At 47.2% G+C, this 70,147-nt stretch overlaps 3 protein-coding genes across 3 annotated transcripts in view; all 3 read left to right on the top strand.

Moving 5' to 3' along the window:
* Positions 1-158: 158 nt before the first annotated feature.
* Positions 159-6,444, top strand: Cxcl9 (C-X-C motif chemokine ligand 9). The gene is made up of 4 exons (XM_052735991.1): positions 159-219; positions 1,311-1,437; positions 4,371-4,455; positions 5,610-6,444. The coding sequence occupies exons 1-4, from the start codon at positions 159-161 to the stop codon at positions 5,712-5,714; spliced, it is 378 nt and encodes a 125-aa protein (XP_052591951.1). The 3' UTR covers positions 5,715-6,444.
* Positions 6,445-24,212: 17,768 nt separating this feature from the next.
* Sdad1 (SDA1 domain containing 1) lies at positions 24,213-54,620 on the top strand. The gene is made up of 22 exons (XM_052735374.1): positions 24,213-24,401; positions 27,014-27,118; positions 27,527-27,625; positions 27,799-27,909; positions 30,050-30,121; positions 30,196-30,296; positions 31,728-31,785; positions 32,717-32,791; positions 34,614-34,715; positions 36,276-36,345; positions 37,216-37,319; positions 39,056-39,113; positions 40,778-40,836; positions 42,682-42,758; positions 43,397-43,494; positions 43,602-43,678; positions 44,257-44,383; positions 45,016-45,119; positions 45,258-45,448; positions 45,692-45,776; positions 47,333-47,494; positions 51,627-54,620. Exons 1-22 carry the CDS (start codon positions 24,312-24,314, stop codon positions 51,672-51,674), a joined length of 2,073 nt encoding a protein of 690 aa, XP_052591334.1. The 5' UTR covers positions 24,213-24,311; the 3' UTR covers positions 51,675-54,620.
* Positions 54,621-59,500: 4,880 nt separating this feature from the next.
* The window catches only part of Naaa (N-acylethanolamine acid amidase), an 18,360-nt gene continuing 7,713 nt past the window's right edge, over positions 59,501-70,147 (top strand). The window contains exons 1-4 of the mRNA XM_052735373.1: positions 59,501-60,329; positions 61,209-61,373; positions 63,792-63,918; positions 68,758-68,848. Coding sequence (XP_052591333.1) covers positions 60,103-60,329; positions 61,209-61,373; positions 63,792-63,918; positions 68,758-68,848 — 610 coding nt within the window. The 5' untranslated portion in view covers positions 59,501-60,102. The remainder of the gene's footprint in view (positions 60,330-61,208; positions 61,374-63,791; positions 63,919-68,757; positions 68,849-70,147) is intronic.

Raw genomic sequence — 70,147 nt, 5'->3', positions numbered from 1 at the left:
GTTAATTTAGTTCTTCTAGGTCAGCTGAGGAGACCAGCCAATCAGAGACGAGAAGGGAAAGGGATTTCCTAAATAAATGTGATTCCCAAGAGCATGTTCTCTAAAGACGTTCTCCGACTTGAATCCAACACAGTGACTCAAAAGAGACCTGCTCTGCCATGCAGTCAACTGTTCTTTTCCTTTTGGGCATCCTCTTCCTGGATCAATGTGGAGTTCAAGGTGAGGAGTTTTGCATTGTATTAAGTCAGTAAATTCTGAGACATGCAACACTATAAAAAGCCTTCTTGGTTCAGCAGATAAAGTTGAATGTTTTGCATGCAATAAAAAGTAATATTGCTCACTCATCAAAGCATTTGGATGCTGGGACCAATTATCCAAAGGTCATAATTTGTACCTGCCAAGTCAAATATGCCTTCTTAGTGTAGGTATTGGGAGTTTCCAATGAGGGTTCAAAACATATTCGAACATTTAATGTTTCCAGATGTGAAGGAATTTCTGGGTGCTTTATTTCCATTTCACACGAGTCTGTCATTTATCATGTGAGATATGAAATCTGCAACACTGGCAACCAGTAGTGAGATAGGAGACCATTTTCTGAATCGTCTCCTGCATATTCTGCATCTGATACTGCACATTGATAAGCATGTCTGTGGTTAACCAACCGAGAATTCAGAAATCAGAGACGTTGCTTCTGACTTTTTTAAAAATTCATGACTTTGTTTATCTTGGACAAATAACCTTCCCAGAATGTAGTTTCCACATCTTTAAAGAAGTTTTGTGGTTAAGTTATGATAGTAAAACCTAGGTAGATAGATGCTGAGTCTATGTAAGTATTAAGGGACGAAGACAATATGTTTAAAATGATTTTTCAGAACAGTGGGGATGAGAAAGGATAAGGATTGAAGTGGTAATTGGTTATTGTAAGTAGAGCTTTCTGTCCATACCTACATCAATTCCATGCCCCTGAAATTAGGTAATAAACGGGTTGAGGAACCAGTCCTTATAGTACAGACAAGTGTGTGTGTGTGTGTGTGTGTGTGTGTGTGTGTGTGTGTAAGGTAGTTAAGAACTCTGAGTGGATTCAGAGTGACCTCAACTGAAATTCTTCCCCTGCTCCCTTTGACTAAAGGACTTTGTCCTTAACCCTGGCTCCCTCATTTATAGGGTGGAAATAATGCCTACCGTGAAACTCTGCAGTGATGATTTACACACACTGGCTCACAGCAATGATGACTAAGTCAAATGCATCATTCTAATCGACCATGCAAAGTGAGACCTTGGCCTAAACATGTGTATTCCCTTTCCTACAGGAACCCTCGTAATAAGAAATCAACGTTGCTCCTGCATCAACACTCGGCGAGGCACGATCCACCACAGATCCTTAGTAGACCTCAAGCAATTTGCCCCAAGCCCTAATTGCAACAAGACTGAAATCATGTAAGTGAAAGCTTCCAACATACACATTCCACCTTGAACTTGTGGCAGTCTCACCCTTAGACTAACTGCTCCCACAGGCTGTTGTTTCCTCTATAAATCTGTCTGCTCTGCCTTTTTTCTTCTCCCCAAATAAGAAATTTCTGATGAAGACTGAAAATGAAAGATGACATACCATTTAAATAACAAAGTGTTTCTAAGACAAACTTACCTTTTTAAGGTCATTTAGGATTCTAATTCAGAAAACACATATTTAAATAATGTCAAAAAGTGGCTCCTATGAATCTGATCAAACTATATTGAATGGAATTCTTAATGAAATAATAAAAACACAATTTTTAAAAGATAAAAGGAAATACAATTGGGATTTAAAAAGGCAGCAGCGGCGCGGGGGGCGGGGGGCGGCTCCATTGTGGGGTTAGGGAGAAACCTGGTGCTAGGGAAATTCCCAGGAATCCATAAGGATGGCCCCAGCTAAGACTCCTAGCAATAGTGGAGAGGGTGCCTGAACTGGCCTTGCCCTGTAATCAGATTAGTGACTACCCTAATTGTCATCATAGACCCTACATCCAGGAACTGATGGAAGCAGATGCAGAGATCCACAGCCAGCTTAGCACTGAGCCAAGCTCCTGGAGTCCAGTCGAAGAGAGGGAGGAGGGATCATATGAGCAAGAGGGGTCAAAATCATGATGGAGAAAATCAAAGAGACAGCTGACCCGAGCTAGTGGGAGCTCAGGGACTGTAGACTGACAGCTGGGGAACCTGCATGGGACCGGACTAGGCCCTCTGAATGTGGGTGGCAGTTGTGTGGCTTGATCTGTTTGTGCGGCCCCTGGCAGTGGGACCAGGATTTATTCCTGGTGCATGAACTGGCTTTTTGGAGCCCATTTCCTAGAGTGGGACACCTTGCTCAGCCCTGATGCAGTGGGGAGGGGCTTGGCAGTGGGGAGGAGCTTGGTCCTGCCTCCACTTGGGATGGCAGACTTTGTTGACTCCCCAAGGGGAGGTCTTACCCTCTCTGAGGAGTGGATGGGGAGTGGGGTGGGAGGAGGTGGGGAGGGAGCGGGAGAAAGGGAGGGAAGGGGGACCTGTGATTAGTATGTAAAATGAAAAAATTTTTTAAATTAAAAAAGAAATGGGCTCCTAGATGCCTAAATGTTTAAAGCAGATTGCTGAAAGGAAGAAAACAATCATAATCTGCTCTCCTAACCCCTCATCATGCCGTCTTTTAAAGCACCTTCACTTCTTTCTCATGTGTGTTCCTATTTATATGTAACACATACATATATACATGCATACAAAAGTCAAGTCAGTGAAGTTACACATTATATTCAGTCCTTTCCTCTTATCTGTCAATTCAAGTTCCTAAGTTTCGTTTCCTGAAGTCAACCATGGTCCACAATATTGAATGGAATATGCTGGAAACAAATGGTTCCTAAGTTTTAGTAATTTCATTATGGTTGTCATTGTTTTATTTTGATATTATTTATTGTTAATATCCTACTTTAGTTTATGCATTAGAGTTTATCTTAAGTTACGTAGGCACCATCTGAGAGTGTAGGAATCTGGACATCTTCCCTGTGGATAAGGAGAAATTCCCATTTGTAGTTTGCTTTAACACAATAATAATGGACAGATTCTCACATCAATTAAATTTCTCTAAAAATGCCATACTTGTTAGGATTTGGGGGGAGGGCTAGGGATTGAACCCAGGACTTTGCGTGGGCTATGCATATGCTCCCCACTGGACACTACTCCTGAGTCCTAAGAATAACTTTTAAACTTTTTGAGGGGTCACTGGAGAGATGGCTGAGAGGTTAATTGCACTTGTTGCTTTGTTTGTTTGTTCGTTGTTTTTGTTTTTTGAGAGTCCTGGCTGTCCTGGAACTCACTCTGTAGACCAGGCTGGCCTCAAACTCAGAGATCTGCCTACCTCTGCCTCCCACCTAGGATTAAAGGTGTGTGCCACCGACACCACCCGGCTGCACTTGTTGCTCTTGCAGAGGACCCGAGTTCAGTTTATATCACCCATGTTGGGCGAGTCACAGCCATCTGTAACTCCACACTCAGGAGATGCTATACCTTCCTCTGGACCCAGTGGGCACCCGCATGCAAGTACACAGAGACACACATAAATTAAAAGTAAAATAAATTCTAATTCATTATTCTGCATGTCCAAGTGCACATGCCACAGCATGTATGCCGAGGGTTAGGACAACTTAGTGAAGTCCGTTTTTTCCTCTGTCCTTATTTGGGGTTCCGGGAGTTGAACTCAGCTCTCCAGGCCTATGAGACAAGTGTGCTTACCAGCTGAGCCAACTCACTGGCCCTAATAAAGACTTTTAGTGGCTAAACTGTTTTCCTTCATATTGATATGCCATGATTTGTATAGCCAATGGCCATTGCTAGAAATGTAGGTTATGCCAAAAATTGTACTATGGGAACACTATTACTATTACAGTATTGTCTTTAAGTCTTTCCTAGTAATACTTGTCTAGAGGTTAGAATTTTTTGTTTTGTTTTGTTTTGAGACAGAGTCTTCTTATGTAGCCAAGAATGGCCTCGACCTTCTGATTCTCTCTCTACCTGAGTGCTAAGGCATAAGCCGCCATTCCCAGTTTCTTGGAAGTTAGAATTACGAAGTGAAAGGCTATGTATATATAAGACCTTTGACACCCAAATCAAGGGAGTCTCTATGGAGCAGCTATTCTTAGTCTCAAGCTGTCCAGAGAAATGAATATTAAAACATGAGATTTCTCCTGAAAGGTCTGCTACAATTTCTGAAATCCACCTGTTAATCTTAGGAAAACATTTTACTGCATTTTAAGTGGTTCCATTGGAAAAGTCAGTAAAGCCCATGTTTTCCCCCACTACTTCTGCTAAGAATTTTTAAGTTATATTGAGGAGGAGACAGCTCACTGGTGGTTCTTTGGCAGCGCTACACTGAAGAACGGAGTTCAAACCTGTCTGAACCCAGATTCCGCAAACGTGAAGAAGCTGATGAAAGAATGGGAGAAGCAGGTGGGTGACGGGAGGGACCCGAGTTCCTTCAGAGACTCTGGGAGTCTCGGGATATGCGCATATCCATTAAGGATACGTTTTCCATCTGTTTGAATCGTATCACGGAGTAAGACACTAAGGATTAAAAAAGAACAAGCTATCACCCCTTCCCTGGATTGCATGTTATCACTAGCCATGTCTAAAAATCAACAGACTTTGTGGGAGACATATAGAATAGTGTATACACAAGAATCTTGAGAATTATGAAGGAAAGAGTAATTGGCCTGGCCGGGAGGCAGAATAGAAAGTATTAAGGTAGACGTCTTTGTATCAAGTGACCTTTGATTTGGATCCTGAAGGAGAAGGCATTTACCAGGAAGTTAATTCAGTACAATCTGGACCTTAGTGGCTTCATGAGGAAGCGGCTGTGTTCAGTGAGGCTGAAGTAATGCAGCTGGAATTTAAGTGTCGAGAACAAAGGGATGGACATGGGAGGGAAGCCAGGACAAAGTGGAAAGAACCCTGTGTGGTGTGCTAAGGAGCCGGGTTTGAGAAGGGCCGTGGAGGAGGCAGAGGGGAGCTTGAGCCCCCCGAGTCTGACTCCTGGGTCTGCCACAGACCAGCTGGTAAGCTTTAGGCAACCCTCTCTCCCAGGCTTGTCCACTCTCAGGGCGTCTCAGCCTTCCCAACGCTGCTGCCACCTTTTAATACAGTTCCTCGTGTTGTGCTGACCCCCAACCATGAAATTGTTTCGTTGCTACTTCATAACTGTAATTTTGCCACAGTTATGAATCGCAATGTAAATATCTGATAAGCAGAATATCCGATATGCAACCCCCAGAGGGGTCTCGACCCACAGGTTGAGAACCACTGGCTTATATGAAAGGCGGAAGGTTCCAGTAGCAGCCCCAGAGGGCTGTGTTTGGCACAGGTGGGGGATGAAGGAGGATGAGGTGAAGACAGCAAGATGCCAGGAAAGTAGACAAACAAGAGCAAAGAGGGAGTCGTGGTCGCTTCTCTGACATGTGGAGAACTGATAAGGAGACCAGCGCCTCTGAGAGCAGTGACTTCAGGTGGTTCTGAGGACGAGGAACGACGGTGGTCCTGGGGAGTTCGACCATCGGGAGGGAAAATCACAAGATTTGAAAGCATTGCCCCTTTCTCACTTCCTGCAGGTCAGCCAAAAGAAAAAGCAAAAGAAGGGGAAGAAAACCCAGAAGAACAAGAAACCCAGAAAAGCTAAAAAACCCCAAGGCCCTCGTTCAAAGAAGACTCCTTAAGAGACCACTTTACCAACAAGCGCTCTGCGCTGAAATGGTTTTTTAGATCACACTGAAATGCCTTCAGTGGGGAGCGGGCGTTAATACATAAGCTCATTAACTTGGCTAGAAAATATAAAGCATGATTTTGAATGTATAACCAATGCTAGAAAGTTAATCGTAAAATCCAAATAGTAAGGATTGCTAGGGGCAAAAACTGTCTTTGTGCTAATCAGCCAACAAAATTTCATCGAGCTCTTGAGCACCGTCACGATAATATCAACTCTGGGCAAGTGTCCACACATACTCATCCCATGTGCAACAGCTCTCTGGGCTTCTAGCCACACATTGCAGCATCCAGAGGGTTCTGAGACCCCTGTCACCAAGCCTCAGCCTGTCTGTATGCTGGTGAGCAACACCTCACCCAGCTGGCCATCAGCAGTGGCACTCGGGTCAGCCTACAGGCCCGAACGCCGCAGTATGTCTCAGAGATCCATGCTAATGGTTTTTGGCTTTCACGGTCAAGGTCACTAGACTTGGCTTTCGGAACCTCCCACGTAGCTTTTGAGACCATGTGATCTCATTGTTGACTTGAACCTGTCTTCAAGGCTCATTTCAAGTTTTGCTTCTTAAATAAAACCCTTGTAGAGGGCTCCGGGCAGAGCTTCTTGGTAGAGCGTTTGCCTTATAGACAAGGGCCTAGAGTTGATCACTAACAGTGCAAAAACTTAAGCAGTTAAAAAAAGATTGTTCTGGCTCCTCAAAGTCTCTTAAGTCTCCTTTCTCACTGGTTGCTCAGTGCCTCGTGAGTACACACTTCATTGTTATCTAATTACTCTGTGTGTGTGTGTGTGTGTGTGTGTGTGTGTGTGTGTGTGTGTGTGTTTTCTCTTTCCAATGAGATTTTTTTTTAAGTCAGGGGCCATGGGTTATTCCCCTAAATCTTCCACAGTGCCTAAAACTTGGTTTTGAATAATTTCCCAATTGTGTGTGTTAGAGGTAGAAAGGCTGGTAGACACCAGGCATTGGCCAATCCCTGGCTACTCCATATTGCACAACTCTAACCCTTGGTCTCCTTGCTTGCTTATGGTTTTTTTTTTTTCGAGACAGTTTTTCATCTGGCTATCTTAGAACTCACTATGTAGACAAGGCTGGCCTTGAACTCACATATATCTGCCTTCTTTTGCCTCCTAAAGGCTGGGATTAAAGGTGTGTACTACTATACCTCCTCTTCTTTCTCTGTCTGTCTGTCTGTCTGTCTCTCTCTCTGTCTCTCCTCTCTCTCTTTATCTAGCTTTCTTATTATCTTCAGGCATCTTCAATACACAAGCCAGGGTGAAAGGATACTAACATCTTTAACAAATAGGAGTCACATGTTTAAGACATTGGTGGATACTAACATCTTTAACAAATAGGAGTCACATGTTTAAGACATTGGTGGATATTCCCGGACTGTTCACAGAATATACAGCACATAAGCATACAGCAAAGAGAGGTGTAGCTGCTCACTACAGAGAGGCTTTACTGATGGGCAAGCGCCAGAACTTTCCCCACTCAAATGTTCCTCTAGTATCATTCCCGATTGGCTCCAGCTTCCTCTGAGTCAACAGGACAGCTGTCAACTCCTTTAATAAGCTCATCTTGGGCAAATATGAATTTCATTATCATTTCAGAATTCCCAGAATATAATTCCCAATTATCATATCAATTGCCATCTCAGAAAAGGAACGGTGAGATACTGAGGGAGGGGCTGGAGAGGTGGTCTGCACTTGTAGAGGACCGGAGTTCCATTCCCAGCAACCACATTGGGAGGCTCTCAGCCACCTAGAACTCCTCTCCAGGGGCTCCAGTTCTCTCTTCCGGCCTTTGCAAGCAGTGCACAGATGTGCACGAGCCCACGCTCAGACATGACACACACATAATTTGAAATCAAAATAAAATCTTTCTTTTTTTTTTTTACAGAAATATTTTTTAAAGAAATCAGGAGCTACAGGAAATGATAAATTCTGTTGGTGAAGGTGTGGAGGGGGCCAAGTTAGCCTCTGTGAGGAATGGAAACTGCCTTAGAGAGGAGGTCCAGTGAGCTAAGGAGGAAAGAATGTCCCTGGCTAGAAACTCAGCCTCCACGCGCGGACTTCCCCAAATCCCATCCTTCTTCATGCTGCAGGGGGTTTTGAGTGCTGTTGGTGGGACTCCCAGCCAAACACCATGATATAGTCATGAAGTTGTCCAGCTCCCTCCAGGTAACTTACTCTTGTGGTGATAGATTATGTAACCTAATAAAATGTGCCTGAAAATCAGAGGGACAACGAAATAAGCCACTGCCACATCTCATCCCACTAACTCCATGAATCCTCTCACTGAATGTCTGAGTCCTCTGCTGAAAGTGTCTCCAGTCGAAAAGCTTCTCGTTTCTGTCTCCTCACACCATCTATACCTTTTCCCACCCAGCTATATCACTTCCTTCTTAGTGCTGGAATTAAATGCCTGTGTGCCTCCCAAGTACTGTGTGCCACCACTGCCTGGCTCTGTTTCTCTCCTAGACTGAGTCAATCTCATGTAGTCCAGGGTGGCTTTGAACTCACCGAGATCCAGATGGATCTCTGCCTCCCAAGTGCCAGGATTAAAGGTGTGTGCCACCACTGCCTGACATCTATGTTTAATCTAGTGACTTGTTCTGTTCTCTGATCTTCAGGCAAATTTTATTGGGGTACACAATATATCACCACATACTCTGGAAAGAATCTAAAAATGTTTCCTAACTAGTTAGTCTGTGGCCCTTGCATGTGACAGGTGGGTTGTGTACGTAACTACTAGCCAAAGATTGTATATTTTCACTAATTAACTATGATGGATATATAGCATGTGCCTACAGTATGGCTTCATATATATACTCTAAGTAATCTTTAACCTGAACCAACATTGGCATAGATGCTTTGGAGCTATTTTGTGAAGGGGCAGTGATATCAATAAAAGTCCACTAATACCAAAATAAACTTGTTTTTCTTTTTCATTGTCTTTATCTGTCCTTTAGCTGCGGTGTGCATCAGAATGATTCTCATATGGCCTTTATCCATTTGCCTTTTGGCTTTTATCTTGTGCTATTGGTGTCGATTGAGACAAAGACACAAAAGCACTTTCAGGAGTTTCTCAGGCACAGAAAAAAAGAACTTCTATGGGAAATAACACAACACTGCCTGTTAAGGTTCCCATCGCTCGGATGAAACACCATGGCCAAAAGCAACTTGGGGAGGAAAGGACTTATTTTACTAATATTTCATTATCACACCGTACCATTGAACGCAGCCAAGGCAGGAATTTAAACAGGGTAGGAGCCTAGAAGCAGGAGCTGATGCAAAAGAGGCTGTGAGGTACAGCTTACCACCTTTCTCTCCATGGCTTGCTAAGTCTGCTTTCTTATAGCACTCAAGACCACCACACCTGAGGTGGCATCACCCACAATGGCCTGGGCTCTCCCACATGGATCGCTAATTAAGAAAATACCCTATGGGCTTGCCTATAGCCCAATCTTATAAAGTCATTTTCTCAGTTGAGGTTCCCTCCTCTCAGATGACCCTAGCTTGTGTCAAGTTGACATATAACCAGCTAACACACTACCTTACAATAACATAGAGTTATAAGAGTTTTATATATATATATGTGTGTGTGTGTGTGTGTGTGTGTGTGTGTGTGTGTGTGTGTGTGTGTGTGCGGTGATGATGGTGGTGTGTGCCTTTAATCCCAGCACTCAGGAGGCAGAGGCAGGCAGATCTCTGCAAATTCAAAGCCAGCCTGGTCTACAGAGCAAGTTTCAGGACAGCCAATGCTACACAGAGAAACCCTGTCTTCAAAAAAACAAAAACAAAAAAAGTTATGTAGGGGCTGGAGAGATGGCTGGGAGTTAGGAACACTGGATGCTCTTCCAGAAGACCCAGGTTCAATCCCCAGCATCCTTATTGACAGCTTACAACTGTTTGTAACTTTGTTTTTCCAGCAGTTTAGCGGCCACACCTGAATCTACTGATATTTTAACTTACCGTCTGTGCCCTAAGGCACCGCAGTCAGTGCAGCGCTCAGACCACAGCCTGACAGGATTTCTGTTCCCTCCAGCACCAGCTTGGCTGAGGCCACCAAATGCAGATTTTAACTAAGTCTCTATCGTCCCAAGACTTGGGAGTCAGACACTGGGACGCAAACCTGCTACATCAGAGAAGCCGAGAAGCAACCAGCTGACCTTCCTTTTTGGCTGGACACCCAGCAAGAGAAGCACCTCTCCACTGTCCGAAACCAAAAAAGTCCGTGAATCTCTAAGTCTCTCCCGACTCCTTCCTGTGCGTCTGTCTGTCTTCCAGGATCCTCCTTACTCTCTATGGCTAATTCCTGTCAACGAGCCGCTGGCTCTGCCCCCTGACCCAAGGTTAATTTTATTAACACAGTCTCAGAGTTTCACAGGGCGATCAAATATCCCCAAATGTAACTCAGTTCCAGGGGATTTGATTTCTTCTTCTGACCTCCTCTGGTGCCAGGACTGCACATGGTACACGGACATACACGCCAGCAAAAGGTCCATACACTTAAAATGAAATAAGATACAAAGAATTATGTAGCATTGATAATTGATTCTCTAATTATCAAGAGTAACGCTATTCCAGTGAGCTATATGCCCAGCAAACCTCTTTTCTCTCTCCTAAAATCACGTATGTTCAAGTAACATAAAGCCCCAAGTAGGGAGGGTGGAGAGCCAAACGCCAGGTCAATTATTTAAGTCTCAGGAGCTAGGGTTTAGAAATTATCCTCCAAAGGCCTCTCTGACCATGCTCCTTCATGCACTGAGCCCCTCTTCACAGCTGTGGGGCACACTGAATCCATTTCCTTTTTGGGGCCCCGGCAGGATCCCTGTTATTCTGGACCATGCTATGTGGATGTGATGAGGTTGTACTGGAAGCTGTATTTCCTGTGATCTCTTTCCCTGTGTATTTTTCAGGCTTAATTACCAGACTGTGGTTATTGGAGGAGATAAAGCCTTGAAGAGGTGGGGCCGCTGGGAGGAAATTAAGTAAGGATGTTCACTTGAAGAGGATGTTGGAACCCTAACCTTTCCACCATGCCCCACTTCTCCTTTTCTTCCTGAATAGCATGTTGTGAACAGTCCTCCTCTGCCATGAAGCCTTCCGTGATACACCGTGATACACATGATACTTGACCTAGAGCCTTGCAGTGTGGGATCTCTAGGAAGGCTGAAGGTAGATGGAAAACACCAGCCTGTACAATTGGGGTATTGAGAAGCCAGACTGGTGTGGTGTTTAGGCAGGTGTCAGCCACAAGTGATATACATGAACCACCCCCCACCCCCCGCCCCAGGGCCTTCACCTATGAGGCAGCCAGATGCTGTGGAAAGAGCAAAGATGTTTAGATTTGAAGATGGGCGAGTGAGGAACAACTGAACACATTGTTGGGCTGCATTGCATTGGTTCAAGTGTATATTCATTTCCTCATCCAGGATTGTCGTGAGAGACAGAGCACGGATATATCTTGGTGTCTAGGGAGTACTAGGCCCTCCTTGCCCACTCATCGCTGTGGGACCTGTTGCCTCTCACCAGGGGCTATCACATGCCTCGTGGACAGAGAGCTGTGTGTAGATGAAAGACTATGTTGGAGAAATGAGACCCCCTGAGTAGGTCTTTCTAGAGACGATTTCATAACCCAGACTATCGTGGGCACTTTCCTGGGTTACCACAGTGGTTTCCTATATTCCAATGTTTCTCTTGCTTCCCTACTACCCACAACAGCCAGAATGATTTTTTTTTTAAATAATAATTCAAAATACCATACTTTTCTTAAAATCTTGGGATTTAAAATTGGGTCAAAGATGTCACATCCAATGTGCTGGGCTCTGCCTGCCTCTCTGATTATGTTCCTTTATGTATGGGCCTCGGCTTTTTGTCTCTTGAGCATACTGAGTTCATTTCCTGTTCAAGGCCCTTGGTAGATTCTGCTCTGGGCTGGGCTGGACTGTGCCATCAACTTGGTGGGACTGGGTTCTGCATTTCCTGGCATCCGGTTTGTGTCCCTCAGTTAGAGTTAGCGTACAAGGGACTGGGTGGCTTTCAGAACAGTTCAAGAGTGACAGTAATCTTCAGAGGACAACACGACAAACTGGAGTGCAGTGACTCTCAGCTTGTCCTGGTCTCTTCCTGAACAGCTGGCTCCTCTCCTCCACTGCTGACCTTGTGCTCACTGGTGCTCCCAGGTCCCTCATGAGCAGCAGATGGCTCTTCAGAGGCCGTACTGATACAGAAGCAGCAGCTTCCCATAAACCTTAGCAACCCTTGTTTGGCAGCTGGGACTCATCTTGAGTTTTCTCACGCGCTGAAAGGTCCAGCTGGATCAGTCAATCATTCTTTCTTCAGTCCCCCGATTTTCCCACTGGGACTTTCACTTCCCAGCATCCTCCCCTAATTCCCATCACAAACCCTTTGTTCCCACAATGTCTAACACTCTGTTCCCTGACTGATACAGTTTGCGTAACAGCGCTCTTTTCATCATTTCGGTTTCAGTTTATCTGTTAGTGTCTTTTCGAGAGCTGTGATAAAACACTGTGACCAAAGGCCATGTATAGAAGGAAGGGTTTATTTGGGGTTATGGTTCCCGAAGGATGAGTCCATCATGGCATCAGGCAGCGGATAGGATGGCAGAAACTGCTGAGAGCTCACGTCTTGAACCAAAACCAGGAAGCTGAGAGTAACTATGACAGAGAGATAGAATGGAATGTGGCTTTGAAACCTCAAAGCCTGCTGCTCCCCCCACCCCCAGCCCTGTGACATACTTCTTCCAGTACCCAAACAGCACCATCCGGGAGCCAAATATTTAAACATCTGAGCCTACAGGGGCACTGTCACTCAAACCACTGTAGTTTGAATGTGACTTCGGAGTCTCCTCCCTTCCTCATTTTCAGTGAAATAGTCACCCCTTTCCCAGACTCTTACTATTACACTGGTTTCTAACCCGGGGTGTGTGTACATAAGAAGTGAATGAAATGAAACACTTAGATTTTACATTACAATTTTAAAAAACAAGAACTGGTTCACACATTACACACACACACACACACACACACACACACACACACACACACACACCCCACACAGGAAGATAAGGCTCAATCCAGTTGCCAAGACATGCACATAACACTTCCTTATGAGCCAACCTGGAGTTGACCTGAGGGCCTAGCAACAGACCCTGTCAGAGGTCCTGATCAAGCCCAACCATGCAACATCACCGGATCAGGACACAGCCTGGATGTTGGGAGGCATCCTCATAAGGCTTTCCTCATACTAAATAAATGAGTCTGCTGTTTGCCTTTCACCTGACTCCCGGTGCCTGTGTTGTTGACTCCGTGCCTTCTCATCCCCTCCCCCAAGGGAGCCATTAGGACCCAGCAACACACACACACACACACACACATACACACACACACACATACACACATATACGTACACACACACACAAACACATACACACACACAAACACACACATACACACACACACACACACACACACACACACACACACACACACACGCACGGCTTGAACTGGAGATTGATTATAAACCCATGATTGATGTTATCAGCTTCGCTCAGTGCATTTGTCAAGTGGTCATGTCTCATGCTGATTCTTCTGAAGGGAAAGGGAGACTTTCACAACTAGGAGTGACTGACACAAGCTCTCACTCAGTCCTTCCCCTTCTACATGTTGGTCACTTAGCAGTTGACCCCATTAGTGGTGACAAAGCTGGATATCATGTAAGACAGTGTCATCCTTTCCTTCACAAAACTGGGACATGGCTTTAAAGAATTCCTAGGAAGACAACCACAGCAAATGATGTAAATAAAATAAATAGATTAAAATAAAAAATAAAAAAATATGAAAAAGAAAAGAAATTCATAGTGACATAACATTAATAAAGCAACCTAGGCTAGCAAAAGAGTTAAGATATGCATATTTCACCTTGTAGATAGACATCCTCTTCTTGCCTTTGAGGGTACCTGCACGCCAGTGCACATACCCACACACATACACAGTCACATACATATAATTAAAAGGAAATCATTAATAAAAATTATGCGATTATTTCTTGTTCTCCACCCACATACACAAGTTTATACTGCTTGGCTACAGAAATTCTGCCTTTTTCACCACTGTATGCCTAGTGTATAGAGCAGGTCCTGGCACTTAGGAATCCTTTAATAAGAAATTTGTAGTTGATTGGTTATATGCTTTGCCTTAAGTTTTCTCACAGGCCTTTTCCAAATCCATTTCCCATACTCTAGTCACGGTCACCCACAGATGGACTCATTTCTACTTTCAGCCTGGCCCAGCCTTGCACACACCTGCTCTGCTTCCCACCTCTCTACCTGACTTCTGCCTGTGTATGACCCAAGGCCCACTTTTCCAAAACTGCATCCTGGGATGTCCCTGGCCACACTGAAGTCTCTGACTGACAAGTGCCTTCAAGTAGGAAGAACAATTCTCTCATTCATTTTTTAAATTGTTTTCCTATGCCAAGAAGCACTGTATTCCTAAACAATTAATAAAAGACTTGGTTTTTTTTTTTTATTTAAATTGGCAAGCTCTCAGTCAAGTAATTGGGAGAGATCTACGTGTGAGAAAATGGAAAGTTGTTCTGTACCCACTGATGACATCAAGACTCAGAGCCTCAGGCGTGCTAGGCTAATGCTTTTCCCTAGACTACAACCCAAGCCCCAGCTCAGGGCTTTTGGCAACTGAACAGTCTAGTCTTCATCTGTCAGTAAGATTATAAACTGTGATAAACTGATAAAAGATTTGATGGAGGAAGAAAAAACTGATTAGAGGGAAGTGTCTTGGTGTTCTATTGCTCTGAAGACCACGGCAACCCTTAACGAAGGAAAGCATTTAACTGAGCTTGCTTACATTTCTGAGGTTTAAGTCCATTGCCATCCTGGTGGGGAGCACGGCAGCACACAGGCAGACACAGTGCGAAGAAGTGGCTGAGAGGTCTAGATCCAAATCCGCAGGAAGAGAGAGACACTGGGCCTGGCTTGGGCTTTTTTTGTGGGGGAAGGAAGATTCGAGACAGGGTTTCTCTGTGGAACCCTGGCTGTCCTGGAATGCATTCTGTAGACTAGGCTAGCCTTGCACTCACAGAGATCGGATTGCCTCTGCCTCCTGAGTGCTGGGACTAGCTCACCCTCTGTGACACACTTCTTCTAACAAAGCCACACCACGCTGGGCAGTGGTGGGCACGCCTTTAATCCCAGCACTCGGGAGGCAGAGACAGGAGGATCTCTGTGAGTTCGAGGCCAGCCTGGTCTACAGAGCGAGAGCCAGGACAGGCTCCAAAGCTACAGAGACACCGTGTCTCAAAACCCCCCCCCCAAAAAAAATCACACCTACTCCAACAAAGTCACACCTTTTTTGTGCCTATCCTGAGTCTCACTCTGTAGATCAGGCTGGCCTCGAACTCACAGAGATCCACCTGGCTCAGCCTCCCGAGTGCTGGGATTAAAGGTGTGCGCCACCGCCCAACTAAGGCCATGCCTCTTAATCCTTCTCAAGTAGTGCCACTCCTTGATGACTAAGCATTCGAACATATGAGGCTATGGGGGCCATTCTTATTCAAACCACCACAGAGAGGAAAAGAAAGAAAGAAAAAGATTAAAGAGAAGGTACAAGTTATACATAACTATTTGCTCTCCTTAAAAGTCTTTCATTAACCAGGTATGGTGGCCCATGCCTGTAATCCCAGCTTGTGCAAGGCAGAGTTGGAAAGTTTTCACATTCAAAGCCAGTGTGGGATACACAACCAGATCCCCCCTCAGGCAAAAAACGAAGGTTTACTACACAAATAATGAAATCTTATCCCTTGAATGTACTGTAGTGTTTCAAGGCTATTTTAATAAATAATTTATTTTGATTTTTCAGAATAGGAAAATAATCCTGGTGTCACCATCTCCAGGGCACCAGGCTTTGGTCGTTGTCACCATCTCCAGGGCACCAGGCTTTGGTTGTCTGTGTCCAGATGGGACCAAGACACCCTGGCAAGTCACTCTCCCCTGCCTCTAAGTTTTAAAGCGGACAGCTTGAACTCGCTCAGGAAAGAAACTAAGAATCAAAATCCATAAAGTGAGAGGAGAATTGACATAATAACCCACAGACCAGAAAGGGGGGGAAAGCTCTGGATTTGGGGTGTGTGTGTGTGTGTGTGTGCGTGTGTGTTTGTGTGTGTGTGTGTGTGTGTGTGTGTGTGTGTGTGTGTGTATGTGTATTTGTACATGTTCCTGTGTATACATATATATTTCTGTGTGCATGAATACAAGTGGCGGCTAGACCACAGCCTCAGGAGTAGTTTCTTGGGCACTATTCACCTTGTTTTTGAGACAGAGCATCTCATTGGCCTGAACCTTGCCAAGTAGACCAGACTACCCGGCCAATGAGCAGCAAAGATCTGTCTACCTCCTGTCCCATCTCCCACACCACCCGCTCCCCATGCCCCCATACGCACCACAATGCTAGCTTTTCTTTTCTTTTCTTTTCTTTTCTAATGTGGATTCTAGAGGTGGAACTCAGGTCCTTATGCTCAAAGGACAAGCTAGTTTAGGGATTGAACTATCTACTCAGCCACAATGCTCAAAGCTAGTTTAGGGACTGAACTATCTACTCAGCCATAGTGTGTGTGTGTGTGTGTGTGTGTGTGTGTGTGTGTGTGTGTGTGTGTGTATTAATTAATGAATTATAAAACAAATGAAGTACAGAAAGAAAACAAAATATATTTTTACTCTGAGCTTTCAAGTGTAACGACAGAGAAAACAAAACTGTTCAGTGGGTTTTGGTGATTTTTTTGAGAAATATTTTATTTTTTAAGGACCTGGTAGTAATTTTTAAGAAAAATAAATCAAAGAATGCTGCTCAGACAAGTCCACATTAAGCCTAGGAATATAGGTTTATCCTCAGACAATCCCGATTGTTCTCTTTTCCCAGGAAAGAAAAAAACAGACGGGCTTGTGGGCAACATTCACAATAAATATACAGAACAGTGGGAACAGGACCGACCAATGAAAACGAAGCTGTCGGCCCGCGAGAGGGCGCAGCGGGTGAAGGCGCTTGCTGCTGCTGCCGCTGCCGACCCAGGGAACCTCAGTATGATCCTAAAGTTAGCTGTAGAATAGAAGACTGAAGTTTTTGTTGTTTTTTTTTTTTTTTCATTTCTATTATTTATTTATTTATTTTTGCATTTTTTTTTTTTATTTTGCAATACCATTCAGTTCTACATATCAGCCACGGATTCCCTTGTTCTCCCCCCTCCCGTCCCCCTCACCTTCCCCCCAGCCTCCCCCTACATTCCCATCTCCTCCAGGGCAAAGCCTTCCCCACAGACTGAGGTCAACCTGGTAGACTCAGTCCAGGTAGGTCTAGTCCCCTCCTCCCAGGCCGAGCCAAACAATCCTGCATAGGCCCCAGGTTTCAAACAGCCAACTCATGCAATGAGCACAAGATCTGGTCCCACTGCCTGGATGCCTCCCAAACAGATCAAGCCAATCAACTGTCTCACCCATTCGGAGGGCCTGATCCAGTGGGGACCCCTCAGCCATTGGTTCATAGTTCATGTGTTTCCATTCATTTGGCTATTTGTCCCTGTGCTTTATCCAACCTTGGTCTCAACAATTCTCACTCATATAAACCCTCCTCATTCTCGCTAATTGGACTCCCAGAGATCCACCCGGGGCCTAGCCATGGATCTGCATCCAGTTCCCTCAGTAGTTGGATGAGGTTTCTAGCACGACAATTAGGGTGTTTGGCCATCCCATCACCAGAGTAGGTCAGTTCGGGCTGTCTCTCGACCATTGCCAGCAGTCTGTTGTGTGGGTATCTTTGTGGATTTCTGTGGGCCTCTCTAGCACTTTGCTTCTTCCTATTCTCATGTGGTCTTCATTTACCATGGTCTCCTATTCCTTGTTCTCCCTCTCTGTTGTTGATCCAGCTGGGATCTCCCGCTCCCCCAAGCTCTCTTTCCCTCGACCCGTGGTCTTTTGGGCCAGCCTGGCGGGTTTTCTCGTTAGGACAGAGCAGGGGCTCCCCACAGTGGCTGCTTTAACAGTTTCTGAAAACCACGTTTTAAGCAGACCTGGCGTTTCTGAACGTTCTCACCCTTGGTTTCTTTTCTTTTTATGTGTATGGTGTTTTGCCGGCATCTGTGCCTGTACACCACATGCATGCAGAGTACCTGCAAAAGGAAGAAGAGAGTGTCAGAAATCCTGGGATTGGAGTTACAATTGTGAGCAGACACGTGGGGGCTGGGAATTGAACCTAGGGCCTCTGCGAGAGCAGCCAGTACTCTTTAACTTTTGAGCCCTTTTAATGTTGGTTTCAAATGAGAGTAATGAAAATTCCTGTTGACCACTTTTTGAGATAATTAAATTTTTGTCTGGGTTTTGTTGTTGTTGTTGTTTTTGTTTTTTTGGAGCTGAGGACCGAACCCAGGGCTTTGTGCTTGCTAGGCAAGAGCTCTACCACTGAGCTAAATCCCCAACCCCTGTTTTTTTTTTAAAGTTTTATTTATTTTATACATATGAACGTTTTGCCTGGAGGAATGTATGAGCACCATATGCGTGCCTGGTGCCCAAGGAGGTCAGAAGAGGGCATCAGATTCCCTCGACTTGAGTTTCATGTGGTTGTGAGCCACCGTGCAGTTGTTGGGAACTGAACCTCTCTCCCCCCTGCAAGAGTAGCATGCACTCTTAACCACAAAGCCATCTCTCCAGCCCCTATTTTTGAGATACATTTTGTGTGCATCCAAAATACTTAAAACTACTGATTTGGCCGAGGGGCTATTGGCACTTGCTGGCTACTGGATGAAGAAGAGTCAGCTTTCTTTAAGAATGGAGTGCCTATGAAGTTGACCGTGATCCAGTGGAAGGCCCAAAATCTGTAAATAGCACAAATTAGACTTGATGAGTGGAGAGAGAGAGAGAGGAGGGGAGGAGTTGAGGGAGGAGTGAATATGATCAGAACACACTGTAGCAAATTCTCAAAAATTAATTAAAATGTTTTTCTAATCTTGCAAAGAATTGCAAGAAACTTAGCCTGTCCATTCCACGAATACTGACTGGGCCGGTCTTTACGCTGCATGTCCCTGCCCTGCTCTAAGTATTGGGGGTACAGCAATAAACAAACCCCAAAGTCTCAATGAATCATCTAATCTATTGCAGATCCACACACAGCAAACAACTGAATAGTGACTGTGTCTGCAGGAGCTGGTGGAGGCCCTGGAGGCATAAAACAGAGGAGGAGCGTGCTGGGCTGGGAAGATGGAAGGCCATGGAAGGCCATGGAACGGGCTGTCATTGAGCAGAGATTTGAAATGGGGAAAGCAAGACTTACTGGCTTCCAGAAGAGGAACCAGCATGTGCGAATCACATGTGATCAGGGCCTGAAAGGCTTTGTCCACTTGGTCCTCCATAGCAAGTTACCCCCAGCTTAGAGACATAGACACGACATCCATTTCTCACAGTTTGGGAGGAGAGCGTCAGGATCGAGGCGCCAGCAGACCTGGCGTCCAGGGCGGGCCCTCCTCTTGATTTACAGGCAACTGTCTTCTTGTGTTCTCACACTAAAACGGGCAGGGAACATGAGGACAAATGGCAGAGGAAGTGTGGCCCTGACCCTGTCACCACTGAGAGTGTGCTCTGTGTTTACTTCTGTCTCCATTCTTGTACTCCAGCGACAGCTTTGTTATAAAACATGGAAGGAGGCCACAAGGCCAAATGTTTACAGACCAGAAAACCTCTATGGCTAAACCCAGCGAAAGCTGGCCAGGTCTGGGATGGCTATACAATAACAATTATAACCACCGGAAAATCTCAGCCCGGAAAATGCCCTCGAGTCAACATCTGTCAGACGGTCCATTGGAACAAAATCACATTTGTACATAATTCACCCGGAAAGCACCGGTTCTGAAGGTCCATGGCGGAGGCAGCATGGTTTGCTGCACCGTGTTTCACTGGCTGAGAAAACACCTCTGACAGGCTCGTGTTAACATCATCTTGGCTGCTTGGCAGAAACCTCAAGGCCACTTTTACTTAAACCCTGACTCTCTGGTGAAGCTCAGCATCTCCATCTTCCTGTTGTATCTGTCCCTTTGCTGTCTTAACCCTCGTCCCGGATCCCCGACTCTGACATAACCACTTTCAAATATTTGTCCAAGACTGTGACACAGAATTAACTAGGCCTACCAGCTGTTAGGGTTGAATGTGTTTCCCCTGCCCAATCCTGTGGGGAGCGGAGGAAGCCCCGAGTGAATGAAGTCCTTCCTGGTGAGTGTTTGCAGCTGACATGAGCACAGCCATGTCAAGGACCCCAATTCCTCAGTCTCAGGGAAATGGCAAAGCCTTCCCTGCTGGTCTGAGTGCAAGCATTGATACTGTGTACAGAAAAGGTCCACCACCGCTCTCTCTCACCCCATATTTACAGCCCAAGACCGCTCCCCTACGGAGACCACTCCTACAGAGAACAGCTAAACCTGCATCCTCTTTCTGCTGCATGCAACTGCACCCCCTTCCTGCTCAGCTGATTGTGATCGAGCATCCAGGCTGCAGCAGCTTCTCCATCAGAGAGCCCTGCCCACCCAATCCCAGCTCTCCAGTGTATCTGAAGGTTTGTCTTTTCTTCCTCTGCTGTCCCAGTCAGGTCAGCCCTGGAGCTGTGCTGGACGTCACATTACCTGTGTATTTCCAGGCAGCCAGAGCACCCACAGTTCCTCAGACTCATGGCAAGGCCCAGGACATTCATTAAAAATGTAATTCTCTGGGCTGGAGAGATCACTCAGTGTTTAAGAGCACTTGCTGCTCTTTGAGAGGAGTGGTGTTCAGTTCCCGGCATCCACATGTTGGCTCAAAAGCATCTGTAACTCTGGTCTAAGGGATCTGACATCGTCTTCTGGCCTCTGTGGGCACCAGGCATACATATACATGCACAGATCTACATGCAGACAAATCACCAACATACATAAACAAACAAATATAATGGGTAGCTTCATTCCTGGGCTAAATCACCACCCACTAGGTTGCAAACATCAAGGTTAGAATACTTGCACATGGAAGGAAAAATCCTTTGAAACTGTGCCCTGGAACAATGGACAGCTACCAAACTTTAGCAACACCCCCATCCCCTACCCCTGCCACACACACACACACAGAGTCAATGAAAACCCTTTGTAAGCCAGCAGTCCTATCATCATTTTGATCAGTGTTAACTTCCTTCTGCTCAAGGGCTGATGTCCCACTATAGGAACCTCAATTGCCTCATTCATAACATACGGCTTGCTCTCATTGCTACTGTTCCCACGCCATGTGGTGGAGATCCTGCTGTCTGAGATGAGGGAGGAAACTTTCTCTGTAGAATACTAACCCTTTCATGAGAACACTTGATCTGATTATCCTCAGGACTGTGTCCAGATGTGATGATGGACTTGATAGACTTGTTTTGATTTGGACTCACTCTAACAGAGTGGCAGGTGACCTTGGGTGAAGATGGTCTGGGAAACTGCGGAGGTTGAGCAGAATAACAACACCTTGATTCTTTTGTTAGTGTCAGGCCAGTTACCAACCCACAGCTACCCCGCCCTCCCCCCACCACATCACCTTGTTTAGAATTAAGAGTTGCCTGGATTGAATCCCAGCTTCGTTGTCATGGGTAAACTTGGGCAATCACCCTCTTCGTCTGTTACCTCACCTTTAGATTAAAGATAATAGTGTCCATTTTTAGAGGGATGCTCTGAGGATTAAAGAGAATTTAAGAGAAGTGCTTGAACAGTATGGGCACAGGGTGGGTTATAGCAGGAATTAACGAGGCAATTCCACGTAGTTTATTTGGTAGTTAAAAGATGTTTATTTCAGGGTAACTTACAGTCAGTAAAAATGTCGGTTACAGAATCTGGGAGAGGTGAGGTGCAGTCCAGTGTGGTTCTCTGGAGAACTCTGACTTGGTCTGCAATCCAGCATCACAAGGAGCCAAGAGAGCCAGCATGTATGCGCATCTCTGGTCTTAAGGGGTCCTGTCTCAGTCACGCCCCAGTGGCAGGTCATAGGCAGGTGTGGCAGTTACCTGCTGCCTCATTAGGGGCAGTGCTTCAAGGTCAAAGCTGGAACAGCTACCACTACACCGTGGGTGATAGTGTGTTTTTGTATTAACACTGCCATTATTTCACTCATCCAGCCAACCACCTCATGTTCACTGATGCACATTAAGGGACTGTAGAACTGCAAAGTACCAGATCTGAATTTAAAACTCTAGCTGAGGAGCGTTCACAAAAGTTCTAACAACAGTTGAATTCTAAATACATATTAATTTGCATTCTTTATCTAAACAACGATGAATGGAAACAACCAAAACCAAAATACAAACAAGCATATGATGGCCCATGCCTTTAGTCCCAGCACTCAGGAGGCAGAGGGAGGCAGATCTCTGAGTTTGAGGCCAGCCTGGTCTACAGAGGGAGTTCCAGAATGGCCAGGGCTACACAGAGAAACCCGGTCTTGAAAAACAAAAGCAAAATTAACAACAACACAAAAAAACTTAACCTCCACCCCTGCTCTTTTGACATTCTCTAAAACAATGCTTTCTAGGCATATCCCTCACGGATTTTTCTTCTAACTTTAGTTCAGTGTACCAGGCTTTTTCTTTTGGGCCATCAACCAGCTCCCAAATCATAACATGGAGACTTCTTATTAGTTTTGAATGCTTGGCCTAGCTTAGGCTTATTTCTCGCTAGCTCTTTTAACTTAAACTAACCTAGTTCTCCTTACTTACATTTTGCCTCAGGGCTTTTTACCTTTTCTTACTTTCCTGTTGTCTTTATGTCTGGCTGGCTGGCAGCTGCCTGGCTTCTAGCCCTGGGCTACTCCTTTCTTCTCTCCTCTCTTCTTTCTTCTCCCCAGCTGAGATTTATCCTCTTTTCACTCTCTTTGCCTGCTAGCCCCGCCTATCCTTTCTCCTGCCTAGCTATTGGCCATTCAGCTCTTTATTAGACCAATCAGATGCCTTAGGCAGGCAAGGTGAAAGAAATGCAACACTTCTTTACATAGTTAAACACACATCCTTACATCATTAAACAAATGCAGCATAAACAAATGTAACACACCTTTACACAGTTAAAGTAATATTCCACAACAGTACAGCCTAAAAAAAAGATTAGTCTTTATTTCTACTTCTTCTTGTTATGTTTGTTTGTTTGTTTGTTTTTCAAAACAGGGTTTCTTTGTGTAGCCCTAGCTGTCCTGGGACTTGCTCTGTAGACCAGACTGTCCTCGAACTCACAGAGATCTGTCTGCCTGCTTCCCAGAGTGCTGGGATTAAAGGCGTGCACCACCACGCCCAGCTTTAGTCCTCATTTCTAAAAAGGTTTTTTTGTTTGTTTGTTTGTTTACTTGTTTGTTTTGATATGTGTGCATCTGTGTGTGGCTATGTGCACTGTGAGCGCAGATTCCTGTTGAGGCCCCATATTTCTCTGGAGCCGGGGTTATAGACGGTTGAGAGCCGCCTGTGTGCTGCAAACTGAACCTGGGTCCTCTGTAACAACAGTACCCGATCTTAGTTGCTGAGCCATCTCTCTAGTCCCTGATCTTCATTTTGCAATACAGGGTCTCATGTACCCCAGGCTTCCCTCAAATTCCCCATGTGCTGACGATGATCTTGGAGTCTCAACCCTCCTGCCTCCACTTCGAAAGTATTCAGATTGCAGGCGACAGCCAACATACCCAGTTGGGAAACAAACCTACAATCTCCCACGAGATAGGCCACCCGAGCCAGTTCTCAAGCCTCTGCTTGATTTCTGTTGTTTTTCTTGAGACAGGGTAAATATTGGCCCAGACTTGCCCCAAACATATAATCCTTCTGCCTCAGCCTCCTGAGTACAGGGATTACATCCGTGTGCCGCCATACCTGGGTCCCTTACTAATCCTCACTCATTTGTGCCATCATAAAAATGTTGAGAAAGATGGGGAGGATCTGGGAGGAACTGGAGGAAGGGAAAAAAACATGATCAAATATATTGGATAAAAATTATTTTCAGCCGGGCGGTGGTGGCGCACGCCTTTAATCCCAGCACTCGGGAGGCAGAGGCAGGCGGATCTCTGTGAGTTCGAGGCCAGCCTGGTCTACAGAGCGAGATCCAGGAAAGGCGCAAAGCTACAAAAGAGAAACCCTGTCTCGAAAAAACCAAAAAAAAAAAAATTATTTTCAATGAAAAAGAATGTTGAGATAATGAAACCTGCTCATGCATGTGGAAGAAAACCCCACAGCTTTAACTTTCAGATCGCGTCAAAAATATTTGGTGACAGTAGTAGCGAGTGCCCAACAGCAGGGGCCGACAGCGTGCAGACCTCAACAAAGCATTGCCAAGCAGGTCGGGTAAGTTTGATCCTCCGAGACTCCCGTAGCTCGGTACGGCTGGCCGAGTGTCCCATGTGCTGCTTCCGGTTACACTAGGAAACACGCGTGTGAGCTGCGGCGGGGGACTCGGCGGGGACTGACGGAGGTCTGCGTTTTCCAAGAACTCGCCCGGGAGCCCATCTGCAGCCACCATGTCGGGCAGGAACAACAACAAGCTGCCCAGCAACCTGCCGCAGTTACAGAACCTGATCAAGCGGGACCCGCCGGCCTACATCGAGGAGGTGGGACGGGGATCCGGCTCCCTGGGGTCCTCCCGTGGGCTTCCGGGGCCCTGGGGAGGAGAGTGGGTGTGCGGGGAAGGAACGTTCCCGAGGACTCGTTTCCCGCCGCTTGCAAACATGCTGCCCGGCAGACCCCACGACCACCCACCCCGCCGATCGGCCGAGGGCCGAAGAGGCGGCGCCCAGCCGCCGGCCGCCTCGTCTCAAAAACTCCTAATTAGGCCCCAACGTTTCATGAGCCGTGTGTAAAACGTGCTTTCCACAGACGGCCGCCCCCGAGCGCCCCAAGCTCTGCCAGGAAGAGCAGAGAGTTCTCGAATGCCTGGGCCACGGTCAGAAACTTGGAAAGGGCGGTTAAGCCAGGGTTCAAACTCCTTGGGAGCCAGCCTGAGCTAGGTTTCCGAAAATGCTTTGGGAAAAGATGAGGTCGAAAATGATACTAGGCCCGCGTTGTGAGGGACTTAGCACTTGAGGTGTGTGACCTAAGAAGAGACGAAGTGAACGCGGTGACTTTGTGCTGTTAACCTGGTAGATACTTCAGACTCGAATTTGTCTCAGAAGCATTAAACCATCTCAGTCTGCTGCCATTAACTTCCTTCGACACTATGATTTTTTTTTCCCCCAGTGGATAACTCAGATCATTTTTTAATTGTTCTTCTCCCCCAAATCTTTACATATGAGTATTTGTATGGATGCTTCAGTTGGCCAATAGTGTCAAGCTGGTACAACAAATTAGTAACAGGCAAGGCTTTCCGATGTTCAAGCCAGTGTCCCGTCATTCACAAAGGAGTGAGTAAGAGCCCTTGCAGTTCTTTTTGTGTTATTAATTTTTGGAGTTAGCTTGCAGAGTGGTGGGTTTCATTTCAACACTTTCATACGTACATGCTGTGTTTTGTTCTTATTTCGTCCCCCTCTACACTGCCCTTCCCAATCCTCCCTGTGCTCCTCTGACTGGTTCCCTTCCTCTTCCCAAAAAAACCCTCCTTCTGTATCGATGTCACATATATTTCAGTTCCCTGTACCCCTTTAAAAGCTCTTCTTCCTGGGGATTGGCTTAATGGTTAAGAGCACTTGGCTGCTTTTCCAGAGGACCCAGGTGCCTAACAGCTCCATGATGGCTCATAACCATCTGACTCCAGTGTCGGGGTGTCCTACACCTCTTCTGGCCTCTGGACACCAGGCACATGTACACACATACATACATACAGGCAAGCAGTCAGTACACATAAAAAAAGAATTTCTTCCCATATTCCCTTTTCTAACATGTCACAAACATAAATTTAAATCTAAATTCTGCTTATGAGAGGAAACATGGGCTATCTGAGTTTGGCTTACATTCCCATCAATGATTCCATTTCCAGCAGCTATATGTGTGGAAAGACAATAGCTGTAGGGTGTGAAACTGAGGCTTAACTCCAGTTATAATTACAGTAGTAAACTGGCTTGTTTGTTGGATTAAACGAGGTCGTGTATATCTTGAGCTTGGCACAAACCAAGTGCTTGGCAAGTGGAAGCTGTGGCTTTAGACTTATTCCTTACGTCTTTTACCCTGGGCTTTGTTGCTGTTTGGGCTTGGGGGATGGAGTCAGGTGGGTAGAGGTTAGTGTATGCACACCCGTGCCCTGGTGTGGAGGCCACAGGAGGATGTCAGGTGCTCTAGGCTCTCGTTCCACCCAGTCTCAGCCTTTCACTGGTCCTGGAGCTAAGCTAGTGTTCAGTGAGCCCCAGAGGGCCTGCCGTCTGCACCCCTCACGCTGGCTTTATACATGGGTGCTGGTCTTGGAACTCAGATCCTCGGGCCTGCATGGCGGGCACTCTCAACTACAGAGCCATTTCTCCAGCCCTGTCCTTGATTCTCCTCCTCCACCTCCTCCTCCTCCTCCTCCTCCTCCTCCTCCTCCTCCTCCTCCTCCTCCTCCTCTTCCTCCTCCTCCAGTTTTATAAGCTGTATGTGAGTGTCTTAGCCACGTGCACTATGTGCATGCGTACCTGGTACCCTCAGCGGTTAGAAGAGGGCTTCTGATCCCGTGGAACTGGAATTACGATGGTTGTGCATCGCTGTGGGTTCTGGGACATGAGCCAGGCCTCTGAGAACAAGTGCTCTTACCACTGAGCTGTCTCTTGAGCTCTGCCTTTGAGTCTTCGCCTCCCTTGTCTAGAACTCCGACATAAAGGTTCAGTGGGTATTTAAAGGGGTGACTTTGACTGGAAGGCTTCATGTCCTCAGGTACACTTCACATCTACTGGCCTGGCCTGGCATTTTCTGCAGATCCTGGCGCCCTTCATGCACAGGTCATGTCATGTAAATGGCAGAGCGAGGCCGGCATCGGAGTTCCCGGCCCTTGTTTACACCACACTGCTCAAGCCTCTGTTCTAAGGACGGGTCTTCACGTGAGCCATGTGGTGCTGAAGAGTTTTCTAAACTCGTTTGGAAAAATGCAGAGAAGGAAAAAGGACTGTTTGAAGAGCTGGGGGTGTGACTCAGGGTTTGCCTGCCATGCACGAAGCCTTCTTATATACCCAGATCTTCTTCTCGGTGCCACTGGCAGAGTGTGCCAGCTTGTTATTCTGCATAAGCGTGTGACAAACTCCGTTCTCTTTTTCCCCTGCAGTTCCTCCAGCAGTATAATCACTATAAATCCAATATGGAGATTTTCAAGTTACAACCAAATAAACCCAGCAAAGATCTGGCAGAGCTGGTGATGTTCATGGCACAGGTAAGAAGGAATTTCTAAGTGAGACAGAAGTCGGTGCTGCACATAATTTGCAGAAGTACCACCACCCGACCCCATCCCTGTTGTTTCCAGCCCCTGTGTGGAGACTTAATTTTCCAAAGCCTTCCCTTTGTAGATCTTATTTTCTTCCTAAGATACGTTAGAGGGTTTTTGATGAATTTTATCACAGAACCAACCAGAACAAAAATCATTAAATTTGTCCTGCAGGCAGGATCTCAATTGTGCTGCATACTTTCATGAAAGTAGTAGGAAAATCAGCATACGGGGAAGGCTGGCAGTTGGGAGTCATTACCGCCGTGAACCAGCTGTCCCCTGAGCATCCACGTGTGCAGCTGAAGTTAGGGGGAGAGGCTGCTCTTGAGAAGAGCGCTGCTGTGTGCTCTGTTACAGATTGGCCACTGCTACCCGGAGCATCTCAGCAACTTCCCGCAGGAGCTGAAGGAGCTGCTCTCCTACAATCACACTGTCTTGGACCCGGATCTCCGCATGGTATAGTTAGAACCCCCGTGCATGTGATGGTAATGGAGAAGGGAGAGCACCTTGCAGCCAGCATCTCCCCGGTGCCTGGGCGAGGGCAGAGGTGGGGTGGGCATGCCATGTTGTCTTGTTTGAGTAACTAGACGTCATCTTTTCGTATGTGTGCTTCCTTTGCCTCTCCCTAGACATTTTGCAAAGCGTTGATCTTGCTGCGAAATAAAAACCTCATCAACCCCTCGAGTTTGCTGGAGCTCTTCTTCGAGCTTCTGCGCTGCCACGACAAGCTGCTGCGGAAGGTAAAGAGCGGAAGCTTGTTCCCTGCGCTCCCCTCTTCCTGCGCCGACATAGCAGAGTGCAGAGTTCCTGGGATTACCAACTTCCTTTGATAGGGCGAGAGATGCAGCTGGTCCTTCAGCAGGGGGAACATCGTGCCGTGCAGTGTAGTGTTAATAACCATCTGCTGAACGCCACTCAGGACCTTTACGTCTCAGGGGCTTCAAGTATACGTTTATTCGCAAACACCTGAGACAGAGATTGTTGATCTTTATTGCTAATGCTTTATAGACGGGCAGGTCGAGGCACAGGGGAGTGAGTGACTTGTCTCGGGTCAGACAGCTTCTGTGGGTAGGACCGGACCATGAACCCAGGCAATCTGATGCCAAAACCTGGTCCCTTCCTGACCACGCTGTACTGAATGGTTCCGTGAGGACATGCATACTAGCTGGAACCAACCTGCCCAGTAAAAGCTTAACTTTCTGTTGCTACAGCATTTTTCTCTGACTGTATATTTGCTTCTTTAAGACAAGAGCCGAAGGCTTATGAAACAAATTTCAGAAAGAAAAACTTAAGTTTTAAGAGACTACTACTATTTGATTTGAGCATTTTGTAGTTCTGGTCTAAGTTGTGAACTACAGATGATCCATGGGACCGTTGTTTTGGGTACTAGTGATGTTTATAGTCACAAACCTGTCGTGTATTCAGATGCTTGCTTCCCTTAAAAAGTTAGGGGCTGGAGAGATGGCTTGGTGTTGAGTACTTGCTGCTCTTTCAGGAGATCCAAGTTCAGCTCCAGCACCCTCGTCAGGCAGTGACAACCATCAACTCCAGCTCTAGGGGATCTGACACCTCCAGCGTCCATGGCACCTACACTCATGTGCCCATACCCACATGCTGGCACACACAACTGTATTAATTAAACATAATAAAAATAAATCTTTTTAAAATTATATTCATTTCTAGTGTACAGTTTGGTGCGCTTTTTAAAAGATTTCTTTTTCTTTGTGTGGGTGTTTTGCCTACGTGTATGTGTGTACTGCATGCACTCATTACCCAGAGTCCAGAAGAGGATGTCAGGTCCCCTAGAACTGGAGTTACAGACAGCTGGGAGCTACTATGTTGGTGCTGGGAACTGAACTCAGGTCCTCAGCAAGAGCAGCCAGTGCTCTTAACCACTGAGCCACCTCTCTGGCCCTCTGTGCTTCTTGTTTCTGGGTTCCTGGCAGTGCTGGAGATTGGGTCCAGAGCCTTACAGTTCCTCGAGGTGCCCGTTCACTAAGATGCTTCCCAGCCCTTGAGTTTTTCAGACAGGGTCTCACTGTAGTCCAGCCTGACCTTGACCTTGTTGTAGTCAGGCTGTCTCGAACATTCTTCCTCTGTCTCAGAGTGGTACAGTACCACAGTTTTGCCTGTTCCCCGTGTTTCACTTAAGTGGAGTCATACGTTACATTTTCTCCTGGCTGCCTTCTTGTACTCAGCATGCTGTTTCAAGATTAATGTGTATTGTAGTGTGTATGGTTGTGTCTTTTTGTTGCCAAGTAGTCCATGGTATGGCTCTGCCACACGTTTACCCATTCATCAGAGCTGTTCATCATCCAGTGGGTGCTTGGGTTGCTTCTCCTGTTTGCCTGTTGTAAACAGAGGTATGTCTGTTTGTGTAACACGTGGGATAGTGGGGTTCTTTTCTCTGCTGATTCCACTCACGGCCCTGGAGGGCAGCTTTACCTTTGGCTGCCCTTATTGCTCCCATCAGATCTCTTCTGTTGTGGAATGAAACAGGAAAAGCAGAGCTGTCCTGCACATGTGTGCTTCTCTCCCGGGCTTCACGTGTGTCCTGCTCATTTGTGCTTCTCTCCCGGGCTTCACGTGTGTCCTGCACATTTGTGCTTCTCTCCCGGGCTTCACGTGTGTCCTGCACATGTGTGCTTCTCTCCCGGGCTTCACGTGTGTCCTGCACATTTGTGCTTCTCTCCCGGGCTTCACGTGTGTCCTGCACATTTGTGCTTCTCTCCCGGGCTTCACGTGTGTCCTGCACATGTGTGCTTCTCTCCCGGGCTTCACGTGTGTCCTGCACATTTGTGCTTCTCTCCCGGGCTTCACGTGTGTCCTGCTCATTTGTGCTTCTCTCCTGGGCTTCACGTGTGTGCTTTGTCTCCGCAGACCCTGTACACACACATTGTGACTGACATCAAGAACATCAACGCCAAGCACAAGAACAATAAAGTGAACGTGGTGAGTGCCCTGGCTTCTTGGGCTCCAAGCTTTGTCCCGCCTGTGCATTGAGTCTTGGTCCTCCTCGTCCCCAGGTGCTGCAGAACTTCATGTACACCATGCTGAGGGACAGTAACGCCACTGCAGCCAAGATGTCTCTGGATGTGATGATAGAACTCTACAGAAGGAACATCTGGTAACATGCAGGAGTGTTTCTCGTGAGAAGTACACACACACACACACACACACACTTATTGTTTGTTAGTTTTTTGAGACAGGATTTCTCTGTATAACAGCTCTGGCTGTCCTGAAACTCACTCTGTAGCTCAGGCTGGCCTCAAACTCAGAGATCTGCCTGCCTCTGCCTCCGGAGTGCTGGGATTAAAGGTGTGCGCCGCCACCACTGCCCGGCTATATTTTCATTTATAATGATTACAGAGCCCATAGAGAAGTGTGGCTTTTTGTCTTTGTTCTAATCTTACACTCTTTAATATACTTGTATTGTGCATTAAAGTTGAGCATGAAACACAGAGGCAGTCTGATGTGTTGGTCCTTGTGTCGGCTCAACACAGGCTGTCATTATCTGGGAAGAGGAACCTCAGTTAGAAGATGCCTCCATCAGATGGTCTGTAGACAGTTATGGTGCATCCTTTTAGTTCATGATGGATGTGGGAGGGCACAGCCTGTATGGGCAGTGTCATCCCTGGGCAGGTGGTCCTGAGTTGTTAAGAAAGCAGGTTGAGTAATGTGAGGAAGAAAGCCAATAAGCAGCACTCCTCAGTGGCCCCCACTTCAGCTCCTGCCCTGACATCCTTCAGAGATGAGAGTGAGCTGAAATAAAGCTTTTTTCAGCGGTGGTTGAGATTTTGCTTTTTTTTTTTTTTTTTTTTTAATGTTTTTTTTTGAGACCATGTAGTTTTGCGCCTTTCCTGGATCTCACTCTGTAGACCAGGCTGGCCTCGAACTCACAGAAATCCGCCTGGCTCTGCCTCCCGAACTCACAGAACTCCACTGCTGCCCGGCAATTTTGCTAAATTTTAAAGATGTTAAAATTTTTTTTTTTAATTTTTATTTTCCTTTTTTGTACACACGTTAGGGGTGCGTGCGTGCGTGCGTGCGTGCGTGCGTGCGTGCATGTGCTCAAGCTTGGCATCCCATCTTCTGTCTTCCTCAATTGCTCTTTACCTTAGACCTTGAGACAAGGTCTCTCATTTGAACCCAGTTGAGCTCACTTGAGCTAGTTCAGCTACTCTGACTAGCTGCTTTGCTGTGGGGATCTCGTCTCTGCCCGCAGACAGGCCGCCATGCCCCCCTGACGGGTGCAGGGATCTGAACTCCGGTCCTCAGACTCACATGAGCGCTCTCCCTCTAGCCCGGGTTTGCTGTGTTGTAGGTTTCTCCTTCTGAGTTTTTGGTGTTTTTGTTTTTGTTTTAACACTTAATCTGAGCGGCTTCCTAAGCACCAAATGTTCTCCACATCGATGGCTTCAGTTTGTGTCTCAGGCTGAGCTGGAATTAGTGAAGTTTTGAACCTGTGCTGACTCTTAGCAGCTGTCACTTTAGAATCCAGGAATTGACCATCCTAATGTCAGAAGGACCCACTGCTTTGTGCCGTTTTCTCTTCCAGGAATGATGCTAAAACTGTCAATGTTATCACAACTGCCTGTTTCTCCAAGGTCACCAAGGTGAGCTGTAGTGCTGTGCAGAAGAAGCAGGGCTCTGTTCCCGAGGGCGGAAGTGGAGATGGGTGTGTCAGGAGGAAGTGACTACCACATACTACATCGTGCTTTAAAAATCCTGTACTTCTAGTTGACTCCTCTAAAGTGAGCCAGGAAATCACTCTGTAGAAAGAGACACCATCAAACGCAACTGCATGATGTTCACAAAACCCTGGCAGCAGTTTAGATTATTTCCCCTGTGAAACCTGGCTTTTCTTCTGTTGGCCTCCGGCACAGCTGAAAGAAACTCAGACAGTGTTTGACTCAGAAGCGAGGCTGTGATGGCACCTTTCTTGGAGATGTAGAGATCCTCAGCGGTCTACCTGAAGGGTAACTGTGCAGAACCTGGCTGTTGTTTCTGTTGGTTTATTTAAGTCAGTGTTCAGCAACAGGTACAAGTGTATAAAGACCGTGATTAGATCCCACAACCTCGGTGCCAGTGTCTTAGCTCCGTGTATGTTGTGAGGTTTGAGGTCTTCCATCTCTGTCAGGGGAGAGCTAACCTCTCCTTTCAGAGGAAGTGCGCCTGACCGTTTTTTATCTCATAAATGATTGATTTTGGGGGGTTCACAGGTGGAACCCAGAGACTGGGCTTCTTCTCCAGCACGCGCTCTGCTGTTGAGCTCTGTCCCTCTCCTCCATCCTAGTTAAGGTTGTCATTGGGTATTTGTGGAACAAGTGACTTGAAGTATTTTACATCATGAAAAAGGAGTCATTACCCTCCCTCCTACTCTTTGAGATTTTTTTCTCCAGACACAGCATATATGCATGTGGGGTGGCAGTGTAGACAGAGTCTGTATTGGACACACTGGGGAAGCTGACTTTATGTGGGGTGGCAGTGTAGATGGAGTCTGTATTGGGATGCACTGGGGAAGCTGACTTTTGTCTTGTTCTTTAGATATTAGTTGCTGCTTTGACGTTCTTCCTCGGGAAAGATGAGGAGGAGAAACAGGACAGTGACTCAGAATCCGAGGTGGGTTGAGTGGAGGTTCTTCGAGGTGTCCGGTTCCTCATGGGTGGCTCCTCTGCACTCAGTCTGTCAGACACTCAGATGTATAAGTTAGAGGGAACGAGGGTCACATCTGTCCTTTTTAGAGGCCTGCCGTGTTGAGACTCTAGTTCAAGACATCGGCAATGTTTTCCTTTTATTTGTCTGGTGAGACTGACGAAAATGTAAACCAGATTCATTTGACCCCGATCTTAGTTCACAGTTATTTCTACCTTTCATATGTACATTTAGAAGAAGAGAAAATGCTGCCAGTTTTGAGTAGAACCAACATCACAGAAGTAGGAAAGAGGAGAATAGTATTGCAGTGTCTTTAAAATCAAGTGAAAAAAAGTTTCTTAAAGAAGTAAAAAGAAGTTCTTTTTTAAAAATACTAAGAATGTACATATATATACAGGGCTGGAGTGATGCCCCAGTGGTGAAGAGCACTTCCTGCTCTTGTAGAGGACCAGAGTTTGGTTCATAGCACCCATGTTGGACAGTTTAAAACTGCATGTAACTCCAGCTCCAAGGGATTCAACACCCTCTTCTGTTCTCTCTAGGGATCTGCAGGGATGCTCAGATGCATGCATGCTCACATGCGCGCACGCGCGCGCACACACACACACACACACACACACACACACACACACACACAAATAATTTTAGCATTGCTGTAACTAGATCAGGAACCCCTGATAACATCTTACTAGATTTCCTTGTAAGAACGTTAAGATGATGTAGACAGAGTAAAGGTTTCCTGACTTTGTGTTATTTCTGTCATATTCCTTCCAGACCCATTTCGTTTCCAGGGCATTTATATGTTTGTACAGAAAGTCTTATGTAAGCATTTAGAAGCTATATGCATCATATGTACATACTGCAGTGGGCTTTGTTTGTGTCAGTGTGTGCAGATGCATTTTGTTTAGATCTATGAATACCCACCAAATATTCCAGAATATGAATATTATACTTTAAACACTCTTCTATTGATAAATACATTTCCAATTTCCTTCAGATAAAAGCAACATTGTGGGGCTGGAGAGATGGCTCAGAGGTTAAGAGCCCTGGCTGTTCTTCCAGAGGTCCTGAGTTCAAATCCCAGCAACCACATGGTGGCTCACAACCATCTGTAATGGGATCTGGTGTCCTCTTCTGGCCTGCAGGCAGAACACTGTCTGCATAATAAAGAAATTATAAAAAAAAAAAAAAAAAAAAAAAAAAAAAAAAAAAAAGCAACATTGTATCTGCATATCATACTGAAATGAAAAATATAAAAATCATTGCTGCAGGGAAAATGTGTGGTCTGTTTTTGCACACATGTGCATATTTCCTGATTTTAAAAGTTGTATTCATTACTAGGTGTGTGCAAAAAGTCTAAGAACCAAAATGTGGGGGCCAGAGAGATGGCTCAGCAGATAAAAGCACTTGTGGGGCACTCCAGCGACCTGAGTTCTGTCCGTAGAACCCACGTACAGAGGAAAGTGGAAAACCAGCTCCACAAAGGTGTCCTCTGCTAGCTACACAAGCACTGCTGCATAATCTGCACGCACGCATGTACGTACGTACGTACGTTGATGCCGACAGATGTTTTATTAATCAACCAGACACCTGTAACTCCAGCCTGGGGACTCAAGGCCTATAGTCTGCGTGGGCACCTGCACTCACATGCACACACTCACAGACACATACATACACATAAGTGAAAATTAAATCTTTAGAAGAAAAGGAAATGTAGTTGGAAGGACTGTGCACTGCTTCTGTGCGGATGTCCCCTGTCCCCGGTGTCCTACTGTGGTCTGTTCTGCAGGACGAGGGCCCCACAGCGAGGGACCTGCTGGTACAGTACGCCACGGGGAAGAAGGGCTCCAGGGACAAGAAGAAGCTGGAAAAGGCAATGAAAGTGCTCAAGGTGAGGCGTGCCGGAGACTGCAGTGGGAAGCGTTAGCCTGGAGAACACGCATGGGGTTTTTAGCCTGCTGAGAGAGAGAGAGAGAGCGTTAAAAACAAACAGACCTTAGAAATGCATGATGAATTGTAAGCATTAACATTTTAGATGAGTAGGTTATGTTCAGCTCTGACAAAACTGTGACTGAATAAATTTGATTAACTTACTCTAACTAGACATGAGTTCTTAGAAAAAGTTTGGTATTTGGTGGTGGTGACTCCAGATATCATCAGTTTGATCCCCATGGAGTCTGTGTGTACGTGTGCATGCATGTGTGGGTGTTACAGTTGTTTTGTGTGTGGGGGTTAGTGTGTGTACGTGTTTGTGCACACGTTCACATTTGTGCAGATGAACACAGTGCAGGTTGCCAAAGATCTGTGTTGGGTGTCTTCGATCACTTTGCACCTTACTCTTAGAGAAAGCATCTCTCCCTGAACCTGGCTAGGCTGGTGTTCAGTGAACTCCAGGAATCCACCTGTGTCTGCCTTCCCAGAGTTGGAGTTACAGGGCGAGCCACCACATCCCACTCGGTGCTGGGGATCCAAACTCGGGTCCTCATGCTCACATGGCAAGCACTTGGCCAGCTGAGCCGTCTCCCCAGGCTCTGTGTGGTGCTGGTGTTTGCATCTTTAAATCCAAGTCTCACACATTTCATAGCTGCTATATTTTCAAAGCTTTTGTTGTTGTGGTTGGGTTGGGTTGGGTTGGTTTGGTTTTTTGAGACAGGATTTCACTATGTAGCTAGCTCTGGCTGTCCTGGAACTCACTATGTAGACCAGGCTGGCTTCAAACTCACAGAGATCCACCTGCCTCTGCCTTCCAAATGCTCGGATTAAAGGCATGCACCACCATACCTGGGTCCTCAAAGCTTCATTTTAAAAGGCAAAAACCAACTTTAGTTCTTTCAAATGAAAAGAGATTTTTTTTAGGACAAGGGTTTTTTTTTTTCTTTTAAGCTCGTATAATGGGGGCAGGGAAATGGCTCAGTGGGTGAGAACTCTGCTGTGCAAGCTTGACCACCTGAGTTCAGATATCTATCACAAGTCAGGTGTGGTTGCCCACATCTGTAACCCTAGCTCTGATGGGAGAGGAGACGGGTGGGTCCCTGGAAATTGGTAACCAGCCAGCCTTACTAGAACACAGCAAGTCCAGGTTCAGTAAGAAACCAGCAGAGTGGTGGAGCACTGACGTCTTCCCTTGTTGGGCACACAGCACACAGTCTGGGACTGGCCAATGGCCTTCAGGGCACACAGCACACAGTCTAGGACTGGCCAATGGCCTTCAGGGCACACAGCACACAGTCTAGGACTGGCCAGTGGCCTTCAGGGCACACAACACACAGTCTGGGACTGGCCAGTGGCCTTCAGGGCACACAGCACACAGTCTAGGACTGGCCAGTGGCCTTTAGGACAGTCTGAGGACTGGCTAATGGCTTTCAGGGCACAGGCACACAGTTTGACTAATAAGGCATGTTACAGGAATTCAGAGCCAAGGGGATTTGAATGGGTTTCCCTTCTCTTTCAGAAACAAAAGAAGAAGAAGAAACCAGAAGTGTTTAACTTTTCAGCTATTCACCTGATTCACGATCCCCAAGGTACCATAATTACTACTTCTGAGTTCCTTGTTGGCCTTATCACTTCTGTTTTCTTACTCCTGTTTTAGACCAGTCTTTCTTAATTGAATCACCTAGGAACTGGGTAAAGTGCAGATTCTGATTCATTAGGGCGTGGGCATGGCTTTGGAGTCTGCACTTCCAAGAAAGTCTGCGTAGATTTGCTGTTGGCAGTCTGCAGACCACACTCTCAGAAGCAAACTGTGTCCGAGTCACTGTAGAGGTTGATGCACACCACCTCAGGAATCTGTATTAGGAATATGTAGTATATCCAAGTATACACATATGCATGTAACAATAATTAATGAAAAAAAGGCTGGGAAAGGTGTGTGGGAGGGTTTGAAAAGAGGAAAGGGAGGGGCAAAATTATAACCTCAAAGAAGAAACGATTTAAAAATGTATCTTAGGAACCCAGAGCTCTGGAGAGTTGCCCTATCAGCTAAGAGCACTGGCTGCTCTTGCAGAGGACCCAGCTTCCTGGCTCCCACATCAGGTGGCTCACGATGCCGGCCTGGCTTTAAGGGGTCTAACACCTTCTTCTGGCCTCTGGGCATCTGCACACATGCACGTACAAGCATACACATAAATAAAAATTAATAAATATTCTCTAAAAAAAAGTTAAAAATCTCCTTGAGTGTTGGCACAGCACTCAGGAGGCAGAGGCAGGCAGATCTCTCAGTTCTGCAGGCCAGCCTGATCTACACAGTGAGTGCCAGGGTAAGAGTCCTTGAGATGAATTTGGGGTGCCGTATTTGATCTTTCCACTGATGTAACGCCTCATGCCCTTTCCTGTGCCTGTTACATGCTGTCTGCAGCCGCGAACCCACAGTTCCTCTGATTCCTTCCCTCCAGACTTTGCAGAAAAGCTTCTGAAGCAGCTCGAGAGCTGTAAGGAGAGGTTTGAGGTGAAGATGATGCTCATGAACCTCATCTCCAGACTGGTGGGGATTCACGAGGTGCGCGACTTGCTCCTTCTCTCGGCTGTTAGGAGTTGGGTGGGCTCAGGAAAGGCAAGCAGTTATGTCGAGCGGTGTTCCGGTTTTCATCCCCAAGCCGCTGCACAGCTGGAATCAGCAGGAAATCTGCCTTTCTGTCTGAAAGCAGCTGCTTTTATTTACACTGCTTCCTTTCCAGTGCGTGTGAGCGCTAATCTACACTCAGTTCACGTGTAACCGTTACGTGCTCTGTTCTTCATACCTTCACATAAGTGTTCCTGAGCCAGAATAAACTACATGCTTCTCTTGATTCTGGCTACCTTTCAGTGTGCCTAGCCCTTCCTGGCATGAACTTCCGGGTGTCTCTGGTAGGTGTTGTGTATTTGCAAAGATGGGATCTCTGGGTGTTTCTTTTGTATTGAGTTAGATTGCAAGGGCTGCCTGGTGGTGGGGTGTGTGTGTGTGTGGGTGTGTGTGTGTGCGTGTGTGTGTGGGTATGTGTGTGTGTCTGTGTGTGTGTGTGTCTGTGTGTGTGTGTGTGTGTGTGTGTGTGTGTGTGTGTGGTGGACGTGTGTGTGTGTGTGTGTGGGTGTGAGTGTGTGTGTGTGTGTGTGTGTGTGTGGGTGTGTGTGTGTGTGTGTGTGTGTGTGTGTGTGTGTGTGTGTGTGTGTGTGTGTGTGTGTGTGTGTGTGTGTGTGTGGTGGACGTGTGGATACTTTCCGAAGAGCTGCCTTGAGAATAGGATTAACAAAATTTAGACCACAAAGAAGTAATCCTTGACATTGTTCTCTTGGCTGCTTTATTTTCTCTTCTGTATATGGGGGTTGTGTGTGTGTGTGTGTGTGTGTGTGTGTGCAATGCATGTGTTCAGTGCCCATGGAAACCAGAAGAGAGCATTGAACCCTCTAGGACTGGAGTTACAGATGCTTGTCAGTCATCATATGGGTGCTGGGAACACGTGGTCCTCTGGAAGAGCAGCCAGTGCTCTTAATGGCTGAGCCATCTCTCCAGCCCAGTTTTCTTTTCTTTCTTTCTTTTCTTTTTTTTTTTTTTGGTTTTTCGAGACAGGGTTTCCCTGTGTAGCTTTGCGCCTGTCCTGGAACTCACTCTGTAGCCCAGGCTGGCCTCAAACTCACAGAGATCCTCCTGCCTCTGCCTTCCGAGTGCTGGGATTAAAGGCGTGCGCCACCACTGCCCAGCATCCAGCCCAGTTTTCTGACAGGGTTATCATGACTGCTTCTGCTCTGAGATTGTTCAACATGTTGCTTTCCTTGGTTAAAAACACCGAGTGCCGAGTCCTTCCTCCAGTGTGGTGGGACTAGAAGACAGTAGAGTCAGGACTGTCCATTTGTGGCAGTCTGAGAACACTAGGGCCTCTCAGATTTGCCTGTTCTGTCCCGGCGGCTTTAGGACCAGTGCTGGTCCTGGTCCCTCCTCTTCTGTGAACACCAAGTTGGATCTCTGCAGCCAGGCCAAGGTCAACACTAGAAGAGTGTTGGGTTTTGTTTGCCTTTCCCTACGTTCTTCTTCTCTTTCTCTCTCGAATGGTGAGATAGTAGGGGAGTGTTGGGGAGAAAAGCTTTCCCTGGCTTTCTGCAGCATATTGAATTAGCCTGTGATGAGATTGCTTCCTGAGACAAGAGCGAGTCAAAACGATTGCAAGTGCATTTGTCTTGATGATGGCATTACTTGATGGGAAATGAAATTCATGCTTCGGTCTCGTAAATATTCAAGTTGGTGCATTCTTCTCTCCACAGCTTTTCCTCTTCAACTTCTACCCTTTTGTGCAAAGGTTTCTGCAGCCCCACCAGAGAGGTAACCTGCCCGTGTGTCTGCTACCTAACAAGTGCTGGTCTGTTGTTGTAGTGTCAGTAAGACAGATGGAGTCATGTGTGTTTTATGTAGAGAAAGGAAGATGGAAGGCTGAGGCAGGGGGATCAGGACTTCAGGTCAGCCCCAACCCCCCCCCCACGCCTATTTTTTAAATTAAACAAAATAAAAAAGATAAATTCTTGCTTGCAAGTCTTTTTGTAATATAAATTCTCCTGTCAAAACTTCTAGTTTGGGGGCTGGAGCGATAGCTCAGCAGTTAGGAGCATTGTACTGCTCTTGCAGAGGACCTGGGCTCACTTCCCAGCACCCACACGGTGGCTTACAACCATCCATAACTCCCTCTTCTGACCTCCACAGGCACCAGGCATGCATGCAGTGCACATACACACATGCATGCGAAGCATCCATACACATAAAAAATAAATTACAGAAAAATCTAGTTTTCACCTTTGACTGTAGCTTTGTCGTAACAGGACTTTATGTTACTGTTCTCCGTGGCCTTGTGTGCCTTCTCAGTTAGCAGGGACACAGAAGCAGGGAAAGATGGTTGTCGTTTGCCCAAACAGGAAGGAAGTGACCATCTGAACATCTGACGTGAGCCCTGCACTGTGCTAAGTGCTTTCTGTACATCACCAGGTGAAACTGCTGTTAAATGACCTCTTTGAAGGACAGGAAGGGACCACGATCATTCAAGTGAATGACAAGTCAGCATTTGCTTCTTTCCCAGAGGCCTCCCTCCTCCTTTTGATTTTGGTTGGTGATGGCTTTTTGTTCGGTTTGTTTTTATATTTTTGAGAAACTCACTATGCATGCTGGCCTTGCCTGGAACTCCCTGTGTGCACCAGGCTGGCCTTGAATTCACAGCGCTCCTTCTGCCTCTGGCATGCACCACTGCACCCAGTTTGGGGCTTGTTGGTTTTTGCCCGGGCTGGGAGGAACTTCAGCAGGCCTCCTGCATGGCCTCTCATGCTGCCCTTAGAGGCGTGAGTCACTTGCCCGGTCCAAAGGCCTTGTTCTTTACCTACACCATGCAGCCTCTTGGAAGAGAGTATGTTCATATATGTACATTTGTGTTTGTCCAATAGATGTTCATTTTGTGACTTATTTAGTTTGGGGCTTGAGACCACATTTGGTGTGTAGCCCCAGCTGGCCCCAGTCTCGGGGTCCTGCTGTCTCTGCTGCCACTCCTAAGTGCTAGGACTCTAGGTGTGAGGTACCACACAGCCTTCTTGGTGGTTTCTGTGCCTGCACAGAAGGCCAAGGAGAGCAGTACATCTGTGAGGTTCATGGTGACCGTAAAGCAGAGTCCTTACTCTCACTGAACTTGTTATAGAAAGAAGTCTAGGCAGCGCTGTGTATACTACCCAGGTCAGGGAAATTGAAGAGAAAAGCAGAGTAAGGACAGTAGTGAGTATGGGAGCAGATGCTCTCTTAGACTATATGATCACAGAGGGCCGTTTGGTGAGGTAGAGTTGAACACAGAACCTGAAGGAGCCAAGAGGTGAGCCCTCAGATAGGTAGGGGCTGGTGTTCAGGTAGAGTAGGTGAAGTGACAGTCCTGTGATTACTGAGATTGCTTGCAGTGTCGCTGTAGTCCTTGGAGGCAGATGATAACGTGTGTCCTTTCTCATCTCTGGTGCTTTCAGAAGTCACAAAGATCCTGCTGTTCGCTGCACAAGCCTCTCATCACCTGGTGCCGCCAGAGGTGAGAACTTGCCCTAACCTCCAGATGGGTGCATGCAGTGCAGTGCTGCCACCCGGATCCAGTGTGTGCAGTGCTGCCCCCCCAATCCAGTGTGTGCAGTGCTGCCCTCCCCCGATCCAGTGTGTGCAGTGCTGCCGCCCGGATCCAGTGTGTGCAGTGCTGCCCTCCCCCGGATCCAGTGTGTGCAGTGCTCCCTCCCAGATCCAGTGTGTGCAGTGATGCCCCCCGGATTCAGTGTGTGCAGTACTGACCCCCGGATCCAGTGTGTGCGGTGCTGCCCCCCCCCCCGATCCAGTGTGTGCAGTGCTCCCTCTGGATCCAGTGTGCGGTGCTGCTGCCCGGATCCAGTGTGTGCAGTACTGCCCCCCCGATCCAGTGTGTGCGGTGCTGCCCCCTGGATCCAGTGTGTGTGGTGCTGCCTCCTAGATCCAGTGTGTGCAGTGCTGCTGCCACTGGACATGTTAGGTTTCTTCCCAGAATTGCTGTCTCTCCTGTCCCCTTTACAGGGACGGAGGAGACCTAACTCCTAAGGAGACGCAGTAGACCTTAGCTGTACAGTTCACAGAAGGGAACGAGCTGAGGATTCCGACTTTAACTACCAAGTTCTATGACTAGGAAGGTCCAAGGGTATTTATAAGGCCATGGTGTTATCGTTTAAAGCTGGTAATTCTTTGATTCAAAGAACACTGAATTAGCCTGTGTCAAAGCAAAGTTTTGTTTTGATTTTGTCATTGTTGAAAACAATGGAATGGACAGTAAGAAAGCAGAAGTAGCCGGGCACCAGCACTTGGGAGGTAAGGGCAAACAGCTCTATGAGTTCGAGTCCAGCCTGGTCTACAAAGTGAGTTCCAGGACAGCCAGGGCTATTAATAGAGAAACCCTGTTTCTGGAAAAGCAACACCAAAGAAAGCAGAAGTGGGGGCTGGAGAGATGGTTCAGTGGTTAGAGCACTGGCCGCTCTTCAGAGACCCAAGCTTGGGGCCTCGAACCCAAGTCAGACACTCACAAACCTCCTCTAACTAGCTCCAGCTGGTCTGGTGCCCTCTTCTAGCCTCCGAGGCCACTAGAATACATGGCACACACACAAAAGTAAAAAACAAAAATCTTTACAAAGAAGGCACAAGCATGACTATTAGAGAAGGGAGGGAGCAGGGGTGAGACGGGAGGGTACTTCAGAACGAAGGGTAGCAAGGCAATGGCCCGTGGATAACAGTGGCGTGATGACACATGTTACCTGTAAAAAAAGGAGAACTGTGTTCTAAGCCAGTCATATGACTCAATGGGTAACCACGACAACATGACTTCAATGCCCAGAACTCACTTAAAACTAGATGCAGTTGTGCACATCTGTGATCCTGCCACTCCTTCCAAGAGACAGGCTGTAGAATAGGAAAATCTCCCCCAAGAGTAAAGCTAGCCTGGAGTGTGCAGTCAGTAGAAACCGGAGACCTGCTTCGGTGAGGTATGAGATGAGAGCTGACTCTTGTAAGTTGTCCTTTGACCTCTGCACACATGCCCTGGTGTGCACTCACTGGTGTGCACACACATACACACACACACACACACACACACACACACACACACACACACACACACACACTGAAATTTTAAAAGTTTAAAAAAGAACAATGTTAAAGGACATTGCCCAACACTGGTAACCTTTGCCTTAACGGTAACGCAGAATTCTGAATTCTGACCTGGAGGCAGATGTTTTCTCCCTCACTCCTTAGTTCTCATTCTCAGCTCCCATCCTGAGGGTGGAAAGCTCCTTCTGCACTGAAGGATCGGCTGTGCTCAGGAAGCAGGGACCCCTCACCTGACTCACCTCTTCTGTTTCCAACCCAGATTATTCAGTCATTGCTCATGACGGTGGCCAACAATTTTGTTACTGACAAGAACTCTGGGGAAGTCATGACCGTAGGGTACGTAGAGCATGCCTGGGGACGGTAGGTGTTCTAGTGTACCAGCATGGGCAGTTAGAGCTGGAGGTGTGACCTCTAGAAAAGCAGTCTTCTCAAGGAGGTTCTGTGGTTTCATCTTATTGGAGGGAACCGTATAAAAATGCTTGTCTTGCTGGTCAGCCACGTGATGTTTTGCAGGTTACTCTTATGTGAGTGACTTTCAACAACCTACATGTTTCTTTGTCTCCCACCATGAATTGTGCTGGGACAAGCGATTTGTTAATGAGTCACTTTAAGGAGAGACTAGAGAACTTCTGTAGCCCTTCTGGTTAACTCAAGGGCTTGTCTAATCTCCCCACATTTGGTGATACGCTAAATAGTTCCTTTGCATCTCCCTTGCAAACTGTGGCTGACTAACCAAGCTGACTTCATGCCTCCTCCTTAGAGCTAGTGGCAAATCCTGCCCTGATTAACAACACTGGCCCTGGTTAACACTGGCAGAGCAGGTGTGGCTGGCGGGAATGTCGGCCTGTAAGGCTGCTTGCCCTCTTTCTCTGCCACACTGCAGGGTTAGGCTCCTAAGCCTATAAAATCCGACCTGTGTCCTTTTGATTTTTGAACGTAAAATTACTCTTTTAAGTTCACTTTTCCTTTCCCAGAATCAATGCTATAAAGGAGATAACGGCCCGATGTCCTTTGGCCATGACTGAAGAACTTCTCCAGGACCTGGCTCAGTATAAGACACACAAGGATAAGAGTGAGTTCCTGTCATTCTCTGTAGGCCATTGGGCACAGCTGACTCGCTTTTACCTCACTGTAGTCTCTGCCTCAACATTTCTAATCAAAGGTGGTGTTTATTTATAGACGTAATGATGTCTGCCAGAACTTTGATTCATCTCTTCCGGACACTGAACCCTCAGATGCTGCAGAAGAAGTTCCGGGTAGGTGAGGGCACTCAGGGTGGTCTAAAGATTGTGTTCTCAGAAAGTGAGGGCAGTGCCTGCTGTTCACGTGATAGATGAGTGATTCTTCCACGGGGAGTGTGCGTGATGTGTGTGGTGCTGTTCTTCAAGCTTAGGATGCAGTTGATTGAACTCCTTGGTCCTCAGCCCTTGTGGCCGACATGTGCTCTGTGATGACGGCTGTCTGTCGGCTCTTGCTACTTGACAGTGTTTGATGCTGTCAGCAGGTGGAGTCTGCAGGACCAGTCAGCCCCCGATGCACAAGCCAGCAGAGAGGGAAGCTCGTTTGTAGCACAGAGAGATGGCGCTGTGGAAACTTGAGAAGGCAGGGCAGTTATGCTTTGCAAAAGCCAGCTTCTCAGTTTAGCTCAGAAGACAGAGAGAAGGAAGTGAACTGTCCTCTGCCTGGGGGGTTATGTTGTTGATGTGAGGTGTACACAAGTTGTTCCGATTATTTGCCCACCTCCATTTTTTAAGAGTTCTCACCCTAGAGGGCCTTTCATAATGAATGTTCCTATCCTCTAAGCACCTTATTTTTAAATACTTTTCTCTTTTAGGGTAAACCTACTGAAGCCTCCATTGAAGCAAGAATACAAGAATATGGAGAGTTAGATGCTAAAGATTACATTCCAGGAGCAGAGGTTCTAGAGATTGAGAGACAAGAGGATACAGAGGATGATGAAGGTTTGCTGGCCTTCCCTTTGCCTTGCCTTCTGCTGGGGATTGAACCCGGGTCCTCACTCATGCCTCACTTCAGATCTGGCCCCTGGAGCTAAGATCAGGGAGCTTTTGAGTGGTTGTGTGCGTGCCTGACCAAGAGCTATGACACTCACGTATCCTGGCTGCCTCTTACGGAGCGGCCTGCAGCTTCTTTCATAGCCAGCGGCCATCCCTGGTCCTCCTCCTTCGTGAATTCGTTTGGTGAGGTAGTCAGAGTCGTGCTTCAGGCTCCAGTTAGTGTCCAGGCACAGCTTTGGGGAACACTCAGTTCACTGGACAGTGGGGGAGTCTGAATCAGACATTCTCTCCATGACTTCAGTACAGGCTGGTTTTCTGGCGAGAGTCTGTTCCTCTTTGAGCTGTAAGAAGTAGGTAAGTCACTGCAAGGTTTGGCTGTTGACAGATACTTGGTCAGCGCTAGGTCTCCGCTCCTTAAATTCACTGAAGTGATGTGGTGGCATATGCCAGCAGATGTCTCCCAGCTGGTCAGTGGGGTATCTGAGGCTCATTACCTTACTCTTCAGCATTGCTGATTTATGTCAGCTTGCTGTGCCTGCTGAACCAGAGGCGGTACCAGTGAGTTCTCTTTCACCCAGATGGATGGGAAAGCGCCAGCCTCAGCGAGGAGGAGGAGGAGGAGGAGGAGGATGGTGAATGGGTTGATGTGCACCACTCTTCCGACGAAGAACAGCAAGAGATTGTAAGTCCACATGTCCTGTCACAGTGCATCTCTCTGTTTGCCAAGGTGCTATTTTTGCTGGGCCATGTTAAAATTGCGGTGACTGAGCTGTCCCTTAAGCTGGTAGCCATTTATCCTTTTGGCTGTATGCTTTTCAAGGCTAAGAAGCTGGACAGCATGCCCATGGAGGAGCGGAAAGCCAAAGCTGCAGCCATCAGCACGAGTCGGGTTTTAACACAAGATGACTTCCAGAAAATCCGCATGGCCCAGATGAAGAAGGAAATGGACGCTGCCCCTGGGAAAGCCCAGAAAAGGAAATACGTCGAAATCGACAGTGATGAGGAGTCCAGGTGAAGATGGTACCCTGCCAGATCTGCAGTCGGCTTGGACGGGGGTGCTGTGCCAGATCTGCAGTCGGCTTGGGCAGGGGTGCAGTCCAGATCTGCAGTGGGCTTGGGCGGGGGTGCTGTGCCAGATCTGCAGTCGGCTTGGGTGGGGATGCTGTGCCAGATCTGCAGTCGGCTTGGGTGGTAGTGCGAGCATCAGGGAAGGACGGTCACCCTCACCTTGTGTTGTTTTATCCCTCGCCACAGGGGTGAATTGTTGTCTCTTCGGGACATTGAACGCCTTCATAAGAAGCCCAAGTCTGACAAGGAAACAAGACTAGCAACTGCCATGGTGAGTGGGGCAGTTTTTGTAAACAGAAAGGGAATAAAATGAACCGTAATCCCCCAGTGTGGGGGGTATAAACTCCCTGGTGAGTGCTCTTTCCCTCTCTCCCTCCTCCTCCCTCCTCTTCCTCTCTCCTCCCTGTCTCTCTCTCTCCCTCTCCCTCCCTTCTTCCCTCCCCTCCCCCCTCTCTCTCTCCATATCCTTTAAAGGTATAATTAACATAGAACAAAATGTACCGTTATTAGGTGTTAGATTAGGTGATTTGTTTTAAGGCAGGCGAGATCTTACATAACCCACAATTCAGACTGGCCTAAAGCTTTAGTTGAGGATGACCTGACCCTCCTGCCTCTATTCCCAGGTGATTTACAGACGTGTGGGGCCACGCTTGGTTTATTCAGTGCTGGGGAAAGGACCCAGAGCCTGTGCCTGCTAAGCAAGCATTCCACCAACTGAGCGACATCCCAGCCCTCATTAGATGAGAGATTTTTCTGTTTTGTTTTTGGTGTGCTTACTTTCTGTTGTTTTGAGACAGGGTCTCTGTATGTGACTGTTCTAGAACTCTCCATGTAGACCAGGCTGGTATTGAACTCAGATCAGCCTGTGTGTGCTGGGATTAAAAATATCCCCACTACCCATGGCTATTAGATGAGTTTTGACAACTGTATGTAACCATGTAACTACCACCCAAAACAAAATGTGGAGGGTAGAAATGAGTATTCTGTGCTCCTGTTGTCAGAACGCTTAGTACAGTTATTAAAGCAGTAGAGAAACGTGCTCACAGGTGGAGTCGTTCTGGCTCCTGCTGCTCCTGCTGCTCCTGCTGCTCCTGCTGCTCCTGCTGCTCCTGCTCCTCCTGCTGCTCCTCCTGCTCCTCCTGCTCCTCCTGCTGCTCCTGCTGCTCCTGCTCCTCCTGCTGCTCCTGCTGCTCCTGCTGCTCCTGCTGCTCCTGCTCCTCCTGCTCCTCCTGCTGCTCCTGCTGCTCCTGCTGCTCCTGCTGCTCCTGCTCCTCCTGCTGCTCCTCCTGCTCCTCCTGCTGCTCCTGCTGCTCCTGCTGCTCCTGCTCCTCCTCCTGCTCCTCCTGCTCCTCCTGCTCCTCCTGCTCCTCCTGCTGCTCCTGTTCTTCCTGCTGCTCCTGCTGCTCCTGCTGCTCCTGTTCTTCCTGCTCCTCCTGCTGCTCCTGCTGCTCCTGCTGCTCCTGCTGCTCATGTTTGTGCAGTGACCGCGACTGAGCTGCCTTCTGTACCTTGACAGTAGCTCCTCCTCACCTTTCATTCTGTGGGAACGGAGAGTCCTGGAGACAATTCGAACCCATGTGCTTTCTCCTCTGCTCTTCCACACACTGACATCTTCCCCTTCCCCACCATCCAGCACCAGCTCAGCTCTGGGAATCGGGCTGAATGGGTTTCCTTTCACTGAGCTCAAGCTCGTCTCTGCTGGAGTGAGTCCTAGAGAACAAGAGCTGTACTTGGTCCCTGTCTTGGGGTTGACATCCAACAGAGAGATTAGGTAATGCCCAAGGTGTCGTTCTTAAAGTACTAATCATAATTGCTTTGTGCTAATAGGCGGGAAGGACAGACCGAAAAGAATTTGTGAGGAAGAAAACCAAAATAAATCCATTTTCCAGTTCCACAAATAAAGAGAAGAAAAAACAGAAGAACTTTATGATGATGCGATATAGCCAGAATGTCCGGTCAAAAACCAAGCGCTCCTTTCGGGAGAAGCAGGTGGGTTCAGTGTGGAGCCTGAGTGCTAACAACACAACACAGCTGTTTGTTTGACAGGAGGGGTGCCTTCTGAGTACCACATGCTGAGTGTGCTTTGGGGTTCAAGGGAACGCTCTGAGGTCGGGAGCCGTCAGGGTGGAAAAGTCTCAAACCTGAGTTGATAAGGGTCACCATGTGACCTGTGGGTGACCCTGGATCTCTGTAAGTAAGAGAAGCAAGCTGGGTCCCCTCTGACGTTCATTCCCATGCTAAAGTAGTCCCCACCCTGTGAGGTGAATTGAAATTGATCCATGTTGTGCGTGGGAAAGCCGTGCTCAGCACACAGTTCCGCTGTGTTGTGATGTCTGTGTGCCCTTTCACAGGAAGCATCGTGTTGACCAGCCTTCGGGATTTCCATCCATTGTAGCTTCACTGGTTTGCTTGCCTGTTTTAAGACAGGGTCTTACTGTGTGCTTTATAATGGCTTGAACTCACCCAGGCTGGCTTTCCTCAGAGATTCACTTGATTCGGCCATCTTAAGTGCTGCTTTGCTCATGCATGCATGCGTGTGCTGCCATGCATGCGGGCGTGTGCTTCCATGCATGACCCAGTCATGCCGCTTGGGTGGCCCACTCATCTCAGTGCTGCACTGTAGTAAACATCTGATGTTGTGTTTTCCTCTTCTGGGAGCGTCCTAGAGCTTACCACGTGTCATTCTGAAGCCACGGTAGAGAGTCAGTTCCAGGCTACACAGTCTCTGAACCAACTTTCCTGGTAGCTAGCCAGCGACAACCTGCCAAGACTGAGCGCAGTGGCCAGCCCTGTGGGCAGCTCTGACTGCGTGGGTGCCACCACCTAACACTACCTGTCTGTTTTATTCCTTCACTTGTAGTCTGTGTTTAACACGTGTAGATAATAAAGTGATGACATGTCTAAATAAAGGCTCTGCATTCTGCCAGAGTTGGACTGACTTAAGTTCTGTCCTTCAGAGCCTTCCAAACTTGTAGGGTTGAGGAAATGGCAGCCACCTGTTGGCAGCCTTGCTTCTGCCGTGGATTAATTTAGCTTCGGGCATCACTCCCCCACTTCCTGTTCTGTAGAACGCTGGTTTTTAGCATCATAGAGAAGCTGGCCTTTGACCCTTATCAGTGCTTTAGTAAACGTTTCCCTCACAGATTAGAGAAGTGTTAAGACTGAACAAAGAGTTCACTGGACACACTCACAGCTGTTGGTTACAGATGTTTCTTCGTCCTGCAGCTGTCCTGCTCCTTGAACTGACAAGTGAACCAGCGTTCCTGCACATTTCCCTGCGTGCAGTTTCTTCAGGGTTTACTCCTTATAAAACATAGCTCTTGATCCTGGTTTTCATATTGTCTCAGCTACACTGAGATGTCACTGTTTAAAGTGAGCATAAGATGCGTCAAATAAGCTGGGCGGTGGTGGTACACGCCTTTAATCCCAGCACTTGGGAGGCAGAGGGAGGCGGTTCGAGGCCTGCCTGGTCTACAGAGTAAGTTCCAGGACAACCAGGGCTACAAAGAGAAACCCTGTCTCAGAAAACAAAACAAAACAAAAAAGCATCAAATACTATTTTTAAGAAGATGAAATTAATTTTGTAGTATGCCTTGTTTTACCTAATAGATGGAAGTAATTCTAACACCTAATCAATATAGGAGTTATTGAGATATTTTATATTTGTGTTAAGTAATTGAAATCCAGGGTCCTGTTTTACACAGCACACCCAGTTTGAACAAGTAACTCTTTGTTCTAATTATTTCTTTCCTGCTGGAGTGTAGGCAATACTGAAGCATGCACGCACCTCCTGTCAAGTGCTCAGTAGCCAGAGAGTCCCTGAAACTTCCTGTGACCCTGGGCACCCTCTAGAAATGAGCAGCACAGTTAACCCCTTATCAGTATTTCACTGTCCTAAACAGAATCTAGAAGCCTTGCTGTGGAGCCCAAAGGGGGAGATGGGGCTGGAGACATGTCTTCTTTGAGCTAATGGCATTTGAAGGGGAAGGAGCTGAGGGGATGTGGGAGTAGTTGTGTGGATGGAAGTGGCCAGCAGGTGCCGAGACAGGGCTTGGCCTGCGGCTTAACTATTCAGGGCTTCCGAGTTCACAGGAGCAGGTCCTGTGAATGAAGTGTAAACACAAACAGCCAACAAGACCCTGGAGAGTGGTAGCCTTAGCCAAGCCGGCTGAGATTCTTCCTTTTCTTCTTTAATGCCCTAACGACTCCACCTGCCTACAGAGAGATTGGAAGGTCCAGCAGGAAGCTGAAGGCATGGAGACTGTAAACTTTAGATGTAGAGCCAGGCGATGTCTACCCTAGAATGGCTTTTATACTTTTGAGACAGGGTGTCAAATGAGTATGAGCCCAGACTGGCCTGGAATTCAGTCTTTCTGACTCAGCCTGCCAGGTGCTGAAGGTGTAAGTCACTATACTGGCAAAACAAGTTAACACGTGTCTTATTAAAGTAAAAGGCCAGAATTTTGTCAAGTGTATGGGACAAAGAGTAGTGTTTGGGACAAAGAGTAGTGTTTGGGAATTAATGGAGAATTGCTCATCACACACTGAAGATGTGTGCCTTGCTTACCTTTTACTACGTAAAACTTAGGCTTGTTCTTAATAGCCTTTTGTATTCCGGTTATCTGGGAAGGCTTAGAAATCTTGACTGGACATCTGTACCTCTAAGTGCTTAGTAGAGCAGAGAAGTGCTGGGTGCCATCCCTGAAGTCAGGTGATGCTGTTTTTGTAGGAAACATGAGGTCACTGCAGACGTTGGTTTTGGTCTTTTTTTCTGGACCATAAACTCTGCCTTCAAATTCTACCCCATTTATCATCATCACAGGAGCCTCCATTTCCCATGGCTAGAAGAAAGAGTCACATCCACCTAGAATACACACATTTCATTTCACCTGATGTATTTCTGATACAAAGTGATTAAAGATATTAAAAAATGTAGAGCCTGGGTTGATGAGATGGCTCAGCAGGTAAAGTCCAGGAACCCATGAAGTGCAGAAAGGGGGTCAGTTCCACAGAGATGCCCTCTGACCTCCACAGGGTACCATGATACATGCATGTTTCCCCTCCCCTGTTGTGGAATACATGTTTAACTAGGCAAAGATGTGTTACATTTGTTATGTTGTATTTCTTTAACTATGTGAAAGCATGTTGCATTTGTTTCTGCTGCCTTTGTTAGTGATGTAAAGATGTGTTACATTTGTTTGTGTTACAGAGTATTACTTTAGCTATAATGTAAGTATGTTACATTTGTTTCTGCTGCCTTTGTTAATGATGTAAAGATGTGTTACATTTGTTTGTGTTACAGAGTATTACTTTAACTATGTGAAGGTTCGATACATTTGTTTCTGCTGCATTTAATTATGTAAAGATGTGTTGCTGTTTCACCTTACCTGCCTAAGTCAGTTGATTGGTGTAATAAAAAGCCGAGCAGCCAATAGCTAGGCAGGAGAAGGATAGGCGCAGCTGGCGGGCAGAAAGAATAAGTAGGAGGAATCTAAGAGAGAGAGAGGGTGGGGGGAGAGAGAGAGAAGAGGGAGAGAACAAGGGGGAAAGAGACGGGCACGCCCGGGGCCAGAAGCAGTGGAGAGAGAGGTAAAAAGCCCTGAGGCAAAACACAGGTGAAGAGAAGCAGGCTAAGTTATAAGAGCTAGTGGGATAAGCCTAAGATAAGGCCGAGTGTTCATAACTAATAAGAAGTCTCGTGTCATGATTTGGGAGCTGGGTGGTGACCCAAAAGAAAGTCTGCTACATTCCCCCTCTCATATACATACACAAGTAATAATAATAAATAAAGTAAAATCTTTTCTATTAAGAGCCTGAATTAACTAGGAAGAAATATTTGTCTTGAGCCTAATACCCAGAGTTTTGATTCCTAATGTTAATGTCTTCAAGTCCGAGCCATTGAAAAGAAGTTACAGTGGTGACGTATGGTAAGGTTATCTTACTGGCTGGGCAGCAATTGCCTCTACCCTATCTTGCTGACCTGGACTGGATCCTTTAGGAAGTATTTCACTATGTGATGTTTTAGGATGGCTGTTACCTAGTGGTTCTTGTCTGGTAAATTTATGACCTAGTTGGTGTAACAAGTTCTCACTGTTGGTGTTTTCTTTCTCTCCTCTTACAGCTAGCACTGCGAGATGCACTTCTGAAAAAGAGGAAAAGAATGAAGTAACCTACGAGCAAGTTATCCATTTCCTACTAAATGCTAAGTGTGTATCAACATGCTGAAAATTAGAAAATATTTGTTTACATTAAAAGGCCAAGAAACGCTATATTTTGGAAACCACAGTAACATTTGTAGGAATTTGGTATTTTTCATTTGGAGGTGGGGCTGGTGGGAATGTGAAATGTATGTAAATAGTAGTGACGTTAAAAACCTCATTTTGAACTCAAAGAGCAATACCAAGTGCCTACTGATTGTTGCTGCGGACAGAGCTGAGTGAGCCAGAGCCCTCTCTGAGGGCAGGTGTATGTATATAGGGTGTTTATAGTGAGCTGTCAGTAGTTCCCTCGTGGCAGTTGGTCCATTCTCTTGGGGTCGCTGGGGCTCCTGGACTAACTGCGGGGGTGGGAGTTACACATGCTCTTCAACCGGACATTGTTACAAGAGTAAGAGGTTCTTACTTGTAAATAGGCTTACCCGCTGATCGGGTTCCTGCTGTACAGACGGGCAGACAATCAGACGCTACTTTTCTTTTTTTTTTTTGTAAAGAGTTTTGGCTAAGACCTCATTTTTCAAATCGCCTTAAGTCTAAATAGTGATTTTGAAATGTCTTGCAGGGTGCGGTGGCACACACCCATAATCCCAGCATTTGGAAAGCTAAGGCAGGAGTCTCGTGGGTTTAGAACCAGCTTGGGACATACTGAGCTAGTTCAGGGGCAGCCTGGGCTGCATAGTGAAACTCCAACCAGAAACACAGGCGTCTTTGAGCTTTCTTTCCATTTGAGTGGCCTGTTCTCCGCTGTCTGTTCCTGTTGGGGTTTTGTTGATGTTTTTGCTGTGCTAGGAATCAGCCCCAGGGCCTGGTAATTAGCACTAGATGGATTCTCTGCCGCTGAGCTTCTCGCCAGTCCTGAGTGCCTGCTCTTCACATTGGTTTGATCAGTCCCTTCATTCTCAACTCAGCCCATTGCTTGCCTGTTTTCAACCAAAGCTTACCGGTTTTTAATGTCAGATGGGTGTATGCAGTGAACAGTCACGCTTGAGTCCCTTGTGGGACACGGTCTGTGTGCAGACTGCTGGACTTAGAAATAGTAATGCCTTTTGCCTCAGATGGCTTAGGTAATCTTGTAGAGAAAGCGTTCCATGTTTGGATTAGAGGAAAGGTCAGATTTCCGCCCCTCGGAATTGGTAGAAGCTTCTGCGGTTGGCTTTCCTTCCCCTTTTCATTGTTCAGTTTCTAAGTGCTCCCTTGGTTTTCTTCATCCCTGTCACTTCCCCTGTGGTGCCCTGGGTCACTGTCGGGATTGCCCGGCGGCCTCACCCGGCTGCAGAGGAAGGGTGCAGTGCAGACTCGTGTCGGACCTGAAACCGCTTGTCTTCCCTGTTCTGCGTTGGCTGTCTCCTTAGGTACCAGCTCTGAAATGAGCTGAGACTCCAGCTGCGGCTGGGCTCTGGGCTTTGTTAACGCCTCCTGTCCCACCCCCAGCTCCTGGGATTTCGGCACGCACTGCCATGCCCAGTTTCTGGACTACCAGGGGTCATACCGAGGCCTTGGTAATCCAGAACACTGGCACGTTACCTCTATGGCATTAGCAGATTTCACTGGTAAAGAAGTGCCCCGGAAAAGAGTCACCTCCTCTGTGCCACATCCCTGGTGCTGGTCAAGTGTCGCTTGAACACCTGATTGACCCTGCCTGCCAAGGCTGTCTGTAAGTGTTACACCACCTACCTCTCTCAGGAAGCTGTGTTTGGGTGGTTAGGTTTTAGTTGTTTTCTTCTTTTTTCTTGTGATAGTAAAGTTGCTGTGTTTATTTTAACCACCAAGTCTAGTGTTTAGGCAGCTAGTTTAAAATACATGTTGACTGTCCACTGTGTGTAAAGCACTGGGAGGTGCTTGTGGCTGCACACACAGTACTTGTCTTGTTGAAACTTTGAGTCCATTGAGGGAAACATGGTCTTCCGTGCAGAGACGGCTGTGCTTCATCAGGATCAGTCACTTCCGGTAGACTAACACACTGAGTCTTCGCACCATACCCTCATACATGTGGCTTCTATCGCAGCATCCCGATGCCCATGGTGGGCAGGGCACCACTGTAGAAAACTTGTTCTTGAGTCCTGTGATTAAGTCAGTGTGGTGTCGGCATAATTTTTAAAGGTTACAGTTAATGCAAATGTTTTTATCCATATTCTAATTCATTGAAAATTTATAATGTACATAGAGCATTACATTGAAATTCTAGTTTAACTAAAACATTTAATTGTTCTGAGTATTTTTTAAACTGTATATAGATAACGATGCTCTTCCATGTAGTGTCCTCTCATTAATTCCTTGCATGGTTTTGGAGTGTATTTTCCGAGATTTAAGTTTAACCGGGCATGGTGACATATACCTGTAGTCCCAGCACTCGGGAGAATGAGGCAGGGCAGGAAGTTGCTGTGAGTCTGAGGCCAGTCTGGATACATAGCAAGACAGCCGAACCCTGTCTGGGGGAGGGCGTGTGAAACAGAAGAGCAGAGAGATCTCGACCACAAGAAGAAAGTTCCAGGCAGCACCTGGACCTCTAGGTCAGGCCCGGGCTCCAGGGATGGCTAGCCCCTTTCCTGGTCGCCTGGTTTCCACCTCTGTAACGATGGAAGCCGAGGACGCAGCTGCTTCTGCTGCAGTTAAATAGCATGTACTTTGTTTGTATATGGCCCTGTGTGCTGTCTTCTCCTGCAGTCTGCTTGCGGGTTTTAGTGGTTAAAGTATGAAAAGTATTTGCAGTATAATCCAGTATACATGTGGGAGATTATGAAAACATGCAGAAAATGTGCCAAATATTCAAGGGGGAGTTGGTGTTGGGATCATGTATAAGATGTGTTTTCTTTCTGCTTTCATGGTATGTGTTTTTATTTATGTCATTGCGTAAGAAACAAAAAAAATGAGATGAGAAATAAAGGTATGTGGAGAATCAATTGTTCTTGTGAAATTTCTCTGTAATTAGGAGGAGGAGCCCCCACCCCACCCCCCACCGGTTGTGCTGGGCCACACTGAGGACCCTCATGCATGTGGAGCAGTTAATCTCCCACCCAGCTCCACTTGAGGCCTGGACATGCTCCTTAAACCCCAAGGATGGTGTGATTGGAAGTGTCCAGAGATGTCTGTCTCCCCTTCCGCATTCTTTCCCCAGCTTCCTGCTGTCTAGAAACATCCTCTAGGACCCCTCTGAGTCCTGCCAGCAGTACAGTGTGTTGTCAAAAGTGCCATTAGCAGGGTAGAGAGGTGGCTCAATGGTTAGAGCACCTGCTGGTCTTGCAGATGGTCTGTGTCCGACTTCTAGCACCCACATGGTGGCTTACAGCTGTCTGTAACTCCAGGGGATCCAATGCCCTACTCGAGGGCACCAGGCATGCACATGATGCACACACATATGTGCAGACAAAACACCCATATATATAAAAAATTAATCTGTTTTTAAAGTACCATTAACATGGTTCTTCAGGGGGAAAATGACTTCCAGTTTGCACAGAGTCTAAAAAAAAATCATAAGCTTTAGCTCAAACCCACTTTGAGATTTTTGTCAAAGAAAATGATCCAGAATATGGCAAGAGCTGCAGTTTTTTCTTTGTGCTTTTACATGAAAACATGCATTTGTGGTTGTTTCACTGCAGGGAATAAAAATATAACATTAAATGACAGGAATAGATCCAACATCTAAAATGCAGGCAATATTAGTAAGGTGGAATATTGATTGCTTTCTCCTTGTTCTTACCAAATATCTAGCAAGAAGTGACTTAGGAAGTTTATTTTGATTCCCAGTTTGAAGGGATACATTTGTGGAGGGAGAGGCATGGCAGTGGGCAGCTCCCTGGTGCCTGTGTGTGGCTGAGGTTTCCCATTTCCAAGGACCGGGAGGCAGAAGAAAAGCAAGCCTGAAACCCCCATTCCACATCAGCCCGATTCTGGCCAGTCCCCAGCTCCTACAGATTCTCAACTCCCAGATCACCACTGCCAGCTGATGAGACTGGGGCGCTCAGGCCAACACAATTCAGCCATAAAGCAACAACCTAGCCGGTGTTATTTTAAGCTATGGGACAAGCTGGATGTGTGCTCCCCTGTAATCCCGGTACTCATGAGGCTGAGGTGGAGGGGATGGAGAGTTTAAAGGCCAGTCTGGGCTACATAGACCTTGTCTCAAACATACACAGGAGATATAATCCCTGGGACTGTGGGAAAAAAAGTTAAGCTGTGGTGAGTTTTTTTTTCAGTTTTTAGTTTTTGAGACAGGGTTTCTCTGTGCAACCCTGGCTGTCCTGGAACTCACTTTGTAGACCAGGCTGGCCTTGAACTCAGAACCACATGTGCTCTAAGCTCATGAGCCTCCTGCCTGGGCTTCCCAAGTGCTAGGATTCAAGGTATGTGCCACCGCCACCTGAGGTTAAGCTGTTTTTAAAGCAGTATCTGATGTATATAAGGCGATGTTGGGCTTTTTTGTATTAATCTCTGAAATTGGAATGTGTTCAAATTCTTGCATCCTTTCGACAGCCTTAGCGTATTGTCCTTACTTGCACATGCACAGACTTGTTCTCAAATCTCCAGTTGTTACCTTTAAGACCATACAGGCGCTAGCAGCCAACCTTGGGGAATGGGGCTTAGTAGCTGGTAAGAAAACACAGAAAACAAAACAAACCATTTCATGCTGTTGTCATAACAGACTAAAGCACAAATCCCAGGGCTGGGTGTGTAATGTGGCGCCGTTAGTCAAGTGCTTGTGTAGCTATGCAAACCCCTGCTTTCAGTTCCCAGTTCCACATAAGGCCGGGTGGTTGTGCACGCCTGTGATCCCAGCACCTCACAGCAAGCCTGAGGGTTGACGGGGGTACACGAGACCCCATCTCAAAAAAGTGCTGCAGCACTAAGAACACTTACGCTTTGTGTTACAAACGCATCACAGTGAGCACCTACGCAGGAAACGTAGACCAGCTTAGAGCCTGCATTTTAGTGAACTCTTAGATGCTGTCGGTTGCCAGCCACGGTGGAACACACTTGGCACCTAGCGATCCCGGTGATGGAAGGCAGAGGCTCTGGAGCATGCTGCTGCAAATCCAAAGCCCGCTTGGTCTATGAAACAAGCTCCAGGTAGCATGGCCCTGTCTCCACAGCAGAATCACCGGGGTTCTGCATGTATAGGTACTAGTGCACACCGCAAGTCTTCGAGAAAGTTCTGAAACTGGAGCTCACTGGCTGGGTAGGCTGGCCAGCTAGTGGGCCCCTGGAATCCGCCTGTCTGCCCCTCACCTGCCACCCCAGCTCTGGGGATACAGGCATGAGCCACCGTGTGTAGGAAGAGGGAATTGCTGGCGGTGTAAACTCAGGTCCTCATGCTTAAACAGCAAATGCTTTACCCACAGAGCCAGCCTATCCCACAAGGCCCTCAATGGCATAGAGGGTAGTATGGAGGGGAGAATATTGGCATCTACATCAAGCCATATGGCAATTTGGAAACATTAACCCCGAGTGCAAAGAAGCTTAAGCAATATCTTAATTTCAAGTTTTTAATAGACAAGAGTAGAAACATGATTTTTTAAAATTGTGCCAAGACTTAAGAGAATTCTTTGAATGCAAACAAAGTCCTGGTTTAAAAAAGTATGTCACACTGTAGATGACAGTTTTCTCTTGAGGCACATACAGGAATAATGTTTCTTTTAAAACAAAAGCCATATGAAAACGGTTGCTGGATGTGGGCGGGAAGAATATGTCCGGCTGGCTTTTCTGTCTCTGCTGCAGACCGTTTGGTGATTTGTATGTTAAGCATTTATACAAAGCTTCTTTTGCAAAACCAGGAACTGCTCTAGTTTCACCTCAGCAAGAGCAGTGGGGTCGGACGTCTGTTCCTAAATCAGCATCAGAGGGGCCATAGAAGGCAATTGGGCCAAGGAGTAAAGCCGAAGGGCAGTGGAACGTCATTCTGGGAAAGGTTGCAAAAGCAGGAGTTAGAGGAATCAGTCGGGAAGCAGGTCAGGAGTAGACACCACGCCTCACAACTTCCTGTTTCGGGGACACTGGAACTTTCCTCTTTTTAGAAGATAAAAGCACTTTATAACCGTGACTTTAAATATAGAGCGCAATGAAACATTTCCCGACTCAGCGTTAATACAGTGTGTTGTTTAGTTTAAAGAATGGAAGCATCGGAGACCGGCTGGCATCATGGTGCACACCTGTAATCCCAGTACACAGGGAGCCCAGGCTGGAGGAGCAGGGGGTTGGGCCAGCCTAGGCTATGTACTGTGTACTGAGCCCTGTCTTAAAGGGAAGAAATTAACTATAAGGAAAAGAACATTGGAGTGGAAATGGAGTTCTCACTCCTCCCTCGGGAGAGCCGCTGAGCTCAGGGTTGATGGCTGTCACTCCTGTAGTGGGGTTATGTGTTCAGCACGGTATTAGTATCTTAAAATGTTGCACAAAGTATCAGTTTATACTTCACTGACTGTGACTCAGCATTAGCGTGTGTGTGTGTGTGTGTGTGTGTGTGTGTGTGTGTGTGTGTGTGTGTGTGATATGTGAGATGTGTGCACATGTGTGCGCACATGGAGACTAGAGGCTGGCATCCGATATTCTTCCTTTTTCTACTGTCTTTCTGAGACGCGGTTTTTCTCTCACTGAGCATGATGCTCACTGATTTGGATAAACTGGGTGTGCAGTTTAGTTCCATCTCAGCAAGAGGCGATTGGGGCGGACTGGCCTGCGATCCCTCGGTCTCTGCCTCCCCGGCGCTGGGACCACAAGCCTGGCTTTTTACTTGGGTGCCGGGATCCACACTTGGGACCTCATGCTTGTACAGCAGGTGCTTTTCCAACCGGGTCTTCTTCCCCTGCCCCAGCGGTAGTCTTCATAAATGAAATTTTCATTTTGTTAAATGTTGCGTTCTTTAGTCAACCATTCATAATTTATTATGTTCCTGCCAAAAAGCGGTGAGGTGTTTCTGCTGTTTAGAACTGTGTGGGGGTCCCTGCAAATGCTGTGGTCAGCAGAGAAACAATCCACAGAGAAAGGATCTGCGGAGAAGGAATCGGTTCAGCACGGCTCAGTAGCCGGTACCGGTTCACACTTCTAGAGTCTGACCCGGGGGCAGTTTGTTCCTTAGGCTTTTAAGTACGGCACAATTTTGGGAAAAAAATTGGCCCCACACAGTGATTCCTGGGGAGGGGTCCTGACATGGTTGTGAGTCCCTGAGCATGGCAGCTTCCCTCTGGAAACTAGACACCAGATGCTTATTAAACCTGAGTTGTGCTTTATTTATCTAATGCAGAAGAGCCATGGCTTCCGTGTGTAGCTGAGGAAGGGCTCCTGGTGTTTAGCTGCTTGCTATTATGCTGTAGTGGGGCATTTGCTCCGGGACAATGAAGCAGGACTTAGAGAAAAACAAAAGGTGCCTCAGCTTAGTGGCATACAGGCCATCAAAGTAGACAAATCAGAGGTAGTGGTGGGTCCTGCTGGAGGACAGGGGTAGGAAAGGATGGGGGTGGTGACTGGAGAGATGGCTCAGAGGTTAAGAGCATTGTCTACTCTTCCAGAGGACCTGGGTTCGATTCCCAGTTACCCACATGGCAGCTCACAACCATCTACTACAACTCCGATTCCAGGGGATCTGAAGCCCTCTTCTGCCCTCCTGGGGTACTAGGCACACATGAGGTGCCCAGAAATACATGCAGGCAAAACACATATACATAAAATCATAAAAATAAAGACTGGGTTTTTTTTAAAAAATGATAGAGCAATGGGGAACACCTGAACAAAATAAACTAAGTTTCTTGTGCTGTGCAAATTTAGCTGTTTGGTTATAGGCAACTCTGCTATCTCATAAGAAGGTTTGGGTCTTACCAAGGTGACTTACAAATCCAGTCTCCCAGATATTGGGGACACATCAGAGTAGTCCAAGAGCTTCGGGTTGGAGATTTGCTAAGGTAGGCTTTGGATTCAAACAACCTGACTCCCTCCCAGCTCCGCCACCAGTAAAATGTGAGTTCATAGGAGTTGTCATTGGGCTGGTGTTGATAAATGGGAGTCAGCAAAAATAATAGCACACAAATGTTGATTAAATTTTTAGCTTTTCCTTGGGAGTTTTGAATAGAAGAAGTTCTGCCCTTCAGAAAGTTTTAAAGTGAGCAAATGCAGAGTAAAGGCACGATACAGTAGGGCTTTGACGCCCTGGACCACCACCGCTCACACTCTTGGCCCACGGAGGTGTGATGCGGCCTCAAGTTGTGAGTGAGAAGCAGGCTCGATCCGCTGGGGCAGGAGGCGGGTGTCACTGCCTGGGTTCCTGGAGACCGGTGGGGTGGACCGACCCAGGGCAGGCTCCGCCTTCAGTGCTAGCACCGCCCCGATGCCTTTCCCTTCGCTTTCCGGACCGGGCCAAGGTTCAGTGGTGAGGTGGTGGCCTCAGGAGCCTGGGCCATGGGGACCCGAGCCACCGGAGCTGCGGGCCCTGGGGCACCCCTGGAGTTGGCCCTGCTGCTGCTGCTGCTGCTGCTGCTGCTGGGGCCCCGGCTGTCGGCCGGCGGCCCCGGGACTCCGCCGCTCTTCAACGTCAGTCTGGACGCGGCCCCGGAGCTACGCTGGCTGCCGATGCTGCAGCACTACGACCCGGACTTCGTGCGCTCCGCGGTGGCGGAGGTCATCAGGTGAGCGCAGGACAGGTCCGGTGAGCTTGCAGCCGGACTCTGCTCCTCCCCTGGTGCTGCAGCCCTGCCCTCCCTCCGCTGCACCCCTGCCCTCCCTCCGCTGCACCCCTGCCCTCCCCACGGCTCGTTGCAGCGCCCAGCGGGTGGCTGACACCGCTAGGCCGGTTAGGCTCTCAAGTTCGGGGTCTCCGGTGGCTGGCGCGCGCGTCTTCCAGACTTTTTCCGGGTCAGGGCGACGCACAAGGTGTCACTCACTCGGCTAAGCTGCGGAGTAAGGCATGCAGCTCAGGAGCCTCCCCATCCCGGACCAGCCTGTCTGCCCGCCTCCCCCTCCATGGTGCTTGGCACTGGAGATGGAGGCGAGTGCATTGGGTTTATCTTAGCCCTTAAATTTTTCATTTTGAAAGTCTCGCTGGGAGTTTGACCCTGCTCCAATGAGTATATGGACAACACAAATTAGGCTTGGTGGGTTTTTTGTTTGTTTTTGTTTTTGCGCGCGGGGGTGGGGTGGGGTGGGGTGGGAGCGGGAGGGTGGACCCGGGAGGAATGAGAAGCGAGTGTGATTGGGGTGCGATGTATGAAATTACCAAATAGTTAATAAAAATATTATGTTAGGAGAAAACAAAGTCTCGCTGTGTAGCGTAAACGGGCCTTGCTTGTGATCTCCTGCCTCAGCCTCCTGAGTAGCTGGGATTACAGCCCTGCTCTACTGCTCCGGTTTATTCCCTCAGGTTTGGACTCTGGCAATGGAGCCGCAGGGCGAGTGCTTCAGTTCCGAGAAAGTCTAGACTCTTAACTTTCCTCTCTCCTAGTCCACGCACACTTGCACCCTCCGTGCTCTGAGCAGGAGAAGCAAGCTTTGTGCTTTGTCGTTTCTAGCAACAGGGTTCCCCAGTGGGTCCTCGAGATGATCGGAGAGGTGGTGTCGAAGGTGGAGAGCTTCCTGCCCCAGCCCTTCACCGACGAGATCCGTGGCATAAGCAACTTCTTCAACGTCAGCCTGGCCGAGGGTATCTTGGTCAACCTGGCCTATGAGGCCTCCGCGTAAGTACCCCATGCTAGGGCGGATTAAGTCAATTAACTGTCACCTGTCGGGGATTGTCACCCCCGATGAGTGGGAGGAGGTATGTTTGCTGTGAGATAAAATAAGATAGTCCTGGCAGTTTGGAAACCACCTTAGGTCTCTGACTCCCCGGGGAAATCTGAGCAGCATGTGCCTGTCTGGTGGACTTTCAGGAGGAAGCAGCTGCTCTACCCAAGACTTGGTTTTATCTTGCCATCAATCTAGGGGGCATCCTACTTTCCAAACTGCCCAAGGACTGGGGCGATGGCGCTGTGGATGAGGGTGCCTGTGGCCGATAGAGTGGGCCTGAATTCAGATCCCTGGCTGGGTATGGCCGCAGGTGCCTGTAACCCAATCGCAGGGGTGGGAGAAGAGAAGAGGATCATGGGAACTTGCTGCTTCAAGTTCAGTGGGAGAACCTGTCTAAAAAGTAAAGTGGAGGGCCACCGAGATAGGTTGGTGGGTAAAAGCGCTGACTCGGCGTGAGCACCTGAGTTCAATCCCTGAGACGTGGTAGAAGGAGAGAATTGACTGCCGTGGCTTGTCCCCTGGCCCCCAGAAGCACGCTGTGACACACGCACTCTCCCCTCTCCCACACAAATAAAAAGAAGATCGATCGAATCAGTAGAGGAAGTCCCCAGCATGCCCCGTATTATTTCCCACCCTGCATGGACATCCGGTAGGTGCTTAAAGCATCTGGCTGCCTTAAGATGAAAAAGGGACAGCCAGGCAGTGGTGACACACACCTTTGGTCTTAGCACTCAGGAGGCAGAAGCAGGCAGATCCCTGAGTTCAAGGCCAGCCTGATCTACAGAGCTAGTTCGAGGACAGCCAGGGACACACAGAAACCCTGTTTCTCTAGAAAATAAATAAATAAGTAAAATAAGATTTAAAAAGAAAAAAGGTGAACAAAGGGAAGTTTGTGGAATAACAAACTATTGTATGGCAACTTTCCAACCTCAGAAGAGCAAGCATCCCTAAGCATTTTAACTGTCTGCCTTCCCAGGGGAAGACTTCTGTGTACTCTAGCCTTTCGAAGGGAACTAAGTTAATTTAACCTGTGTCTCAGGTGAAGGTGTTTATTAAATTGCCCACTCTTCTTTGTAAAGCACCCTCGGGTTCAGGTAGGAAGTGCTCTGTTCTCACTTCTGAAGGCTGGTTGTGGGAGAATGGTGACTAAGCCCTAGCTAACTACCCACTACTGAATCTTCATGGCCTCAGGCTGCCGGGGAGCACTGCCCTCGGGGGAAGGTGGCATTTTCTGGTTTGTGATGTGGAAACCAAACCTCTGAGGGAACCTTTGTCAGCTCTCTGGTGGCTGGTGAGTTCCAAGGCTGCCCTGAGGCAGAGGCGTCTCATATCCCCTGTGCTTCTGCAGGAGGGGTCACATTGAAAGACGTGCACACCAGGAATGGCAGTGTACACCTTCAATCCTGGCACTTGGGACAGGTGTAGGGGCAGGAGGATCTCTGTGAGTTTGAGGCCAGTCTAGATGGTGAGTTCCAGGACATGCCCAAAAAAGACTTGGCAATGGTGGTCGCCTTGCTGCCATTTAGAAAATATCAACTTTGAGACAGCTTCTGCAGACTTCAACCACTCACCATGTTACCTGGGTCCCCAACTCTACATGACCATTTGAGGTCAAGATAAGAAAACTTAGAAGTCAAAACCTCACCAAGCTTTCTTCTTTAAACAAATCAAACAGTGAGGTAATACTGTTTTTTTCTAATTGAAATTAGAAACAAATAGTAACATTGAATCATTACAAAAAATTAGTATGGAAAAGTTTGTTTAAAAGATTGATTGATTGATTGATTGATTTTTGTGGCAGGGTTGCCCTGTCTGGCCTGGAACTGTCTATGTACAACAAGCTGGCCTCAAACTCAGAGATCTACCTGCCTCTGCTTCCCAAGTTCTGGGTTTAAAGACTGCAGTCACTATGCCCAGCCTGGAGTTCCTTTTAATTTAATTAGTATTTTTACGTGTGTGTGTGTGTGTGTGTGTGTGTGTGTGTGTGTGTGTGTGTGTGTGCTCTAACAATGCTAGTCTAAAGAGGGCAGCTTGGGCTAGCTTTGAATAACATGTTAACAGGTAACATACCAGCAAGCAAAGCAGAGTTCAGAGGTCTAGCTGCGCCTTGCATACAGGCAGGACGTGGGGGAAGATGAAACTCTCATCTGGTACATCTGTAGCAGCATCGTGTGGGTCCAGATGCATTGTATCCAGTTGTATTTTCCAGCCAGGGTTATAATTCCATATCCTTGTATAAGAGCATATTATAGCATTTATGTCAATGATAAGGAAGAAAACCTGATACTTTGAGGAGTTGTTTTAAAAACAGAAATCTTGCCCTTTGTTCCTGCTGCCTTCATTCATGTTGGGATTTTCCCTTTGCTCAGATTCTGCACCAGTATTGTGGCTCAAGACTCCCAAGGCCACATTTACCATGGCCGGAACCTGGACTACCCTTTTGGAAATGCCTTGAGAAAGCTGACGGTGGACGTGCAGTTCCTAAAGAACGGGCAGGTACAGCCGTGCGCACAAGATGGAGAGATGATGGGGGCAGGTACAGCCGTGCACACAAGATGGAGAGATGGGGGCAAGTACAGCCGTGCGCACAAGATGGAGAGATGGGGCCAGGTACTGCCGTGTGCACAAGATGGAGAGGTCAGCCCGGCTTCTGATCCGGGATAGGAGCCATTTGCAGAGCCTGCCCTCTTAGGCACTTACTTCTCCCTGTAAGAGCCAAACACCAGGTTGGGGGAAATGGCTCAGTGGACCATGAGGAGCAGTCTGCATCCTCAAAACCATGCGAAGCTGGACTCAGTAGCAGGTGCCTGTGATCCCAGTGCTCATGAGAGAGAGGCCAGCTGGCCTGGCAGAGACTGTGATGAATAAGAGACCCTCCTGTAGGGAAGGTGGAAGGCAAGGATTGATGCACAGAATTGAAGTTTTCCTCTGACCTCTGTACATGCACCATGGCACACACAAGCCCCACCTCCCCTGTTTAAAAATAACCCCCAAACCATCACCTTCCTGTGAAAAACAAAACCAGGAGAGATTTATGTCAATTATAGCCAATGAGGAAGGATTGGTTGTCGTTGTGAGGGTGGTAGGAATGGACTTAACAAGGCCAGTTTTCTTTAGGCACATTTTTAGGGGGTTGTCTTAGTTAGGGTTTCTATTCCTGCAGCAAAACACCGTGACCAAAAAGCAAGTTGGGGAGGAAAGGGTTTATTCAGCTTACACTTCTACATTGCTGTGTATCACCCAAAAAAAGTCAGGACAAGAACTCAAGCAGGGTAGGAACTGGAGGCAGGAACTGATGCAGAGGCCATGGAGGAGTGCTGCTTACTGGCTTGCTCCCCATGGCTTGTTCAGCCTGATTCTTAAAGAATACAGGACCAACAGCCTAGGGATGACACCACCACAGTGGGCCCTCCCGTATCGATCACTAACAAATAAAATGCCTTACATCCGGATCTTATGAAGGCATTTTCTCAGTTGAGGTTCCCTCCTTCCAGATAACTAGTTTTTGTGTCAAGTTGACATAAGACCAGCCAGCCCAGGGGCAGTGATCAGTCTTGTGAGGTTGTGTACAATCTGCGTCTTCCTCTGCTCTCCCTGTTCGGGTGGCTTCTTGAATAGGGAAGGGCTGCACAGTGGCGAGGGGCACCCAGCTTTAAGGTGGGGTAGTCCTGGGTTTGCATCGTGCCTCTGTCTTTATTTCCATTGAGAATTACTCAGTCCTCTTCTGTAAGCTCCAGCTCAAAGGCGTTAATATTTGCTTCTCTGAAATAGCTGTTATGATTAAATGAAGTCCTCTATGTAAAGCAGATTCTAGGTCTAGATAAACAGTGGCTAAATCCTGGAGCTGGCTTAGTGGTTAAGAGCACTGGCTGCTCTCACACAGGACCTGGGTTCAGTTCCCAGCACCTGCATGGCACCTGAAAACCAGCCATAATCCAGCTCCTGGAGATGTGTTGCCCTCTGGTGACCTTCGGGGATCAGGCACTCACGTGGTGCATATAATCTAGTATTTGCTGTTGTCACGTGACTGCAAACATCTAGAGAGCAGTATTAATCAATATTGATGTAATGTAGAATGCACTATAGCCACACATCAGAAAGGAGCGTGGAAAGTCATGTTTTGACCTGAAGGATTATATTCTTTGTTCTTTGCATTTTGTGGTTGACTCAGAAATAATAGAAATATATTTACTGATACTCATTCGGTCACCTGGTGGAGAAAACCTTTCATAAAAGATTCTATACAGAAACATTTAATGAAGGTCTCTCCTTTCTCAATTCCGTTCATTTACTTTGACATTACTGACAAGTTTTTGTTTACTTCAAAAGGACAACTTTAAGTGGCAACAGTGATAATACAAATGCACTGTTCTTTTTTTTTTAAATTTATTTATTTATTTTTATTTTAAATGTAAGTGTGTGAGCCTAAGTGAGGTTCTGTGAGCTGCATGCAAGCAGGAGCCTGGAGAAGCCAGAAAGGGGTACAGGTCCCCTGGATGGAGTTAGTGTTTGTGAGCCGCCATAAGTAGGTTCTCAGAACCACACCCGGGCCTCTGCAAGAGCAGCAAGTGCTCCTAACCGCTGAGCCGTCTCTGCAGGCCCCCTGAGCAATCCCCAAAGGAAATCTGCTAAGATGTTATTACCAAAGGATGGAGTGGTTGCTTTAGTTCACTCCTCTATGCTTTTCTGTGGCCCGTAGTGAGGAAATATTCTTAGAGTCAGAGAACTGGTCAACGTGAACGTGAAGTATTTGACGGGTGTTGCTTCATTAGCTCCCGCTTATGCTGGAGCTCCCACAGGAATCGTCTGTGGGGATGGTCAGGTGATTGTTCCCTAATCCAGCTAGCTTACACCTGGGTGCTGTTTTTCTGAGGAGGACTCGTGAGTAAGAGAGTATTTCTTGCTAAATTCAGAGTGGGTTGTACGGGGCTGGAGAGATGGCTCAGCAGTTACACACCAGGCCTGAGAGACCCATGTGCCCTAAACTAGACAGTGGAGATACGTGAGCTGGGACCAGAACTCAGCCTTCAGCCCCTGCTAGATTTTATCCAGGGCCCTCATTCAGCCATAGCTAGATCGTTAGCATCACAGGGTCAGGGTTTATGTTAATGGACTTGGAAGAGCTGGTTGGGGAGTACATTTAGAAATAAAATGCAGAACTGCAAAGAAAGCTACCTTACAGCTTCTAACTGTACTAATATTGCAAGCAAAATGTGGTTTTGATTTCCTAACTTTGTTCCTGTCTCCTAGGAAGTGAGGGTGTACCCACTCAGGACCGGGGGTGTATCATGTAAATGAAGTGGCAGGAGAATTTCTGGGTTTTTTTTGTTTGTTTGTTTCCATATGATTGCATTTTAAAGAAGCTTTACAATTTTATTTTATTATTTTATTTTATGTGTATGCCTGTGGGCCTGAGTGTATATAGGTGTACCACCTGTGTGCAGGTGCCCTCAGAAGCCAGAAGAGGAAGTTAGATCCCATGGAACTGGAGTTGAAGGCAATTGTGAGCCACGATGTGGGTGCTGAGAACTGAACCTGTGTCCTCTGGAAGAACAGCAAGTTTTTTAATTGTTTTTGTAACTCCATGGTAGGGCTCTTTATTTTTAATTGTGAATGCATGTGTGTCTAAGTGTAAGCACAGTGATCTAGAGTTCCAGGCTGGTGTGATCTGCCCACGTGGGTGCAGGGCCTGGATGGAGTCTGGTCCTTTCTTTTCGAGAGCAGTATATTCTTTAAGCACAGAGCCAACCCTCTGGTTTTAATTGCGGGGCTAATGCACTCCCACCACACTCCTGTGGGTGGTGATAGGGAGCCTTCACGGAGGCACTCGAGAAGTCTGGGGGAAAGAAGGCCTTCTTCCCCTTAGAGTTCAGTCACCCAAGTTACTTTCACAGCCAGATGAAGCAAATTTGAGTAACCCAGTGAACAAGGTTATTAGTATAATATTAAGGTTGTTTTTGTGTTGTTATTTTGAGACAGGGTTTCTCTGTGTAGCCCTGGCTGTCCTGAAACTCACTATGTAGAGCAGACTGGCCTTAAACTAAGAGATCTGCCTGCCTCTGCCTCCCGAATGCTGGATGTTGGGAGTAAAGGCATTCATCACCACACCTAACTTTAATATTGTTTTAAAAATAAAAATACTAATCTAGGTCTATTTAATATCAAAATATAAAAATATTAGCTGTTGTAAACAGCACAAACTGTGTGCACTCTTCCAGATGCTTCCTTGAGTGAACAAAGCCTGGGACTGAAGGTCATTGCCGTGGCCCTCGGCACCACCGCAGCTTGTGACTTGGTTTACAGTGACGGTTGTCGTGTTAAATGAAAGCTGGATGTAGGGTGACTTTTAAAGCATTTGAGCTTTAATCTTGCTGTTACTGGGGAGCCAGTTTACTTGTCCCCCTTAATTCCACAGACCTTATAAATGTAGAGTGCTTGTCTCTTGTCATGAACCCAAAACACGTTTCCAGTCGGACTCCATTTGCTACTTTCAGAATGGAAAGTCTTCCGGGTGAACAGTGTTTCATAGACACGCGGAATGCAAAGTGGTAGAAACAGTCACTACCATGACTCCTGCATAGGGACACCACGGGTGGTGGTGTAAGTCATCTGCAAACCACTGTCACTCGTGTCCTTGCTGGTGCAAGGTCCTCTGATAAACCACAGGCACCGCCATTACGTCATGCTTTGCTTTGCCAAGCACATTCACTAAAAAGCAGTGTGGAGAGCCGGGTGTGGTGGTGCATGCCTTAATCGCAGCACAGCACCGAGGAGGCAGAGGCAGGCAGATCTCTGAGTCCAAGTCTAGCCTGGTCTACAGAGCAAGTCCCAGGGCAGCCAGGGCTACATGGAGAAACCCTGTTTCAGAAAAAAAAAGAAAAAAAGAAAAAAAAAAAAAGAAAAACAAAAAAGCAGTGGGGTCTAGTTTGGTTAGGGAAAGGGAGGCTGCACACCCCACCCCCATCCATTTCATTTGCCGAATTCTGTCCATGGACCCCTCTCCCGACAAGGTTAAGAACCCTTGCTCTAGAATGCTGTTTCAGAATTTCATTCTGTTATGTTGAAATCTCTAAGGAAAAAAAAAAAAAAAAAATCCAGGAATCTGGGTATGGTGGCATACACCTTTAATCCCAGCACTCGGGAGGCAGAGCCAGGTGGATCTCTGTGAGTCTGAGGCCAGCCTGGACTACAGAGCGAGTTCCAGACCAGCCAGGCCTACCTGGTGAGGCACTGTTTCAACAAACAAACGAACAATCAGGAAAGTGTGGGGGAATTAAGTGATGTCAACGTGCATTGTGTTGGGTGGTAAATGACGCTTTTTTCCCTTGATTTCAGATTGCCTTCACGGGGACTACTTTCGTTGGCTATGTCGGACTGTGGACAGGTCAGAGTCCACACAAGTTTACAGTTTCTGGCGATGAACGAGGTAATTAAAAAAACTCTGGGGCTGGAGGGATAGCTCAGCCGTTAAAGGCTAGGCTCACAACCAAAAATATAAAAAAACTCTGAGCCTTTTAGACCAAATCCTTGTTGAGGTCTTCTCTGTGCTTCCTTTCACTCTCCGCCAGCAGGATATGTGGAAGGGAAACTTTCCACTCCTGAGGGGAGACAGAGAGCAGCCCTATGAGCAATGGGGGTCACCTCAGTGGTGCCTGAGCTACCAAGGACGGAGTGAAGGATGATCTGATGGGAGGTGCAGAGGCATGGGGCTAGGGGGAGGGGGGATAGGTTGTTACTAGGTCAGGGAAGGTCTGACCCATGTGATCCCAGTCTGGGTCTGCAGAGGTAAAGGGAAGATCATTGCTGTGGTCTGACAGCAACAGCGAAGGTCGGGAGGTATCACTGTTGGTAGAGTCCGGAAATGAAGCAATGTCGGGGTAGTTACGGCAGGGAGGAAGAACATCGGAGATGTGGAGAGGAGACTGTGGCTACGGACGTGGCCAGGTGCAGGGCCATGATGAGCGTTTGGATTTTAAGCAGAATAGAAACCATAGGAGAGTTTTAGGCCAAAGAGTGAACAGATTCTCTCTCTCTCTCTCTCTCTCTCTCTCACACACACACACACACACACACACACACACACACACACACACACTTGAAACAGTAGGATCTTTTATATCAGCCTCCTGAATGCTGGGATTGCAGAAACGCCGCACCACCCTAGCCCGGGTTTATGTTTTTGGCCATCTTTGGCTGCTCAGTAGAGATTGGACTGTGTTGGGTTAAGACAGAGTCAGAAGAACACTAGGGAGCTATTGAATTCATCCAGAGGTTCAGGCAACCTTTGTGAACCTCTTGGATTTAACATGCACAGGCTCAAACCTGGGAGAGTCAACCTCTTGCCTCTGTCCCCAGGGGCTTGCTGCTAAGGAAGAGCAGAGTATTCACATGATATTCCTCATCTGATGGGACCTGACTGGCATCGGGCTGTTATTGCTTCATTTGGATAGGCTTATTCGTGTGTGTGTGTGTGTGTGTGTGTGTGTGTGTGGTTTTTGTTTTTTGTTTTGTTTTTCAAGACAGGGTTTCCCTGTGAAGGTCTGGCTGTCCTGGAACTCACTATGTAGTCAAGGCTGGCCTCAGTCTCACAGATTCTCCTGCCTCTGCCTTTCATGTACTGGGATTAAAGGCGTGTATCTCCACTACCTGGCCCAGTATTCAGCTTTTTATACCTGTGTATTTATTCAACATTTTCTCAAATATCAGTTATGAATGAATCTGAGTC

Source organism: Peromyscus californicus, unplaced genomic scaffold (genome assembly GCF_007827085.1).
Source record: "Peromyscus californicus insignis strain IS unplaced genomic scaffold, ASM782708v3 Scaffold_13__1_contigs__length_99412109, whole genome shotgun sequence".
NCBI lineage: Eukaryota > Metazoa > Chordata > Mammalia > Rodentia > Cricetidae > Peromyscus > Peromyscus californicus.
This window is presented reverse-complemented; position numbering and strand designations above follow the sequence as displayed.

Excerpts from the sequence above, each read along its gene's own strand:
- Sdad1 (XM_052735374.1), top strand. The coding sequence starts at position 24,312 with ATGTCGGGCAGGAACAACAACAAGCTGCCCAGCAACCTGCCGCAGTTA. Across the intron at positions 31,786-32,716 it reads GTTTCTCCAAGGTCACCAAG|ATATTAGTTGCTGCTTTGAC; the intron begins GTGAGCTGTAGT and ends CTTGTTCTTTAG. Across the intron at positions 45,120-45,257 it reads ACGAAGAACAGCAAGAGATT|GCTAAGAAGCTGGACAGCAT; the intron begins GTAAGTCCACAT and ends ATGCTTTTCAAG.
- Cxcl9 (XM_052735991.1), top strand. The coding sequence starts at position 159 with ATGCAGTCAACTGTTCTTTTCCTTTTGGGCATCCTCTTCCTGGATCAA. Across the intron at positions 220-1,310 it reads GGATCAATGTGGAGTTCAAG|GAACCCTCGTAATAAGAAAT; the intron begins GTGAGGAGTTTT and ends CCTTTCCTACAG. Across the intron at positions 1,438-4,370 it reads TGCAACAAGACTGAAATCAT|CGCTACACTGAAGAACGGAG; the intron begins GTAAGTGAAAGC and ends GTTCTTTGGCAG.